This window comes from Panthera tigris, chromosome F2, assembly GCF_018350195.1.
Source record: "Panthera tigris isolate Pti1 chromosome F2, P.tigris_Pti1_mat1.1, whole genome shotgun sequence".
NCBI classification, from domain to species: domain Eukaryota; kingdom Metazoa; phylum Chordata; class Mammalia; order Carnivora; family Felidae; genus Panthera; species Panthera tigris.
The window spans coordinates 46,607,918-46,679,156 of NC_056676.1; the positions used below are offsets into that span (position 1 = coordinate 46,607,918).

Sequence of the window (71,239 nt, forward strand, 5' to 3'; positions counted from 1 at the left end):
GCGTCCGACTTCAGCCAGGTCACGATCTCACGGTCCGTGAGTTCGAGCGTCGCGTCGGGCTCTGGGCTGATGGCTCGGAGCCTGGAGCCTGTTTCCGATTCTGTGTCTCCCTCTCTCTCTGTCCCTCCCCCGTTCATGCTCTGTCTCTCTCTGTCCCAAAAATAAAATAAACATTGAAAAAAAAAAAAATTTAAAAGGAGCTCGCCCTCCATGAGGGAAAATGTGTGACTGCTTGAACCAGCAACAGCCAGCTAGGATGCTTCTGGAGGATTCTTGCATCATGCGTGGCTTGGCTAAGGTAATACCCGAGGTTCCACCCAATGCTGAGAGTCCATGATTTGCTTGTGATAATTTTTTTTTAACGTTTATTTATTTTTGAGACAGAGAGAGACAGAGCATGAACAGGGGAGGAGCAGAGAGAGAGGGAGACACAGAATCTGAAACAGGCTCCAGGCTCTGAGCTGTCAGCACAGAGCCTGACGCGGGGCTCGAACTCACGGACCGTGAGATCATGACCTGAGCTGAAGTCGGACGCTTAACCGATGAGCCACCCAGGTGCCCCTGCTTGTGATAATTTTTAATAGAACTGAATAGACACCGAGGAAAGACTGTGGTCCCTAACTTGGATTTCCCTCCTCAACTCCAAAGCGATCAAGCACAACAAAGTAAATGTTCACACTGATCTCTGCTCTCTCTCTAGCATTGGATGACTTACCATCTGTCTAGACTGAGCCGAAGGGGTGAGAAAAAGTGCAACGTGAATTCTCTAGAGTGGAGACACCGTGGAGAGGAGACAGGGCCCGTGATGATGCTTCCTCTGATATGCCCAGGCCGTGGCTCGATTCACCCCCCAAAAAAGGCGCGCGTCCTCCTCAACCAGAACGAAAGGTAACGATCGAAAATGAAGGACCGGGTGAAAAGACAGAAAACCGAAAACAAGCAGTTTTCTAACCAGAGATCTGGCAGCTTCTCCAAATCGCAGTGGGCAGAGTGAAGCGGGGTTTCACTTCAGGTCAGCTCAGTTCGCTCTCACAGGCACGTTTTGCGCATTCCCACTACATGAGTCTGCACTTTGGGGACGGGGAGACTGAGCTCCACGACTCTTCCCCGAGCAAATGAACCTTCTTGCCTGCCCGTCCTGAATCCCCAGGCCTGTGCAGGGGGGCTTTCTTTCCGGAGCCTTCGATGCCTTCCCTGGGCCCGGTTACCATTCTCATCACAAAAGGATGCCGGCCATAGATCTCCATGATGAACATGGGGATTATAATAAGCTGTGATTTTAATAATCCTTCCAAAGATGAAGAAATTCTTGGTGGAACCCACCCTTCTTTTGACTCTGTTCACGAATTAAGTATAAATCTGTATCTTTCCCTTTTCCTCCGTCAGAGTGCTGTTCTATAAAACTGCCGTTAATCAGGGAGAATTGACAATGGAAATGTCTGTCAGAAAGACCGTTCTTACAATTGAGACCTAGCCTGTTGTAGGAGGTGAGGTAATTTCTTCTCAAGCTTCTGGTATCCAGGGAGAAAAAGGAACAACAAAACAACGTCTGTTAATAAAGGTGTGAGAGTCTCTGGGTATTTTCTGTTAGTCAAGAGACCTCAAGGAAGGTTAATTCTGGGCTGAAAGCAAACCTTTGTCGAGGATTTCATTTTAGAAGGTTCAAAAGACACCAGGGAGAGAGGGAGAACAAGAGGCAGGAAGAGGCATGCACAGAAAGAGGGAGAGAGATGAAGGGAGGGAGAAGCAGGAGAGCCTGGCCTTGCTGAGATGTCACAGGAGAGAGTCACAGATACAGGTTCCAGCAGTTTGATCACTGGAAAAATGTCTGTTAAGAGTTGATGCAATGGAAGAGAGAAATTTCTGGATTTATTACTTTTTTAAAGGTGTGCCTTTGCTCCCGCTGCTCTGTTCACCTGGGATGTCCTATTCCTGTCCAGCTTTAGCCTCTCTGTTCTAAAAGGGGCTCAGTTCAAATGCCTCCTCCTCCACGAAGACTTCCTGGGTATCTCTAGTTACATATACAGTTGCTTCGTTTTCTGTAGGTCCCTAGCAGTTTTTTTTCCGTTAATTGTTTTTATATCTAGTCATGGCAAAATACACATAACATAAATTTTACCATCTTAAACATTTTTCAGCATACAGTTCAATACTGTTAAGTGTATTTATATTGTTGTGCAGCCAATCTCCAGAACTTTTTCATCTTGCAAAACTGGAACTCGGTACCCATTAAGCATCACCACCCCGTTCTACTGACCACCACCATTCTACTTTTCATCTCAATGAATTTGACTACTTTAGGTAGTCAAATAAGTGAAAATCATACGTGAAATCATACAGTATTTGTCTTTTTGCAATTAGCTTATTTCACTTAGAATAATGTCCTTAAGGCTCATTCAAGTTAGTTGCATGTATCAGGATTTCCTTCATTTTTAAGGAATATTAATTTGATTCTATTTTTCTAATGGCATTTATGACATGTGGTCTTATTTTCAAGCAACATTTGCACATTATACCTCTCTTGCAGAATTCTAGATCTTTGGAGGACAGGGTCTGAGTCTCCACACAGTTGAGTCCCACTGTACCTATTAGCCCAGTTCTTGGCAGAGAATCGGTGCTAATTTATTGAGAAGATCACAGGACACATGCTCTTTGTCTTGAGTGGGCTCTTTAGAGCTCCCAGTCTCTCCATAACCACATCCCGCGAAAGACTCAACAGACGTTTAAACCTTTCCATGTCATCAAGCTGAGGTGAGCAGAGAGGGATTGGCACCAACCATTTGGGGCTGCTCTTACCGCACAGCCTTGAATCAGTCCTGTGTCTTCTCTTGACTTGAGCCTTCTACTTCCTTTTGGCAGGCATCTCCTTTGGGACAGGACAGTGGGCCCAATCTTAAAAGAACAGAAAGTAGGAGTAAGAAAGAGTAAGGGGAGAAGGGAAGAGTTCACACAAGAATGCAAGCTGATCATTAGATTTAGATTTTCCATCCTGCTAACTCTCTGGTTGTGTCATCACTTTTAATACGTATCTTCTGATAAAGATGGGGTGGTAATGGGGGCAGAGGACTGGGGGGGGGGGTAATGTTAATAATCACACTAAGTATTCTTTCCTGCCCTCTCCCCCAGGTTGTCACTGTAGAAGACAGCTTTTTTCCAACTCAGGAACAGCAAGGGAAGCCTTGCTACAATTTGATTTGGGAGGTTGGAGAACTAAATGCAGCTTTATGTTTGGTCTGTAATAGCTATTTTTAGAGTTACTTTAGTTAGCTTGTCTTAAAGCCCTGCCTTTCCCTTTGTCCTTCCACTGTCATTTGTAAGAGGGGATCATGGAACAAACACAGGCATTGAGCCCAGCAGTCTTGGGTTCTACTGGTGATGTAAACTGGGGTGGGCCAATTCACCTCACTGAACCTCAGTTTCCTTACCTGTAAAATGGGGAGAAATACCCCCCTCCCTCCCCAGGCTTTCCTGATGATTCAATAAGGCCATGAATATTAACTGCCCGGTCTGGCATACAACAGTTGGATAATACATGTGAATTTCCTTCCCTTTTCCTGAGTTGACCTGATGTCCCTCTTTTCCAGGCTGTGGCTGAATTGGCTTCATTTGGATCCTTGACTCCACATAAGCCACATTCGCTGCACTGGTTTTGTCTCTTTCTTAGCAGCCCATGACCCCCAAGGAAACCCTATGGCAGCTCCTCCTGTTTTGCGATGCCTGGATCATTAGAGAAGAGTATTGTGGTGTGGGATAAGGCTCTGTTCAGGCCTAATAGAACCTTGTTGGGAGATGGAGTTTTCAAGCCTACACGGGAAATCACAGAAGAACAAGCCACCACGGTTCAATTTATTTGCCAAATGATTTATCTCCACGGTAGGCAGCAGGCTCTGTGTTTGTACATTGCTTGGAGTGCTGGAGCCTACCTACAGAAGGCCCTTTATTTTTTTTGACCCATGTCACCTTTATTAGCAAAGCCTAGTCCTAAGGGTCAGCAAACGGGTAGGAGCTCAGCCAGCCCAGAACGAGCAGAAATATGAAAGCAGTTTCTGCCAGAGTCTAACAGAGCCGGTACCCTTGTTGACCCAGAATGCCAAAACCGATGGCCTGTTGATAAGAAAAAGTACACGGAATGTGTTTGAGTTACCTTGGTCCTTCTCATTTAGGTGTCATTGCATTTATCTGGAGCACAAAAGAGCTGTACTTTGTCACTTTCTCCCATCAAACTCTCCCCCCTCCACACACACACACACTTCAGAGAAGAAAACAACTGCTTCCTGCAAGGTGGCGGTAATCAAGGCGTCAGGGAAGTACCATTGGAGTCTGGCCTTAAAAGATGGGAAGGATTGGAAAATGTAAAGATTTGGAAGCAGGCCTTTCTGGTGGAAAGAACAGCAGCGACAAAACATGGACGTGGAAACTTGTGGAATAATAAAAACAGGTAATATTAAACACTGTGATAGACATTTCCTAAGATGGTCTTTACTCTCCGCCTTCTGATCTTTATGCTCTGTGTGACTTCTCTCCTTGAGTATGGATTGGATCTATTGACCTAATGAATAGAATGAGTAGAATGTCTCTGAAGTAATGGGGTACCTTCTGAGATTAGACTATTCAAAGACCGTGGCTTTTTCCTTGAACACTTTCTCTCTTGCTGTTGCTTTCTCTTGGGTTGGGTGCCCCGAAGAAAGCCAGCTGCTATGTCATGAGGCAGTCCCGTGTAGAGGACCACATGCTGAGGGACTGAGGCCTGCTAACGACCGTGTTAGTGAGCCTGGGTGTGTCCCTTCCCTGCTGCGGCCCAGCCTGCAGATGAGACCTCTTTGCCAACTGCTTGACTATAATCTCTTGAGTGACCCTGAGGCAAAAGCATCCAGCTAAGCTGTGCCCAGTTTCCTGACCCACAGAAGCTGTGGGTAGACAATGTTTATTGTGGGGTGCCTGGGTGGCTCCGTCAGTCAAGCGTCCAACCTCAGCTCAGGTCATGATCTCACGGTTCATGAGTTCGAGCCCCGAGTCAGGCTCTGTGCTGACAGCTCAGAGCTTGGAGCCTGCTTCAGATTCTGTGTCTCCCTCTCTCTCTGGCCCTCCCCTGCTCGTGCTCTGTCTTTCTCTTTCTCTCTCAAAAATAAGTAAATATTAAAATAATAAAATAAAATAAAATAAAATAAGGAAAATGTTTGTTGTTTGAAGTAACTAAGTCTGGGGGTAATTTGTTATGCAGCAACAGGTAACCAATACAAGCACTTACTCTAATGTACCAGATGCTGTGATACGTACTTCCTATGTGTGCCACCATTTAATCAACATTAGGGTGAGTATCCTTGTCCCAATTTTTTCCAGTTGAGAAAACCAAGCTTTAGACATCTACCCAATGCCTGTTACACATCTAGTAAGTGCACAAGCTGAGACTCCAACCGGGCTGCCTTATTCCTGGGTGTGTCCTCTTAACTTGGACACTCTATATTCTACAGTTTGGTTCACTCCCTCTTCGCTCCACGTCCCCCAAGGTCTGTTGGCAACATGGTCCTCGTGCCTCGTCAGAGCCTGGAAGGAAACTTGGGACTTTTTCTGGAGTTTTTTGAACAGAATCTCCCTCTCTATGTCCAGTTGTCTCTGACAGGCTGTGCCAGGTACTTGCAGCTCCAACCATTATGACAGCAGGGACCTCCCAGCCCCCACGACCCCATCTTCTTCCTCCTTATCTCCTTGCCACTCCTTGCCCTGGGCACCACCTGTGGTTTTGGAAGTCAAGGCCTGTAGGGCTACCCTTGGGTGGCATAGTGGGCCCCTTTCTCCTGCCCTGGGCTGGAGGTTGTTTCCCGGGAGACCATATCATATTCTTCAGGACCCGACAAATACAACTTTTCCACTTCCTTCTATCACAGGGCGAGAAAGACCCAGAGAGTCCTGCTCCTACTCCAGGAGATGAGGACTTGAACCCTGCGGGTCCTTCTCTAGTCTCTGGTAAACAAGTGGAAACTCTGCCCCGTCTAACTCTGCTTCCTCCATGGTTTCATTGGACACTGGTTTATTTCAGGGTGTTCCTAGGAGATTTATACTCAACACTCCTCGTCAGTCACATGTGGTGGTCCCTCCCTGGGCCTTTGCAGGGAGGCAGTGATGCAGATGTGTGGGCTGCCCCATCCTGGGTCCTGAGTAACCACGATATTCCTTCTCATCACGGTATCTATTGCCAATTTAGTGAGCTCTTTGATACACTGTCTGAGTCTCAAGAGGTCCATAGATGAATGATTACCTTTGGCTAATATTAAAAACAAACCAACTAATCAAATAGAAACTTAAGAGTTAGGAATGACCTTTCATGACTGATAAGCCAGTCTTCACTGTTGATCTGTTACTACGTTTTGCTGTACTCTGTGTATAAGTTCATAAGCTCAAAGGAAGCCACTGCTCAGAAAATTAGCTCCAACCCCCTGGACTTTATACCTTAGTTCCCTGTTAATCCTTGATGGAAATGAGCAGGGCCCTAGGCTTCAAAAGAACTTACAATGGGTAACTAAAGTCCAAAGGCAATCTCTCCCCGGTGGCAGGAGAACTGGGCTCTCAACCCAGCTCTACCACCTGTTTTCCGGATGATCCTGGGGGGTTCACCTCACCTCTGTGAACCTGTTTCCTTGTATGTCACACCAGGAGGGTGGGGCAGGCCACCTCCAAGATCTCTTCTAGTCTTCTAGAAGGTTTTATGGGCTGGTCTCTGAACAGGGCACCCCGCCCCCACTCTGTCTCCCTTTCCTCTGCTCAGATGGGCTCCCCAGTTCTGCTGGCTCTCGAAGTAGTACCCGTTTGTCCGGAACAAGGTCTCACAGAAGAGTATAGGAGCAATCTTTTGGCTCTCTGGAACATTCTTAACAAGCCGGGAGCTTCCTTTCAGAAACGTCACGTACGGTCTCCAAACACCTGCGCCCACTCATTCCACACTCCTTGGGAGGTGAGGAAAGGGAGGAACAGTAACGAAAGAATAGCCAGCCCCTTCCTCCCAGGATTAGGGCACCAGGCTGGAGGCCTACACAGCCCTGTGATTAGGCTCCGTTTTACAGAGGTGGAAAACCAGGGAATGCTAGACTTGAGACTCAAATTCAAGTACATGCCAAAGGAGATGCTAAGGGATCCATAAATATTTATTAGAGTCAAAAGGTCCTCAATAGATCATCTGAGTTGGCTTTCCGGCAGTTTATCAAGCAGAGAAGTAAAATGATTTACTCAAAGTCATACAGCTCGAGAATGCATTTGATTCACATTATGTAGTCAGACACCTTTCTCTAGGAGGACTGACTCAGATCCCTTTTAGAATCAGTTCAAGGACATATGGGTTGGAGGCAGCCAGTTACTCTGCCTCCCCTCTCTTTCCTAGCAGGACTTCTCCCACTTTCTAAAGGATGTTCTTTGGCCTCCCACACCACAGACTCGCCTGATATCAAAGGGCCACGTGTAAACACCCTTCCTTCTGTCTTATCAAAATCCCTCTTGCCTGGGTTTATCAGAGGTGACTCACTCCCTGGAGCCCTTTGCAAGGATCTGGGCTGGGGCTGCAGGGCTGAGAGGTACCAGCCTCTCTGGTGGGGGGGCCTTAGGGGCACAGGATCCTGAGTGACATAGGAACCAGGGCTGATGGCTGTGGGAAAGAAGGCAAATGCTCCGAAACGTGAGGCGAATGGCGGGTACCCCACCCTGAGGCCGGGTACTCAAGGAAAGCTTCCTTTCCTGCGGGAAACGTTAGCTCTTCCCTGGCCCTTCCAGTCCAGCAGGAAGGGGGAGACATCCCATGAAGACATGGCAGCTGTGACCATCGCTGCAAAGAAGAGGTTCACGGGAGCCTCAGGGGAGGAGTGACTGATCTGAGAGGCCAAGCCAGACGTTCCTGAGGAAGTGGTGTTTGAGAGGACTCCAGAAGGGGCACAAGCAGGGAGGGGGCTGTCTGGCCGGACAGAGGGCAGGGCGTGATGAGGAAACTGCAGGGAACGGAAGGGGGCCCGTGTGGCCCAGGGGAGAGCGTTGGGGGGTGGGGGCAGAGGTAGGATTCAGGGCTGCAGGGGAAGGTTGTGTGTGTCAGCTGCTTTCAGTCTTGTCTTTGTGCTGCAGGCGGCGGGAAACCTGTAGAGGGACCGGAGAAGGGACTGGCGTTCAGGGGACACTGGCTATGTATGTGGGCACCCAGCCCACGGAAAGCCATGAGCCCAGAGGCCTCTTCACCCTCTGGTTCAAGCAGTGTCAATGGGTATGAGTGTCCCCAGGCTCGGGGACCAGGGAGGACATGGTGGAGTCGAAGGTAGGGTCGGGTCGGAGGCCAGCAGAGTGGGCCCTCAGTGTCACCTTCCCAACCCTGGCCAAGCGAAGCTCAGGTCCCTCGGGGGGTGGTCTCCTCCAGATGCTGCCCTGCCCCCACCCCCTGGAGCTCAGTGCGCACCCTGGGCGTCTGTGCGCCTCCTCTGCCTGGCTTACACCCCAGGTGCTGTGAGTCACCTGCGTGGTGAGTCAGGGGTAGAGGTGGGAACGTGAGCCCCGGGGAGGCGGGCGAGGCAGGTGGGCGCAGCCCCGCCCCCACGGCCGCACCCCCCACCCCAGCTCTTCAAAGGAACCCTTCGTCCCATCCGCTGCAGGAGGCTTCTTCCCAGCTCCCTCTCCCCCACGCCCACCTCCCTCCGCCACCGGCTACCGCCACCATCACCATGGTGACGCCAGCTCCCGAGGCAGCTCCGCGATCAGATCCGCGGGAGTCTAAGCAGGGGGAGGGCGGCTGGTCTCATTAGTCGTCCTATTGAACTGGGTGCTTTTCAAATCAGCTCGCGGCTGCACGCGGCAGATCCAAGGTCTGCTCACCTGAAGGGCTCACCTCAAACACAAGAGGCGAACGGCTGAACGGAACATGTATTCCATGGGGACTTGTTTGCACCAGGAGACGATGCACCCCAGCTTTTAAGCGCTGAAGCATACTAGTGTGTGGGTCCGGGCTGATACCCAAGATTTAAGGGCCACTCGCTGGGTGACTTGAGGTGGACTTGTAAGGCTTTGGTTGTGAGAGGCAATTTGGGGCCACCCAGACTGGATTCAAATCCTCACCCTGCCACTTATCAAAGGGATACACTGGGCCAAGTTACTGAAGCTTGCCGGGCCTCAGTTTCCTCTTGGGTAAATGGGGGATAATCACACTCACTTTGTAGGTTGTAGCGAGGATTATGCAAAGTGGCACATAGCCCTACGAAAAATGGCCATTGTTGTTGCGGCTGTTATTATCCTTAGAGTCTCGAGCCCTTCCAGATGCTGCACAGAGGCTTTGTTGATTTGAGGTTGACACAAAAGGCAGGTTTTCCCAGCAGTGACTTCTGGGCTGCCAGGACCATCAGTTTCAAGATGGTGGGTAGAGCAAGTTCCGACCTCTCCACAAAGGTTTCTTACATGATGGGAGACATAACGTAACCTTGAACTGCAGTGTATAAAGACATTGGACCGGTGAAGGAATTGGCAGGAAGGAGGAAAGTCCAAACGGAGTGCCGGGGGGCGGGGTAACACAGCTCAAAGAGGGGTCAGTTTCTACTGTTCCATAGAACCTTGACAAGCCTGTAAAAGGGGATGGTGTGGGGCCTGAAAAGAGAGAGATTATTTAGAAATATTTATAAGAGGCAGATAGACTTGCAGGTCCCAACCCCGACTCCCCCTCCTGCCTGGGGCAGGAGAGTTATTTTCCAGAAAAACCGAATCAGAGAGACTTTGTGCTACCGACATCAGATACAGAGGGAAGCTGGTGTCAGGTGAAAGTTTGCACACTAAATGAGCCCTTCTCCCCTGCCTCTTCCCCCTCCTAGCCTAAGACCGACAAGGGCAGGAGACTGAAAGATTCTTTCCTGCAGACACCAACCCAATCCAGGAAAAAGACCTATACATGTGCACATTTGGAGGCTCCTGGTGAAAAAGTCATTGCCTACCTGAGCACCCTACAATAAATCCCATCCATGTACACAGAACTTCAATCAGCTCTTTAGGGCCTCTTCCTTAAGTCCAATCCGAGCGGCAGTCAACAATCACCAGAGAGGAAAGCATCCAACGGGACAGAGAATACAATAATCAAACAGGAAGACAAAAGGATCTATGAAGGAAGCAGAAATGATGAATGAGCAGCAGACACTGACAATAAAGCAGATTTGATATCTTTAGAGGCAGAAGAGAAAATCCTGCGTCCATAGGATGTGATGAAAAAGGGATAATCAAAGCAAGAAAGAGTGTTTGGAAATCAGAAATACGAAATGAAAATTTCAAAAGTTCTGCACCAGCATTGGAAGATAGAGTTACAGAAATTTCCCTGAAAGCAAACAAAAGAACAGCAATATGAGTAAGAAAGAGAATTAGAGGAGTAATTCAGAAGGGTCAACACCCAGTAAAAGCAGTTTCAGAAAGAGAATAGAGAAAAGTGATGGTAAGGAAATTATCAAGGAAATAATACAAAAAGATGCCCTGGAACTGAAGGACACGGGTCTTGTCTAACATGCCTAGCACAGGAGTGGAAAACGGACCTAGACCAAGATACCCCATTGTGACACCGCAGAACTCTAGGGTTGATAATTCCTTTATATTTTGCATTTGATTTATCTAGGGATAAAAAGGTCTTAAGAGTTTTCAAAGAGAAAACTAAAAAGTTACATATAAAAGATCAAGAGTCAGAATAGGATTGGACTTCTCAATAGTCGCGTTGGAAGTAAGAAGACATTGGAAAAATACTTTCATTATCCCAAGGGAAAATTATTTTCAGCCTAGATTTCTATTCCCAGCCACACTATTGAATAGGTATGAGGACAAAACAAGGACATTTTCAAACACACAAAATACAAATAAGTTGACATCTGATGTACCCTTTCTTGGGAAGCCAATGGAAGATGCTCCATGATGAGGGAGTAACCAAGAAAGAGGAAGAAGGCTTATGATCCAACAATGCAGAGGGGAAAGGGAATTTCCAAGATGCGGGTGAAGGAAAGTCCCAGAATGACAGTGGTGGGGCAGGCCTAGGAACCAACCAGTTTAGATTAGAGAAGAACATTGTGAACTCCAACAAAAATTTCTCTAGGAAATTCTGATTATTGATAGATTTGAGATCTAAAAAGGATTGTATAATGAATCAGTTTGCAGAGCTGTTGGAACTATGGAAAGACTTAGATATTTAAGGAAACAAAACAAATGCAAAATAAAAGGAATTATCAACTCCAGAAAGAAGAAAACGTTGAGAAAAACAAAACAAAATCTCAGTTTTTGGCTCAGTAATGAACAATGTTTATTTTACATAATCATAATAATGAAAACACTGTGTGTGGATTGAACCAAAAAGTAATAAACAATTATGTTGGGAGGAGAGAAAGCACAGGAAGGGGAGGGGTGAATGATTTAAAACGTTCACTTACTATAGTGGAAAATATTTAAAATAGATGACTCAAGAGAGAGAGAACTACGTGTGCCTATTATCCAAAAACATGAATGTAAATACCAAAAAAGGAAGAAAAAAAAAAGCTATGAATGTTGCAAGTGGTTGCCTCTGGGGAACAAAAGAAAGATGAGATAGGAAGGAGGTCAAGGGACTTTCACAGATGGTGTATTTTGATAAAATATAAATGAAAATTAAAAATCCAAAAAAGGAAAGAAGACTGGACCTGTGTTGGTCCAATGATGGCTTCACAAACGCACACCTTCAAATCCCTCAGTGATAGAGTCAGCAAAGACAAAGTGTCAGGTATATGCATAGCGTTAGGAGAATTTCTGGAACTGGGACCGTTTATTCCTACTAATATGAAAACACCAACAGTAACAACTAGCGATCGTGTCCATAGGCTTTCAAGACACCTTAGCAAGTTTGCTACCATCTTATCCTATGCTTTCAAGGAAAACACTGAAACTCAGGATTTAATGGAAGCCATTGATACAGTAAGTGGTAGAGGCAGGACCTGATGCCAAGTCCTCTGTGGTAGATTATATTTTCAAAGATGGACTAATCCCTCATGCTCTTCTTCCACTCCTCCACCAAAAGACGGAGTCTATTTCTCCACCCCCTTGCGTCTGGGCAGGTCTTGCATCAGCTTTGACCTATATAATGCTGTGAGTGAGTTTTGGTGACCTCTCAGTCTAGATCATTAGAAGATTTGCAGCTCTTGCTTCGGTCTTGTGGGATATTCCCTCTGGCACACTCTCTCTTGGAAAGCAGCCTCATCCTAGGAGAAGCCTAAGCCACATGGAGAGGCCATGTGGGCACTTTAACTGCCATCAACTGCCAACCGTGTGAGTGAGCTGCCATCTTGGACCTCCAGCCCATGTGAACCTTCATCTGACTCCGGTCACTATCTGACTACCACTGCATGAGAGATGCCAAGTGAAACCACCCGGCTGGCATGTCAACCCACGGAACTGTGAAAGAGAATAATTAAGACTATTATGTGATGTCATGAAGTTTTAGGGTGATCTGTTACATGGCAATAGGTCACTGAAACATTGCTTAACACCAAGGTCCTTATTCTTTCCTCGATACTACCCTATGGGCATTTCTCAGCAGAGACATTGAAATTTGGGTGGGAGAATTTTTTTGCAAGAATGTTTTAAGTTTTCCCTGCACACTGTGGACCCTTAGCACCCCTGGCTTTTGTCCATGAATCTGATACCCCTCCCCCAATGTCATGGTGATAACAAAGAATGCCTTCACAGTTTCCCAAGTGACTCCTAAGAATAACATCCCCAGGTGAGATCTCCAGGAAGACAGAGCCATCTTGAGATGGTTTAAAGCTGAATTCCACACAAATGGAAAAGAGAAGTCACTTCTGTCGGTGGGAACGGACAGAAAGGGAAAGCGTGCGGGATAATAGCTCCCACAGTCCAACTGCAGAGTCTCCATGGCCCTACCTCTGACATCTAAGTTGCTGGTTTTTTGGCCTGAGCTCCCTAAGCCTTGCAAACTGTTTGGTGGTAACCATGCCCACAGGGGGAAAGGGTGTGGGAGGTACAGAACCATGGAGCATTCATCTGGGAGGGAAGGGAGAGATCATTTAGTGCAGCCACTCACCTTACCGTCTACTGAAGCCAGAATGGGGAATGTGCACCAGGACTATACCCCAGGACCTCCCCCTCCCCCACCCCCAAGCCACACGCTCTTCCTACCACTCAGACAAGGAAACGCTTGTGATTGAGGTTATTTAGATGGCGAAATGGATAAATTTACTTTGGGCACACAGAATACGGCTGTCCAAGTTAGCCTCACATGACCGCCGGTTGGACAAGGTTTCCAGGGGCTGCTGTAACAAAGTACCACAACCTGAGTGACTTAACAGAAATGGATTGTTTCACTGTTCTGGGGCCTGGAAGTCCGTGATCAAGGCGTCGGCAGGGTTGGTTCCTTCTGGGGGATGCACAAGAAAATCTGCGTCATATCCTCCTCTAGCTTCTGGCGGCTTGCCCGCCTTCTTTTGCGTTCCTCTGTCTTCATCTTCACAATGGCATTGTACCTGCCTGCATCTGTCTTCAAATTTCCCCTTTTTGTAAGGACACCAGTCACACTGGATTGGAGCCCACGCTGCGTTAGTATAACCTCAACTTACTTCTGGAAGAACTCTATTTCACATTCTGGGGCTAGGACTTCAGCATACGGATTTGGGGGTGGGTACACCTCACCCCATACAAAAGTTGCATGTCACATGCTTTCTGTTTCTCATGTAAAGTGTCACTTTGGATTTCCGAAGTTTGCATCTCGCTTTGACTCTTGGCCTCACACTGTACAAGGCAGATTTTTCACTTGAAAAAATCTGATCGGCCCACCCGAGCCCGGGACCTGTCTCTTTTCCTGAGAGAACGTGTTGCGGCCTGAGAGCTGCTTGGGCAACTACAGAAAGTCTTTGACGGGGCCTCTAATCTGCTTCCGTGGCACACCTGTGACAGCTGTGACCTAGGTGTGAGTCACATTTTGCCTTCAGAAGGCTCTGAAAGAATGAAGTTAGCTGGCTGAAGACACCTGGGAAGTACAGCCACCTGAGCATGGGGAGCCTTCCAGCTTTAGAAGCACAAAGTCTTTAAGACACACAATGGGACGAGACAGAATATGGGGAAAGCCTGATGTCACTGCAAGTCAGGGAGAAACGTTCAGTCATTTATTTATTCATACGTTCCTTCAACACATTCTCAGTGAGCAAGCACCCAGTGTGAGCCAGGCGCTGTGAAATTCAAAATCCGGTGGGGAAGAGAAGTAAACATACAAGCAATTCTGACTGCGATAAATAACATGGAGGAAACAGTGTGCAATAATAAGGAACAGCAAGGACGTCGACTTTTAACGGTGGTCAAAGAGCCCCCGTTAGGGGGTAGCCATGGAGACCTCGAAGATTCAGGCAAGGATGCAGGAACAGCTTGTGCAAAGGGCCTGAGCTGCTGATGGACTTGGAATTTTTCAGGAACTGAAAAGAAGCAGATGTGCCCTGGAACAAAGATATGCCTCCAGCAGAGGCAAGAGATGAGGCTGGAGAGTAGGGTGTGGGCCAGGACCGGGATGGGATTTCACAGACACTGTGCAAAGCCACCACAGAGTTTTAAGTAAGAGAGTGAGAGGGGTGCCTGGGTGGCCCAGTCTGTTGAGTGTCCGACTTCGGCTCAGGTCATAATCTCATGGTTTATGAGTTCGAGCCCCGCGTCGGGCTCTGTGCTGACAGCTCAGAGCCTGGAGCCTGCTTTGGATTCTGTGCCTCCCTCTCTCTCTGCCCCTAACCCACTCGCATTCTGTCTCTGTCTCTCTCAAAAATCAATAAACATTAAAAAAAATTCTAGGGGCGTCCTGGGTGGCTCAGTTGGTTAAGCATCTGACTTCGAATCAGGTCATGATCTCATGGTTCATGAGTTCGAGCCCCACGTGGGGCCCTGTGCTGACAGCTCGGAGCCTGGAGCCTGCTTTGGATTCTGTGTCTCCCTCTCTCTCTGCCCCTCCCCTGCTCGCACTCTGTCTCTCTCTCTCTCTCTCTCTCTCTCTCTCTCTCTCGATAAATAATCATTAAAAAAAATAAAAATATAAAAAAAGGGTGAGATGATTTGATTTCTTTGTTTTTTTAATCATTCTCTCAGATTGGCAAAGATTAAGGCTTGAAAACACACGGGGTTGGCAAAGGTGTGAGGAAACAGACAATCTCATAGCTTGCTGGTGGAGTTATACGTTTGAAGAGGAGCAACTTGGCAATATTTATCAAAATCAAAAATGCACTACTTTGACTCAGCGACTTTGTTTCCATGAATTTATCCTGTATATGTAATGCTTGAAAATCATCATATACTAGATTATTCATTTTTGGCATTGTATGACTACACAAGATTAAAAAAAGACCCTAGATATCAGTAAGTGACTGATAACCCATCAATATCAACAAATAAGGGCTTGGCTGAGCAAATGGTGGTCATTCACACGGCATAATGCTGGACAACTGTAGGGATCAGGGACCTCTTTATGTACTGATGGGGGCCAGTTTCTGAAATATACAGATAGTCAATTTTAAAAAGCAAGTTTCGCGCACCTGAAACATTGTATGCCAACTATAAATCAAGAAGAAGAAGAAGAAGAAGAAGAAGAAGAAGAAGAGGAGGAGGAGGAGGAGGAGGAAATTCCAGAGCCGTGTGTAGAGTATATATATCATTTAAGAAAAAGACGTGTGTGTGCGCGTTTGGGTCCTTCGGGAGAGGAGTAATGAAAGCTGTAAAGAAACAAAAGACCTTGACCACCGTGTCAGAGTGGGGGAAGATGAAGGGGGGGGGGGAGTCCAGAAGCCACCCGGGTGCCCAGGCTGGAGGCCCTGGCCTGGATGCTGGGGGCAGTGCGTGGAGATGGGGACAAGTGGGCAAATGTGCGGCAGGAAAGCCGGACGGGATGTCGGGGTGTGAGGAGAGAAATGAGCACGAGGGACAGCCAGCCAGGTTTCTCGCGTGACCTCCTAGCGGAGGTGCCGTTGACCTAGAGGAAGGGCAGGCTTGGGGTGGGGTGCAGGACAGAACTGAGGGTGAGGTTTGGGGCATGCTAAGTCCGACGTGCCAGCAATCACCTAAGCGGAGATATTGTACAGGAGCCCCAGTAGTGAGGCCCGAGTTTAGACGTCCTGCTCGGTCCCTCCCCACACCTCCACCCAAGAACACTGCCAGTGTCTGTAACAGACAGCTGGCTGTTTTGGGTGACGAGAGGAGGCAAGAGCATTCCTGGGAGGGGAGAGGGGAGTGCTGAGGTGTGGCAGACCGCACTTGATTGACATGCCACAGGAGAGGTAAGCCCGGGAATGGCAGGGCATGACTTGCATTGTAGAAGTCCCTCTGATGGGAACAAGACAGACAGATCAGAGGGAGGGAAAATGGAGCCAACCGGCAAGTTATTGCTGGAATAAAGGAGCTGAACGAGCTTGGGGCCGCCGGCGATGGAGAAGAGGGTACAGATCGGATGTGGATGGGATGTGGGGGTGGGGAGGGTGCAGGAGCTGAGAATAACTCCCAGCCTTCTGGCGTGAGTGACTGCAGGGGTGGTGGGGCCATTTCCCGAGAGCAAGTGTGGGAGGAGGAAGGGGGAGGCAATCCTTAATCAATCTAAGCTTGACTCGGTTCCTAGAGACGGGTCCTGTGTGGTAAGAAGACTTTTCTCGCAGCCTGTGTCTTACCACACCACACTGCAGCCCTGTCCTGGGAACTTCGGGGGGCTCTTACTCTATCGTCACCAACTTTGACTCTATCTCCCCATGGCCCCCCCCCCCCACGTGGGATCCATCATCAAACCCTAAAAATCCTGCCATCAAACTATCTCGCTTCTGTCCTCACCTTTCTATTCTCACGGGGCCCTAAACTGGCAGGAAGTGACCAGGGCCTCTCTGGAACTCTGGAGGCCTGTCGCTGGGTCACAGGAGGCATCTGGCTGCAGTCGAGGCTGCTGTGCGTAAGATGACTCTACGGCCAAATCTATAGCCATTACTGAGGACTTTCCCCATGATAACTTGGTGACAAGCCTTGTTCTCATAGATAATGCGGGCTAAATCCAAGGTTAGAGTTCCGCGGCATTTCCTCTGAAGCTTTGGGACTGGGAAAGTCCTTTGCTAAGTGGCTGATCACTGTTCATGCAGCAGCCCACCCCAGCGAGAGCCTGACTACCACACACACAGAATGTCTAACACGACGAGGCCTCGGCTCTGGAGGGCCTGCCACCCTCTGAGTCACAGAGCCACACTGCACTGTACCTTGGGCCCCCTCCTGAAGTCAGGGATTGTGTGAGGCCTTCCCCAAGTTGGCCAGGCACCTAATGTCAAGAAGCCAGGTAGCAGAAGCAAGGGGTGTGTGTGTGTGTGTGTGTGTGTGTGTGTGTGTGTGTGTGTGTGATTGACAGTGGATGGGGCAGGATGGCAGGAAGGCTCCCTGCTGAGGTCTCTGGATGGCAGAAAATGCACAGAAAAGAGCATGTCAAGTGGCTCTGGGACAGGGAGATGGCCTTATGCTTTTCTTACTCAAAGGTACTGCTTCTTCTGGGTACCGGCCACATTTGGAAGCTGGACCAGGAGCTGAACTTGGTTCTCAGAATCCCGGCAGGGTGGTCTGGAAGGTGACGGGGGAAGGGCGTAGGTGTGCCTCAACTGCTTTGACTCAGGTTGTAACATGTCAGCGTGCTGGCGGGTTCTTCGTGTTTCAATCAGATGAAGTTTTTGTTGGATGTTTAGTGACAGGCACCCTCTACTCACGTCATCAAAAGCCTACGGTGGAAGGGAAAATCAACTGCATATTCCTGAAAGCCAGGAAGTATCATTTCAAGTGCAAAACCTAAACAGACTTCTCTTACTAGGGTGCCCGAACGCAGCGACAGAGGGAGCGGGCGCTTGCGTGTGGGGTCGGGGAGAGAAGCTCCTCACCACCCGCCTTCCGAGATGGGGAGGCAGCTCATCCCTCGGGGGCAGTGCCCTGGTGGGCGGTAAGGGCTCGGCCTCTTCCCCGCTCCTCCAGGCCCCGTCTTCATCTCTGTCTCCGACCTTCCAGAGTGTCCAGCACTGTGCAGGGCACGTCCTGGACCCTCAGGAGGTGCTGGTGGAGTGGCTCAGAGAAGGACTGGATGAGCGGGGAGTGTGTGGATGCCCGGGGCCACAGCCAGCTTTGGGGGCAGCTGTGTGACTCTGGCCAGTCATCCGCGAGCTTTCTGACCCCCGGGCTACGCCCATCAGGGTCATCTGCGAGACTTATTGGTCTTAGACACCCCCCCAGAGTTGAAGTTGATGCAACTGGACCACGCCTAGGTGTGGCCATCCACCGAGCCTAGGGTCACTCCCCTCACTTCTTCCCATTCAGCACCTGCTTCTGTCACTCAGCCTCCTCAATGACAGTTCTTGATTTCAGTCTCCACAGACTTGGTCCTTCTAACCCCCCTTCTCGTCCCTTGATTTCCTCTCACTCGCAGTTGCTGGACCTTCCCGTCATTAAGAATTGCAAAGCCTCGGGGCGCCTGGGTGGTTCAGCTGGTGAAGCGTCTGACTTCAGCTCAGGTCATAATCTCCAGGCTCGTGAGTTCGAGCCCCACGTTGGGCTCTGTGCTCTCAGCACAGAGCCCGATTCGGATCCCCCGTCTCCCTCTCTCTGTGCCCCTCCCCGCCTCAAAAATAAATGTTAAAAAAAAACACCAAAAACAAACAAGAAAGAATTGCAAAGCCTCTGTGACCGTTTCTTCAACCACCTGCCAATTGCCCAGCTCTGCTCGTTTCTTCCAGAACCCCAATTCCCACCTCTTCACAACCGGACCAGGGCCTATAAAGACACCGATCTCACCACATCCCAAGTGTCCCTCCCCTCCGTCATCTTCTCGAGTTCCCCTCAACCAGCTTAAAGTCCGTGGCCAGTCATGACTCCGCACGTGCACATCAGCCCCCTCCCTTCTCTTGCACTGTGGTACTCACCGAACAGCCCCAGTGGAGCTCAGCCTTCTGTCAACGCCACACCTGCCCCCACCCCACCCCCGCCCCCGCCCCCTCCCCCCCAACACTGAGCATGAACAGTCAAAAAGATGAGGAGCAGGCCGGTTGGTGTTGCTTCAAATATGAGGGGGCCCTTCGGGCTTTCTGAAAACCCAGCCACGTCCCCAGCTCCACGCGTTCCCTCGCTCTCCAGTCCCCCACGTCTCCGTCTCAGTTGATGACGTTGCTGCTGACTTCACTTGGGAAATCGTGAGATGAGAAGAGCATTTAAGGAGACTCCTCTCATCCCGTCCGTGTTGGCGTGCGGGGGTGGCTGTGACCGGATACCACAGACTGGGTGGCTGAATGACCATTGATTTTCCCACAGTTCCGGAGGCCGCGAGTCCGAGATGAAGGCGTGGACAGATTTGGTTTCTCCCGAGGCGTCTCTCCTTGGCTTGTAGATGGCCGCCTTCTCCCTGAGTCTTCACATGGCCTTTCCTCTATGTGCTCCCATTGTTGGCATCGCTTCCTTGTCTTATAAGGACATCATTCGTATCGGATTAGGGCCTCCTCATTGGGGGCACAGGGCCCACTCGCCTCCTGGCACACAGGCTTAGCAGTGGTAGCTCCTCCCAGGATGCCTGAGCCCCTCAGGAAAGGTTTGAGGGGCAGACAAACCCTCCCTCACCCCCTGCAGGAGGGCTTTTATTTTAAAGTAGATGTGGCCGGACAGGGGCGGGCGGGGGATTGTCTGGGTGGCTCCATCGGTTGAGTGCCCAACTCTTGATTTCGGCTCAGGTCGTGATCCCAAGGTTCATGGGATCAAGCCCCATGTTGGGCTCTGCATAGACAGCACGGAGCCTGCTCGGGATTCTCTTTCTCCCTCTCTCTCTGCCCCTCCCCCACATGTGCAGGCACGCTCCCTCCCTCTCTCTCGCTCTCTCTGAAAAATAAATAAACTTAAAAAAAAAAAAAAAAAAGATTTGGTGTTTCAGTCACTTCCCTAGATGCCAGCAAAGCACAAAGAAACAACGGGATTCCAGAAAGGTCAAACGGTTTGTGATCAAATGTCTCCTTTGTGTTTGGTGATGGAAGTGCTGAGGCCATCCGTTCTCCCTTCTCCCAGGTTCTTCCTGAGGCGGGCCTGGGAGGTGGCTGGTCTCTCCCTCTCTCCACCATGCCTCGGCTTTCCTGCGCCCATGGCTTCTGTTCCACAGCCATGTCCAGGGAGGCCACACCCCCCACATTTAGGCCCAAGGGGGAGTATCAGGCTGGGACAACCACAAAAGTTTATGGATAATCACCTTAGGCATGTAGGTCAAACTGAGTCCAAGTAGCACAGAGTTCTTAAACGGGGGAGAGCAAAGAGTCTGGAGGGGAAAACAATATCCATGGGCTTTTTCATATTTTTCTAAGTTTCCCCTAGTTTTCTACTGCATGCTGGTGTCTGGAGAGAGAAAGAGAGGGAGGGAGGGAGAGGGAGAGCCCAGGGATGGGGCAGGGGGAGAGAGAGGTTTTTATTTCATAAAGATTTTACTTCCCACAATCTCAAGGAGGGAAGGAATCGGCAGTGCTTGCTTATTTGTGTGTCAGACCTATACACTCGCCCTGCCCCTGACTCAGATCACCGAGAGGCCCAGAAGCGTGACGATCGATTAAAAGGCAGAAAAGCGGCAACAGTGAGTGGCATGTATTCAAATCAAGGGGACACAAATTGTAAAAGATCATCTTCTCCCGGGCCGGAGGCTGCTTCTCTTCCTTCAGGAAGGCCTTGAAGAAGCAATCACTTCTGTGTTTCAGAAGGGACGGGGATTCCAGATTTTTCTTATTAACTCATTCCTCATTATGATGAAGGTATTTCTCTTCCCCTAGAAACCCTGCCCCCTGAAGCTTCAGCGTCTGTGTAATTTGCTTTACGCAGTTTTCTGTCCGCTAGGTTAGCCCTTCTTGGTTAGGTTGTAATGATTCTCCTTTTGTTTTCTCTGCTTTTCTCATCATAATGCTTTCTTCACCTCATTTCGCTTAATCCTCTCTCCTTTTTTCTTCTCTCTTGTAATCTTCTGACTTCACAGTCATAGCACCAAATGCTCAGTGGCTGTTAAATAAATGTTTCATATCAAGAAATCTTACACCGCTTGATGTGGAGTAACGGCTCACAGTTACTGAGCATTTGCCACAGGCCAGCTCTGGGCCAACCTCCCAGGATGGGATGCATTACATCCTGCCTGAATCCTCAAAGCTACCACATGAGGTTGTGGGATCCTCAGGAGGGCTGGGACAAGGCAGAGGCAAGCGGGACCCTAGGCCACAAGAATTAAGGAGGTGCTCACTTTTAGAGTCCCGAAAGGGCAGGCCAAGAATGCCTCATGGTGCACTAGCCTGAGCATTACGGTGATTTCCATCACTAACATAGAAGGAAATGGACAGATGGTAGGGCAGTTGCCCAACGTCACAGAGCTAAAGAAGAAAGAACATTTGAACACAGGTTTACATAAGTCCAGAACCCCAGCTCTTAAGAATTATAACCAAGGGGCGCCTGGGTGACTCAGTTGGTTGAGCATCGGACTTTAGCTCAGGGCATGATCTTCCAGTTCATGGGTTCAAGCCCCACATCAGGCTCGCAGCTGTCAGTGCGAAGACAGTTTCGAATCTTCTGCCCCCCTCTCTCTCTCCCTTCTCTCTCTCAAAAATAAGCAAACTTAAAAAAAGGAAGAATTATAATAAATATGTACCCAGAGCACCCAAGTAGCTTTAAATGTCACCGTTCTTAAATATGAAGAGAAAGACAAGCGGCTTCGACTTTTGAGGAAAGCCTCTAACCCAAATGCCAGAGATCTAATTAAGCAAACAGATAAAAGGGGAAAAAAATGCAGAAAGTCCTAAAGCTGCAATAATGCAGAAAGCAGAAGACAGCTTCAAACTAAAGTTTATAAACTCGAAGAATGAGAAGATGTTGCATCCATGGATCGAGGACCAGATAAAAAGGAAACATTCTGAGAGTAGGGAAACACTTCTAGAAATTAAGACATTTATAACAGAAATGAATATTTCAATAGAAGGCTTGAACAGTGAGGTTGAAGGAGCCTCCCAGGAAATAGAACAAGACAAAAAGAATAGGAGAGAAAAGATAGAACCAGAGAAGCAATGCAAGAAGTCCAACACCAAATTTATTGGCATTCCAGAAAGAAAGCAGAGCAAAAAATGGAGAGGAGGAAATTATTTAAAAAGACGCCAAAAAATGTGGACCGGCTGCCCAGAATATTTGAATAAAAAAAATAGACAAGTTATGGTGAAATTTGACAAAATCAGGGATAAAGAGATAATCATAAAGGCTTCTAGAAAATATTAAAAATTAGGAATCAGAATGGTATTCCGATTTCTCACCAATCCCATTGGAAACTAGAAGTCTGTGGAGCAATGCTTTTAAAATTCTGAACGAAAATGACTTCCGTGTGGATGTGAGGCTAAGCCAAAGACATTTTTTTTCAGATAGGCAAAATCTCAACAAATTCATTTTCCATGGACCCTTTCTCATGAAGCTACTGAAAGGATGTACTTCAACAAAACAAGAAAGTAAACCAACAAAAAGCGACCCGGGTAACATCTAATCCAAGGCAATCATGTCCAGGGCAACATGGTTCAGTAGGTCTGGAGAGCTCTCAGTTCACGGTGGGGCCACAGGTTGGAGGACACTGAATACCTGTGTTCATGCCGCCACAAGGACAAATGACCTGATAGCCTTTTAATGTACTTGCCTCCATTGGGAAGAGTTTAACAAGGAGTCAGAGGACTTGGTGAGAGGCACCTGAAAATCGGAGCAAATGTACCCGGGTGATTAACTCCGGGGGAAAAAGAAAACACTGTACATGAAAGGAAATGTAGTTATAGCAGACTCTGAGGCTTATCTGTGAATAACAGTTAACAATATTTACTGGGGCATATCAACATAAGTTCTGAGTATCCAAGAATCCAAAAGAGGTGAAATATTATATTGGAGAATGATTGTGAATGTGTGCCAGTGTGTATAAAATGTAAAAATTAAATTCTCCTCTACTAGAGTGGGAAGTTAATATAGGTCTAAAATGGGGAAAAGTCAAGAAATATATTACTTGAAACTACAGAGGAAAATACCAGAAAATGTCTGAAAGAGTCCAAAATGCCTGTCTCTGAAAACTGGGACTCAGGGAAGCAACATGCTGAGGGTAAGGGAGCCTCTGCTTTTTATTATAAAAAAAAATACTAATGTGATACCTTTGTATGCTTAAATAAGGTGTATTTGTCACCATGATCAAAATTAATATTAAAAGGTAATTTCAGTATCAGCTTATTTACTTGCCTTTTCTTTTTCCTCTTAAAACTAGAAACCGTAGTGGGGAAAATATCACTTCTTTGGGCCTTTTTGCTCTTTGAACAGAATATGCTGTCTTACTCCTTCCTCTCCTCTATTATTTATTATGAAGCAGAACAGCAGTTTTAATCACCCCTAAAGAGCCCATAATCCTCGACCCAATATTTGACTTTGAAATTAATTTTACAGCTCTGTTTGACTACACTTAGGTCATAGATTACGTTATGGAAAGGCAGCTTACGAGAAATTTAAAAGCTGTCCACCTTCCCCACCTGCCCTTGATCCAGAGAAAGGTCTGCTTCACGGGTTCTCTGATGGAAAGTACCCATCACAGCAACACAGTCCCTCTCGCCGATCGTGCCCCCATTTGTGTCCCCACACTTCGCCTGGAACTGGCTATCAAATTCCGAAACTTTCCAACAGCCATTCAGTCACCAGCTCAATCAATGTTTCTTTTTTTAATCTTTATTTATTTTTGAAGGAGGGAGAGACAGAGTGTGAGCAGGGGAGGGGCCGAGAGAGAGGGAGACACAGAATCCGAAGCAGGCTCCGGGCTCTGAGCTGTCAGCACAGAGCCCGACGCGGGGCTCGAACCCACAAACCACGAGATCATGACCTGAGCCCCACAAACCGTGAGGTCATGACCTGAGCTGAAGTCGGATGCTTAACGGACACAGCCACCCAGGCACCCCGCTCAATCAATGTTTCTTAAGCATTCAAGGGTGCTCAGCATTGTCTTAACCCTCTGGAGGAGAGAAAATACCAGAAATGGTCTATGCCCTAAGGAACTTGAAACCCAGTTGAGACAGGGGGGCCCTGGACAAAAACAAAACAAAACAAAACCCATCGTGAACAAGGCGGAATTAAGAGGTTATCTGTGAAAGGCAAGAAAACATAAAGACGTGCTGTTTGGTTCCCGGAAGGGGAGACCAGGGATGGCGAAACGGTCAGATCAGACTCCAGGGAGGAGGTAGACCTTGGCCTGCGTGCTCAGAGGTCATGTGTCGCTCAAAGCTATCTTTCTGGACTCCCCTGACTTGGCACCTCTCCCCTCAAAAGTTACCCACGCCTTCCTCTGGGCTAACGCTGGATTTTGGATATGCTTCTGGGACTGCAATCATCCCATAGCTCAACAACTTGGGCTAAACTCTCTGTTTACGCCACAAAACTGCGAGTTCCCCCAGCTCTGGGCTGTATCTTTTGGCAGGCCCGGCCCCTAACTTAGCTGAGGGGCTCAAGAATGTGAGCTGAATGGAAGAGCGAATATTCTTTACTGCAAGAAGGACAATGACGACTCGGGCACAGCGTGTGACATTGCAAGTATTTCTCCCCAGCCCCGAAGCGGGCCTCCCTTTCCCACCCTGTCTGCATGTGGGGGGCGTGGGAAGGCTGGTGGGAGAGTGGGGTCAGAGAGCCAGACAGGACAGGGAGTTCTCCGTAGGGGTCATCTGGGGGGCAGGGGGGGGGACAGTCTGAGCTCCAGCTGTGTCTGGCACATGGAGGGCTCTCAGAGAATTCACACGCCATCCCTCCCAGGCCCTGGGACTTCATACCCACTGCGCGAGAGCCCGGGAGGCTGAGTGTCCTCTCCTGATTTCTCAAGAACACAGAGCAAACCCGCAGTCAAGGTGGCCTTGATGGGGAGTGGTTCTGTGGGTGGCCAGTGTTGACTGATGGCCCCAGATCTGTAGGTCTGGGGTCACCTGAGCCCACGTTATGAGCCCGTGGAGTACATGGAGAGGAGACAAAAGAGGCGAGTGGAGCAGGGGGGACCCGGCGGTCCCCTCACCCCCCAGGAGACACCACCAAGTGGAGCCATTTAGGCTGGCCCCGAAAAGATGGTGCCGGGCTGCCTTCTCCTCCGGTGCTACCTGGTCACAGTGAACTTCGGCCTCTTCGTTCATCATAGGACCCTAACAGTGTCTCCTTCGTGGGGTGTCTTCGGGGCCGGGCCGGGCCAGGATCATGCACAGACACGGCCAGCATGGTGGCTGGCTCGCGCATCGCACACTGGGCCCCCACCCCTCATCTGGGCACCGGCTCTCCCACGTAGGAAGTGCAGAGCCCGGCAGCGGCCTGAAAAACGACCGGCGTTCTAACCATGACTTGCATTTTTTATAATTCTGGTTTTCTCTTGACCCAATTAAAAAAAAAAAAAAAAAGCCTTTTTGCTCCTTTTCCTCTTGGGCCCACTGGTTGTGCTAGTTAAGGACAGCTCCAGGTAGATTGTGTCAATCATAGAGCAGGCGGGAGGGACCCTCAGAGCAGTCCCAAGAGGCAGTGCTGTGCCAAGGTCAGGGCGAAAGTCAGACTTCCTGGCTTGTGCTCAGCAGTCCTGGGGGAGGAGGGGGCTGGCGCAGAGAGGCAGGGACGGAGCAGGGCCGAATGGACAGCCCTTTGTCCCCATTTGCTTGAAGTGCCCTTCCTGACCAACCTTGGCCATCCTAGAACCACCTGAGATGCTTTTAGAAAACGTTCATGCCCAGAGACGTCTGGGTGGCTCAGTAGGTTAAGCGTCGACTCTCGACTTTGGCTCAGGTCATGATCTCCCGGTTCCTGAGTTTGAGCCCTGCCTCCCGCTCCGTGCTGACAGTGTGGAGCCTGCGTGAGATTCTGTCTCTCTCTCTGCCCCTCCCCACCTTTCTCTCTCTCTCTCTCTCAAAATAAATAGACTTAAAAAAAAGTTAAAAAACAAAACCAACCACAACAACAAAAAGACGTTTATACCTAGACCCCACCTCTCCCCAGGATTCTGACTCCATTGGTCTGAGAAGGGGCCTGGTTATTCTATTTACCTCCTGATGGTACAGCACAACCAAGGTTGAGATGCTCAGGGTTAACGGAACCTGGTTGCTGAGTTAACCCCTTCTTGAAAAGTTGTCTTTGGACAAGTCCTTCGGCACACAGGAGAAACGTGGTCAGGAGTCAGATGACCCAGGTTTGCATCCTGGCTGTGTGTGACCTTGGGCAGGTTATCTAAGCATCCCTGGACCTCAGTTTCTTTATCTACACAATGGTCCCTCTCTCTCGGCGCTGCAGTGAGCATTATAGAGGTCAGGCACGTGAAGTGGTTGGCACAATACTGAGCAAGTCAGCCCTGCCGTCGATACTAATGATTATTTCTCGAAGAAAGCACTCTTATCTGCTGCCCAATCTTGCAGGTGGAGAAAGCCTGGGGATCATTCAAGACACTCACCTCATGGCTTCTGCAAATGAGCAGGTGAGCAGCGCTACTCCAGGCCATTTCCTTTCTCCCCGGTCCACCTGTAAGTCCCAGGGCACTCTTTCCAGCTCTTTCTGGCAATGACAGCGGGACTGCACTTCCCTGACACGCCGTTTCCAAAGCCGTTCTCAGGTGTTGTCTCATTCAACAGCAGCCCTCGCCCTCCCACAATTTCTACAGCTCCTTCTCAGCCTGAGTAACACCGAGTAACAAACGGAGCCGTGTCGCCGGGTGTAGGGGGCACAGACGAGTCACAAAGGCAGGCCACTCGGGTAGCAGCTCTGGCCTCGCAAGGCATAAATCTCGGACGCGTGTGCCTGTGCTGCCTAACCTCTCCTGCTGACACTTGAGCACCCGTGCAGCTGTCCGGCTTAAAAGAGCAACTCTCCTTTCCTCTCCGGGGAAGGGTACTGTGCCTCACGGCCCCCTGCCCTCCCCCTCCGGCAGGTGGTCACAGGGCACAGGGAGCCCTGAGGATGTAGGTGTAGGCACACAGGAGCAAGGAAAGCAAGCAAGACCCTGTCCCTTCCTAAGGCTTCTCCTCTTCCCAGGGGCTGCTTTCCCGGAGTATCTCTACCCAGAGAGCGACAATCCCAGGGGCAAGGCTGCCTGGAGGGCTGCCTGTTGCGGGGCTGCTCTCTTTGGCCTTGGGAGGCAGGTGCAGGGGGAATAAGCATCTGGGAACCAGGAAAGGTCAGAGGTCACTTCCTTGAAGAACTGAAATGAGGCTCTGTGGCTGGCACGAGCAAGCAAGGGTGACAGCAGGGGCCAAGGGTGACAGCAGGTGAGCCAGCGTCTGTGGGCTTGCGGGCTATGCACGAGGCCTGTCCTCACCGGAAGACGCCGAAGGGACTGGCAACGGGGACGCAGTGACCAGATTTATGTTTTCTGTTGGCTTCAGCTCTACTTACAATCCCCTTATTCTTTCCAAGAAAAGTTCCACCGAGCTTCAAAGGCCAGCATTTACTTACTCGGGTGCCAGGCTGCGTATGAAGTACTCTACATGAATTGACTGCCTCTTCTACAGGCCCCCACGGCATTTCCAGGAGGAAGCCGGGGCCCGATTTTGTCCTCGGCCCATTTCAGGTCCCCCCCTGCTCCTTTGCAATAGAGTGAGCGGCAGTTCTCGGCCTCCTAGGTGCTCGAGTGGGCCCGCCGGGCCCCTGCCCTTCAGACGTCACATGGACCACACTCAGCATCGAAGGTTCTCAGAACCACAGGGATGCCTGACATTGGCTTTGTACGCACTCTCACCTGTTGCTTGAGCTCGCCTTTCTAAAAGCCATCACTGGGTGTCAGGATGCAAACAAGATACATTTCTCTGGAACGAGCGCTTACACGTATCGGCCGCAAGAGGTTTCTTAATCCTTCCTGCCCCAAGTGAACTGCCCCCCAAATGGCAGAGCTCCCTTCCGTTGTGGAGGCTGAGGCTGCCCGGGCAGCTGACCTCAAGGGTGTGGGTGTCTAAAATAAGGGCCCAGGCGGGGCTATACCAGGAATGCACAAACTCACCCCCACCTTACAGAGCAGGAAGACGGGGTGAAGTTGGTCATTCAGAAAATCCAGAAGCGCCTACCTCTGAGCCCAGGTAGGAATGGGAAAGGACTGTTGTATGGTGCCCCCTAAAAACCATCACTTGTTGAGAATCCACATTTGGCATTTGACGGACATTGTCCTCATCCTAATGACAGTCATGTCACAGATATGGAAACTGAGGCTTGGAGTGGTTACCCAGCCCAGGCACATGCCTCTTAAGAGGCATGAGCTGGGGTTTGGACCTGGAGCGTTCCTGCCAGTGTCACCCCTTCCATAGGGGCGGAGCGGCCTGGGCCCCTGAGTGAGCAGGAGCCTGAAAAGAGGCCTGGTTTCCATTGTTCGTATTAGTCTGGTCCCGCCGTCCAGCAGTTAAGTCCCAACTGGCTAAACGTGTTCCAGCAACTGATCGCTGAGGCAGCACTGTCAGGGTGATGCAATGAGGGCTCGGAAGCGTTTCTTTTGTGCTTACGCCCAAGGATGAGTTGGAGTAGGAAGCCCAAGTCCTCCAGAGTCAGGTGAGACCAGCCCTTGCTGTACCACGTGACAGAGAATACAGGCCCCTGCATTGCACCCAGTCACAAAAATGGGTGACTTTCTTTGGTGACGCTTCAAAATACGGTTCTGAAATGGATCATGTAAAGTAGGGGGCGGCATATTATTCAAGAGTATCCAACGGATGCTAGATATTACCAGGGGTGTGGTGTGGTGCTTCCTGTACATCCGGGGAAGGCAGACTGGATGGCACGAAAGTGACACAGGAATCGGTGTGTGTGCGTGCACGCATGTGCATATGTGCACGCGTGTGTGGGTTTGGACTGGGGGAAGGGATGGGGAGGCTGAGTATCTAGGAGGGCCTCCAGGTGTCCCTCCCTAACTTCAACTGCTACTCTTCTGCTTTACTTTATTGTATATTGGAGTCCTTCTGCTGAAAATGGTTTGAAAATCACTACTAGAAGGGAATGGTGAGTTACTGAAGAATTCTGAGCAGAAAAGTGACAGAGCAAGATTTGCACGTTCGAGCTATCGCTCCGCTTGCAGGCCGGAGGCCGGATTGCAGAGAAGCGGGGGCGGAGGCGGTAGGTCATGGGGAGGGGACTGCAGTACGACCTGTGGCCTGGCCTGCGGCCAGAATCAGGCAGCCGGGGACAGAAGGGGCGGAGGAGAGGGAGATTTCGGAGGTAAAATCAGAGGGACTTGGCAGTTCTTGGAATCTGCAAGATGAGAGAACCCGCTGGTTCCGGTCTGGGAGGACAGAGGTGGGCGTCACTGAGCTGGAACGCACCATCGAGGAGCAGCTTCTCAGGAGGATGAACTGAGTACCCGGCATGTGGGTGTGACAGCTTCGTGGGCCATTCCTGTCAAATCCAGACCTCAATAGAGAGCTCTGTCTGTGCTCGAGACATAACCTAGGGTTTTCAATGTACAAATGTCATCTAAAGGGACATGAACGGATGAGGTAACCTGGGCGGAAAGTATAGCTAGAAAAGGGGAAAGGACGCTGGAATGAGGCCTGGGGAGCCCCAACATTGAGAGGGGGACAGAGATAAGAGAGCTAGAAGGAAACAACAAAGCGACTACACGTTAGCAGGCAGCTGGACATAAGCGTTTCAAGCTCAAGAGATAGCACCAGGCTCAGATTTGCGTCATCAGCACCTAGGATGTCCTCAGCGCGACAGAGTGAGGGTGGAGTGAGGACCAGGAGCCTCGGAAACAGCACCGTGTCGGGGAGAGGGTGGAGGAGGAAACCTAAGAGGAGGTGGCAAAGGATCGGCCAGAGAAGTATGAGAACGAGGCCCGGGTAGAGTCTCAGAAGCTGGATCGGTCAGGGGACTTGTGGTTGCAAGTAATCAAATCGCTGAATGAATAAAAAAGCTGAAGAATCAGGTAATAGGAACGCGAATTCTCTCACAAGAGGTCTGTAAGTGGGCAATTCCAAGGCTGGTTCCATGGCTAAATCAGGCCTCTTGGGGCTTTCCCTCATGTTGGCAAAATGGCTGCAGCAACTCCAGACATCTTTTTTTTTTTTTTTTTTTGCCAACAATGTGGCTTTCTCTCTGTGTCCCTCCTCCCCTTTTATCAGAAAGTAAATGTTCCCTGTGAAGCTCTCCCACGTAGACTCTCCCTCACACCCCATTAACCAGTCCCAGCTGCAAAAAAGGCTGGATAGTGAGTAACTAGCATCTCAGTCTCGTGGGAGAAGCGGAGCTCTTGCTGCAAGAAGGGCGGAGAAAGGCTGGCAGTCAGGAGGGCGACTACCAGGGGCTCCCTCTGGAGCCCATAGAGTAGAGCCTTTCAGAAGCAAGGAGAGGTGGTTTCCAGTGGAGTGGCGCGGCCCAGCACAACGGACACGAGCGATTGCACCGTGCAGGGTATAGGGAATGCTTCCGAAAGCAGTTTCAGTAGGATGGCAGAGAAGTAGAAACGGAATTACAAGCGAATTGAGAAGTGAATGAGGATAAGAAAGGGGAATAGATAGTGTAGACCAGTGGTTCCCAACAGGGGACGGGGAGACAGGGTTTTTTTTCCTCTAGGAAATGTTTGGTAAGGTCTGGAAACCCTTTCAGTTGTCGCAACGGGGCTTCTCCACAGCTGTCACAATTGGACGCCGTCACAAGCATCACTGCTGGCAGCTGGGGTCCTTGCATCCTTCCCAAACTGAACGGAAAGCGTGTCTTGTGGGTAGATGCTGCTAAGTGTCCCCCCGTGCTGCTAGAGGCTGAGTGCTTGTGTCCCCCCACCCCCCAAATCCTCAGGTTGAAGCTCTGACCCCAAAGTGGTAGAGTTTGGAAAGGAGGCATCGGGAGGCAGTTAGGGTTAGATGAGTTCAGGAGGGCTGGGCCCTCACGATGGGATTAGTGTCCTTATAAGAAGAGACCCCAGAGCCAGTAGCCTCGCTCTGAGCACTCCGAGGACGGGCAACTGAGGATGCGGTGATGGACGGCTATCTGTGGGCGAGGGAGAGAGCCCACACTAGGAACCGAACTCCGCCAGACCTCGAGCTCAGCCTTCCCGCCTCCGGAAGTGGGGGAAATACACCTCCAGGTTTAAGCCTCCAAGTCTACAGGGTCTCATTACGGCAGTCCAAGCAGACCCAAGCACCTGCACGGGACAGTCCCCACCACAGTGATCTGGTCCACAGCGTCGGTAGTGCTGAGGTGGACAGACCCGGCGTAGACTATCCCTTCACGAAATTAGCTGGGATGGGGAAGTAGAGTGAGAAATGCAGGGGTGAGGAAGGTGGGAGAGACAACAGCATGTTCCTAGGCCAGGGACATGGGTCCAGAGGAAGGGGGTAGAAATTCGGAAGGGAAGTTTGGTTGCTGATGGAGAAGGATGCCACAGAGCTAGGAAGGTGGGTCAAGGGTTGACTGAGGGGAGGCCTCAACCAGGAAGAGTATCTGTGGCCCTAAGACTAAGAGGAGAAAACAAAGATGGGGTAGAGGCAGGCGTGGGGCTGGAACTAAGGGTTATTCCTGCCCCAGGGCCATGACCTTCTGGAGTAACAGGATAAGAGGTCACCCACTGAGTGTGAAGGGGACGAGGAAGGAGGGAAGGGACGGTCTGGAACTGTTTTTAAGGAGGACATAGAGAGGGCAGGCCAACCCCCGGAAAAGGAGTGTGTCGAGAGCTTGGGTGAGGTTGGAGGCTGGGTCTGTCCTTGGCCACAGTCCCCGTGGCTGCGTGATTTCCTCCAAAACGCTCGGTACCTCGGGCCAGCCAGGACGAACTGGTGGGTCGGTGATGGAGGGATGCGAAAGGACAAGGACTAAGTGATAGGAGAGTGTTTCAGGTCATCAGGCCGGCGGCCGAGGCCCTGGGAAAATCACTTAAACACTCCAGGCCTCAGTTTCTTCATCTGTAAAATGGGTTTACCCATTACCTCACGGGGTGGTGGTGAGGTTCAAGTGACAGAGCTTATGGGAGAGGCTTTGTCAACGATGACTCTTTCCCTGTTACTATTTATCATCATTAGTCCTTAGCGGAGTGATGGTTACCAGCACTTTCGCGGGCATTTTCATTAAGTATCTGCTACCCTCACTGCCCTCCTCCACTCCTGTGTTTTCAGAATGGGGGACTTCTGTCCTGGCGGGACAGACAGACAAATGAATTACCCCAGGACACACAGAAGACCGCTGACCCTCCCTCTCTGGTGTCAGGAATCCTCTTGCTGCCCTGCCCTGACGACACCCGCCCCCCCCACCCCCCCAACCCCCGCCGCCCGCTGCCCAGGGACCAGGCCCCTCTGTATCCCGTGTCTGGGGTGTGTTGTGCACAAGACTTTGATGAACACTTGGAAGGAGCGACATGCACCTATCGCTGGTGCATAAGTTAATTAGGGCTTAGCTGGAGCGAAAGGGAGCCAGCCAGGGAGTGGGCAGCAAGAAGACAGTGAGGAAAAAGGGGTGGGGCGTGAAGACCAGCTGGGGACCCAAACTGGCAAAGAGCTGGAACTAGACAAATAGGGGGAAACTGGGGGAAACTGGGGGAAACTGGGAAAGGTGGACGTTCCAACAGCCTCGTCCACCCATCCTGTGGTGAGGACGGGTGACAGGTAGCGGGGGCCCAGGCCGGGGCAGAGGGCGGGGAGGGGAGGGCCGGGGACACCCCAGAAAGAAAGACACTGAAGAGAAAGACGGCAGGGCTGGGGAGAGAGTGACGGCCTTGACCAGAGTGCCTGGGACACCACATGTGGAGTCGCCAGAGCAGAAACCAGTTTGGGAGGGAAGAACAGGTGACCGACAGGTCAGTCATCATTACTAACATTTTTTAGCTATAACCTGTGTAACAGCTCCCGTTCGTTGAACATCTTACCTACAGTCACTTATTTCGTCATAAGCCATGAGACGGGTATCAGTAACCCCACTGACAGACGAGCAGACTGGGGCTCGCAGAGGCCACGGACCTGGCGGGGGCCACACAGCCGGTAGACGGCACAGCCACTTGAACCCAGTTCCAAGGCTTTGCGGCCCATGCGCCGGCCTCTGCACCACAACACGGACAATATCACAGTGTTTTCGCGGAAACCCCCACCTCCCTGTGTCTCTCCTCACACATTCAGTTGACTCCTGCCCGGGCCTAGACTTCCCGATGGCTATCGTGCCTGGCCAATATTGCCATCACCTCAATTTCTTAGGACCAGGTTTTGAAGACGATCGTAGGCTAAAACTCAAAAGTTACGTATTTCAACGGCAGATTCAGGCCCTGCAACGGTTCGTGGAGGAGACAATTTTGAACAGAAGGCTTTTTTGTCAGTCTCTCTGCTAGCCACGAACGGGTTGCTTTATTCACTCGCTCATCTTTCTTTGTTCACTGAGGGTCACTGTCGTGTAACGGTTAGGAACACAGACTCTGGAGTTACGCTGCCTGAATTCAAATCCTGACTCCCGATTTATGAGCTTTAGGAGCCTAATCTCTCTGGCAGTTTCTCCATCTGGAAAACGGGAATCAAACCTCCTAGGGTTGACGCGACAGTGAATGGGCTAATTACCTAGGGCACTCAGAACAGTACTTGGCTAACCTGTGCTGGGAGATCCCTAGTTCAGTGGGCCCGGCTTCTACCCTTGAGATGCCCAAGTCCAGGGAGGGCAGCAGGACTGTCTGTCCACCCCACCTACCGGCCAGGACAAGGACAGGGTGAGGCCCGATTACCCTCGGCCTCTCCAGTGACTTTTCTCTCCGAGGCAGATGCTGCAGCCTCAGGCCAGAGCCCAGAGGGGGCGCGATGCTGCTTCTGAGCTGGGTACCCTGTACCAGCTTCGGGAGTTGGCTTCAACCCCCGGGCACGAAGGCCTGCCTGTTTGAGGCTGTGCAACTGAGTGCATTCCTTTGATTGCTTTCTTCTTCCCTGACCCCAGAAACATCTGCCTGGCTGAGGTAGGAGAGGCTTTTAGGATGCCAGGGGCCGGCTCTAACAAGGGCTCTCTCCCTAGGGAGGCTGGCTGATGAAGATCAAGTCCCAAAGCCCAGAATGCTGACCCCAGGCACCTCACAGCGGAAGGCAGAGCCCAATAAGGGAAGTCACAGCCGTAAGTAGGGCACTGGCCTGGGCTTTGTCGCCTGCTAAAGACATCCGCTGCCCCCAGTGCTTTGTACGCATCTTGGCTGCTGTTCCATCAAGGCGACAGCTTCTGATCTCTTCCTTTTGCTGGAGCTCCGGCAGAACAAGGCTCGAGTCTCATTTGTCTGTCTGAGGTGGAGGCTTTCAGGGCCAGGCAGCTTGGAAAAACGAGGTGACAAAAGAAGCCGGCCAGCAATTAGGTAATGCCAGGCTGCCTGCTGGGCTGCCCTGCACAGTCTGTCCCAGACTTCACTGGGAGCCCAGGGGAGAGCAGACACGTGGATTCTGGGCTTGCATTACAGGGGTGGCCGGGGTACGTGGGGACGGAGGGGCCCTGGGAAGTAGCCAGTGACCTAATGTGTCTGAGCCTCACCTGTGTCACGGGGTAAAGAAGGCCTCTCTCACTGAGAGGCATGAGGTCCTAACCTAATCGTACTGTGATCACAGGTGACAGGACGGGTGGTCAGTAAGGCCGGGTTCCTTCCTTCTCTAGTGTGATTTCAAGGCAGTAGCTTGCACTCAGGTGAGCTGACACCGGCCCATAGCCACCCAGGCACAGGGGGGATCTTCTAATCCCCTTCCTCAGCCGGGCCTGGGCTGTGAGCTGGGGGCTCTGCCCCGAGCTGCTTAGAGCCCCTCTTCCGGGTGCAAGGCCCCCTCGAAGGGGTGAAGGCTTTTCCCCACACGACTGCCTCTTCCTCTCCGTGGTTTCCTCTCAGCTTCTCTACCTCGGACAAAGTCCTTTGCTTACTCATTTCTTTGAATTTTCTTCCAGGCTGGTCCTCCTATATAAAAAAAAACCCTTTACCCCAGGTGCCTGGGTGGCTCAGTCGGCTAAGCGTCCAACTTCAGCTCAGGTCATGATCTCACGGTTCACAGGTTCGAGTCCCACGTCGGGCTCTGTGCTGACAGCTCAGAGCCTGGAGCCTGCTTTGGGTTCTGTGCCTCCCTCTCGCTCTGCCCCTCCTTGGCTCTCACTCTATCTCACTCTCTTTCTCTCTCTCAAAAAAAAAAAAAAATGAATAAAACATTCAAAACAAACAAACAAAAACCTTTACCCAAGGCCCAGCCCCGCCTTTCTGCAAAATTCACTGCAACACGGCAACTTGGGAGCCCAAAATCCCCAGAGCCTCCTAAGACTCCAAATATTTGAATCTCTCTCTACAACCAGGTACTTATTGGAGTGTTCGTTTTTGTTTTTAAAGTACATGTGGGCCTGTGTTTCTATACGGGGAATGAGAAAAGCCCAGAAATTCTTTGGTCCTGGGTTCAAGTTCTGGCTTCACTATTTACTAGCTGTGTGACTGTGGGCAAATCACTTAGCCTCCCCAAACCTCAATTCCCTCATCAAATAATAGTTTATATAAAAGTTTGCCCCATATGTTGTCTCAGCAGCTCTTCAGAATAGACTTACAACAAAGGAATTATTAGAAATTCCTAGTTTACAAAATGAAGAAACAAAAGCTTTGAGAAGTTCTCTTAACTGCGTCCCTGGGACATACAGCTGGTGCCAGAACCTTGACTTGACTTTGGATTCCCCACGTCTTGTAGGTAATCAGGGGAGGTAAGGAACTCTCCCCAGTTTACTTCTCAAAGTTGTTGTGAAGGTCAAAGGACATCATCCATCCGCCTGTTTAACAGGCTTTTGTTGAGGACCACAATGTGGCAGCCTCAGTCTCAGGGTCTCACGGAGCGAAGGGTTCCACGGGCTGCAAGGAGCTGGACGGATGCAAGGAGGGTGGCGCACCATCCATTCAGGGGAGGCAGCTGAGTCGATGTGCAGGGAGACCCATCCATGGCATAACGCGGGGCACAGGACAGGGGCTCCCGTAGCCTTGTCAAGGTTGTCCCTTCCCTCCCCAGGCCTCCCGGCCTAGGCCTCTCAGTTCAGCCTTACAACACCGTGTTCGGAAGGTACCATCTGCCCCATTTTACAGAGGGAGGGAAAGTGGATCCCTGAGGAGAGTGGAGTTCAGTCCTGGCTGCATGTTAGAATCACTGGAAATCTTTAAAAGCCCAATACCGGGCTGAACCCCAGATCGCAAAATGAGGAACTGGGGGGATAGACCCGGGCATCAGTGTTTCTTCTAGAGCTCCCAGACCATTGCAGGTGCAGCAGGGAGGAGAGTGCCGAGTGGCTGGGTACCCGCAGTGGATGCTGGTGGTCTAGGTCCTTGAGGGCAGTGTAGTGTTGGGGACAGGGGTACGTTTAGGATGGACTGCGGCTCCCCTCACGCCCGCCTCTGCCCCTTTCTAGCTGGGTGATCTTGGGCAAGCAGCTTCACCTCTCCCTGCCTGTTTGCCCAGGGTGCCATGGGGGTCCCTGCGGCCTGAGGGTAGAACAACTGGCGTCTATCAGAAGCTTCAGGAATGTTGGTTACCTTCCCTTCCTCCTCCCCCAGCTGCTGCCCAGCTTTGGGCCATTTTTCTGTTTATCCACAAGAAGTAAAACTCAGATCAGTTCTCTCTCTTATTGACGACACTGCCTGGAGGCTGGACAGACTTTGGGAATGGGCAGGGAGAAGCCTTGAGGGACGACTGGAGTTTAGGCCAGGTAGGTCTTCTTCATGCTGGAGAGCTCAGGCGGCAGAGACCCAAGCAAAGGCACACGGTGGGTCCTGAGCCACAGGCGTCCTCCCAGCTCGCCGGGCACTGGATCGTGCTTAATGAGGTGTCCTAGGAGGGACGTTTGAGAAGCAAAGAGTACGAGCTGCCCAGAGAGCTGGTTGGTCAACAGCCAGCCAGAAATAACAGCTCTCTCCCCCCAGGTGTTTGTGGGCCAGAGGCGGTGTTACCCCAGAGTGGAGCTCAGCATAGTGCCTGACCAAGCCCTGCTGTGAAACAGACTTCTTTGTTTCTTCCCTTTTCACACCCCACCCCTGCCCCCAGCAATTTGTGCAGAGCTTCTCCCAAGTGTGTTAGAGGCATCCTTGCCGCCTCGAGAAGTCAAGGTTTTTAAACGTTCAGAACAGGCCTTCGAGAATTGTCTTAGCAGGCTTGGGCTGCCATCGCAAAATCTTGTAGACTGGGTGACTTGAGCAGCAGGGATTTATTTTCTTCCAGTTCTGGAGGCTGGAAGCCCAACATCAGGGTGCCAGCGGGGCCAGCGTCTGGTGAGAACCCTCTTCCTGCCTTGCAGACGGCACACGTGTTGTGCCCGCACATGGCAGAGACAGGGTGAGTAGGCCGAGGACAGGAATCTCATCTAACCCTAACTACCTCCCAAAGGCCCCCACCTCCAAATACTGTCACAGGGGCCCGGGGTGGGTGAGGGGCGCGATTCGGTCCATAGCATTTGTGTCCTCTCATGCAAAATACGTCCATTCTATCCCAGTCTTGCCTCATTCCAGCAGCGACTCTAAAATCTCCAGTTTAAAGTCTCATCGAAATACCATCTAAATCGATACAGGCAACTCAAGGTATGGTTCATTCGGAGGCCACATTCTTCTCCAGCTGTGAGCCTGTGAAGCCATTTAAGTTACATACTCCCAAAATACACCCGTAGGACAGACACAGGATAGGCATTCCCGTTCCAAAAGGAAGAAGCAGGAAAGAAGGAAGGGGTAATGGATCTCAGGCAAGCCCACAGGTTAACAAGGCAAATTCCACTAGATCTTAAGGCTGGAGAATAATGTCTTAGGTTCAGTGCTCTGCCTTCCCGACCCCCTGCGGCAATGGTCCCACCTCTGCCAGTTTTGTCAAGTCGGGGAGGGAAGCTCCCTCAAGAAGACTTTCTGGCCTGCAAAGTGATGGCCTAATCATCTCTCAACTGCCTTTAGGGCCCTTCTTTTTCCTTGAAGAACAGTGCACTTTGACAGACGCCGGTCCTGTAGCATACAAGAAGGTTGTGAACTTGCCTTCACTCTGTCCTGCTTTCTCTTGCTCCCTTCGTTTCAAACTGGCCGTGTCTTTGCTGGTATAACCCCATCATTTTCCCGGCTTCCACTGAGCTGGCTGATTAGATCTGTGCTCACACCCGCGTTATTAAGTGGCTGTTCAGCCATACCTTTCTTTCTCATTTTTTTTTGGCAGTTATGCAGACTGAACATTTTCTAAGACTCCAAGCTCTGGCTCCATTTTGCTTAACGATTCCTTCTTTAATTCATGTCTCCCCTTTTGCATTTTTCTATGAGGGTTCAGGTAATACCAAGCGGCTCCCTCACCACTTTGCTCAGAGATCTCCTCAGCTGCATGTTCAACTTCACAGTTCACAACTTTCACCTTCCACAAAACACTAGAACAGAATTCAGCCAAGCTCTTTGCCACTTTATAACAAGGATCACCTTGGGGCACCTGGGTGGCTCAGTCGGGTAGGCGCCCGACTTCGGCTCAGGTCATGATCTAGCAGTTTATGAGTTTGAGCCCCGCGTCAGGCTCTGTGCTGACAGCTCAGAGCCTAGAGCTTGCTTCAGATTCTGTGTCTCCCTTTCTCTCTGCCCCTCCTCTGCTCATGCTCTCTCTCTTTCAAAAATAATAAAAACGGTTCAAAAAAAAAAAAAATGGATCACCTTTTCTCCAGTTCCCAATAACATGTTCCTTATTTACATCTGAAACCTCCTCACCAGAGTCGCCCCTAATGTCCGTATCCTAGCACGCACCCCAAAATTCAGTGTTATAAGAGTGATCACAGAGGGGAGGGTCAGGCTGGCTGCCGTGCAGGAGACCAGCTGATGGGTGGAGGCTGAGCCTGCAAACCATATTCCCGCATTGAGACAACACTACCAGCCCCTCAGCAGGGAGCCACATCAGCATCCATCCCTTGCTCTGGGTGGGCCTCTGTGGAAGCCTGCCTGCAGGCAATCAGGGGGTTCAATGCTGGCCTATATGCAAGTCTCTTCCAAAGCCCCTCTAAGCTGTCCTACATAAACACCAATTTTCAAAGGCCCGGCAGAGTTACAAGTGTTCCGGTAGAAGGAGCCTTTGCACCCAGAAGTGCAGTGCTGATGGGAAGGAAAAAGTCTCAGCATTGCTGCATTGGTGGATCAGGAGAGTGGGGAGCCTCCCTCCCCTCTTACGTAATACATGTAACTGGCAACACAGTATAGCAGTTTAGTACCCAGGCCCAGAAGCCAGAGTGCCGCACGGAAGTTCTGGCTTTGCCCCTTCCTGGCAGAGTCATCTCAAATATCTCTTTCAGTTTCCTATCCTGAGAGAGGGAGATGATGACAATTCTCATCTCATGGAAGGGTGGCAAGAATTTAAGTGTTTACACTAGTTTAAGGAACACAGTAACTGCTTAAAAAAAAAATGTTAGCCATTAGAGTGCACTCATGAGAATATGCACAGTTATTGTCTGACAGCCAGTCAGGAGCGAGGAGGCAGTGAAGAGATGTGGTCAATGGGGGAGGGAACTGGTGTATGCCGAGGTGGGGTGACTTTGGTATCTAGCCTTTCTGAGCCTCAGTTTCCTCATTTGGAAAATAGGAATTACACAAAACGACACTTGCAAATCTTATATTTGGAAGCAATAAATATTCACAACTACATTTTGCAGATAAGGAAACTGAGGCACAAAGAAGTTAGAAACTTACTCAAGGTTACCAGCTAATACGTGGGAAAGCTGAGATGTGAGCCTTCATTGTAGAAAATACAACATGTTCATTTTTTTTTTTTCTATTATGGGCTGTTAACAGGATAACATTTGCCCACCAAAGGGATAAATGTATTCATAAGCCTAATTTTCAGTAAATTTTTTCTTTATCTTTTTGTGATAGGCTAGCAGCTTTAAAGTAGAGATCATCTAAAAATCCATCTGAGCTGACAGCTATCTAGACAGAACAGATTCTTCTTGGGTTAATGACCGTTAGTGGCTGATAGGGGCTTAAGCTCCAGTATACCCAAATCCACATACCAAACTGGAAAGACACCCCAATAATACTAAGAGGCGTAAAAGTGCCAGCTGACACTTTATTTCAGGTGGTATTCAATACCACAAAAGTAGAAAGGAGGTTCTGGAGAAGCTCCCTGGGAATCCCTGCAGGGCAGGTTTGACCTGGGCTTACAAACTAAAGACAAGCTTGGGGGCCTGGGGACCCCGGCCTGACTCCCACCTCTGCCAATTGTATTGTTATCTGCTAATTCTATCTCCCCAGGCGAACTCAACTTTGTTATTCAGCGACGCCCATTTGTGGTTGACGCAACCAACCGTGGTCGCGGGAACTTCTACAAAATCAGCGACTCACAAGTGAAGTGTACCGACCACGTGCTTTAAAAAAAAATCTTAGGGTACTTGTTAAAATGCAGATTCCATGCCTTTCCCCGGTTCTACCCATCTTATCCTCTGCGAACAAGGCTGGGGAAACGTGCATTTCTGACAAGTCCTCCAGGTGATCCCAGGCCAACCCATTCAGCCTGTACCCCACACCCCGGGCAGGTGGAGCAGCCCCAGAGAAACCTGCCCGAACCACGACGGTGCGGATCTGTCGCGAAGCTTTGCCTTGACCCCCCAGATCATGATCCCCTTGGAGGTGGCATCCTCGGGGACGGCAGCTCCTGCTCAGGGCCGTGTGAGAGCTGCGAGGGTGGGGGGCTGGGTGGGGGTGACCTTGGTCCTGGACTTGCCCAGGGTGAGTGCAGGGCTTTGTAGGAGAGAAGCCACCTCTCTGGCTTTTGTCCCTGCTAGCTCATTAGAGGAGCCGGCTTCAGGAAAGAAACGCATTCTTCCGGGAGGGGGCCGTGTGGCCACACGCCCAGCAGTCAGCCGTGACTCAGCTTTGGCCGGCTGGCGCCCGGGCCTGGGGCTGAGCCGGACAGGAAACAAAGAACCGCTCGAACGCGCCCTCCCGGGGCCGCGCCGCACCTGCCGGCCTGCCGCCGCCCCCCTCCCGGAGGCGGCCTCGGCGGGCGGCTGTTGCCGGGCGGGCGGGGCCCTCCGCGGAGGCCCGCGGGCTCTCTCGGCCGCACCCCGTCCCCCGCCCTCCGAGCCGCCCCCCTCCCGGCCGGAGCCACCGCCCCGTCCCGCGCCTCGCGGCTCTGCGCCTGCGCGCGCTGCTCGCGGCGCCCCGCTCGCCCGGCGCCGGGCTCTCGGTGCAGACCGGCACCCCGCGAACTCACCCGAAGCGGCTTCCCAGCGTCCAGACAGTCGGTGTTCTTGAGAAGGAGGCTCCCAGCCCTCGTCCTTCCGCAGCCGGTCTCTGCCCAGACGCACGCACCGGCGGGAAGGAGACCCGGCTGGCCACTGCCCCGGCACCCGGTCTCCCCGGCCTCCCACCCCCGACTGCGTCGCTGTGCTTTGGGAGGGGACGGCAAGTCGCTGGTGGCTTCTACCTTCCACAGCCTTTCAGCCTGTCCCTTCTTCCTGACAGGGGTCTCAGAGGTTGCTGCCCCTTAGAATCACCTGGGGAGCTAAAACGCGAAACGTTAACAGAAGCAAATCCCTCTGATGCCTAGGTTGCCCCCAGCCCCCGGAAGTCTGAACCACGGGTGTGTGTTTGCAGAGTTCCCCAGGTGATTCCAGTGTTCAGCCAGGGCTGTGGAGGGCGGACCACGGACCCAGACCCAGGCTTCTCAAACTTTAATAGGCATTGAAATCACCTGGGATCTTGTTAAAATGCAGGTTTCGATTCAGTAGGTGTGGGGCGGGGCCTGCGAGCCTGCATTTCTGACAGGCTCCCCAGTGATGCTGAGGCTGCTGGTCTGGGGGTACATCTAGGGCTGAGGGACACTTCTGTAAGTGCTCCTTGTCCCTTTACCTTTCTCTTGTGATGTCATGGAGAAGACGTGGGCCGTGGAGCAGATGGCCAGGGGTTGGAATCTCACCTCTGCCACTTTCCTAGCTTGGTGAATGAAGACAGACCCCAGTTCTTTATACTTGAGATTGGGGTGTGATAGTGACCTGGCAAGTTTGATATGAGATGATGTATGGAAGGCACCTGGCACTCAGTGAGCTGTCACTGAATATCAGCTCTCTGAGGATGGCTAAGCTCTCTATCGGCCCTCATGGCAGAATCAGCCAGGAAATGACAAGTAGAGGAAGGAACCTTCCAGGCTCCCTCTTCCCTGCTCTCTGCCCTCATAGGAGGACGGCTGGGCTGAAGCCAAAACTCCACTGTCGGGTGGGGATGGGGAGCAGAAAAGGAAGCGGGCTGAGTTGGAGGGATGAAGGATAAGGAGGGTCCCCATGAGAGCCCTGAGGAGGCCTGAGGCCCTGGGAGAACAGTCCCGCTGGAGGCAGACAGCAATGGTAGCAGGAAGAGTGACCTGAGCAGGTGGTGAGTCACGGAAGGCTGGAGAGCAGTGGCCATCAAGGGTCAGGATCCCAGGAGACAGAGAGAACAGGAAGGGGATGGCCCCAGGAGAGAAGATGACTATACCTGGGGAGCTGCCTGTCTGTCCCATTGCCCCTTGGAGGAGTTAAGTGTGCAGGCTTTCCCTGGAGGCTGTGCGAGGCTGTAGCCTGTTGCTAGTCATGTGACCTTGGGCACCGTGACTTAAGCTCTCCAGCCTCAGTTTCTTCATCTGTAAAATGGAGCTGTAATCACTAACTCAAAGGATTGTTGTCAGAACTAAGAAAGGTGATCCTGTAAAGCCCTCTTATCAGCGACTGACACACAGCCAGTCCTCCGAGGGTGTTTGGGATTGTGATTTCTCCCGTTGGAGACATGAGCAGCGGAGGCTTGCTCCCCAGGAACACCCAGGTCTGTGCTCCCCTCGCTCCATCATATAGGTGGAAAAAAATCACACAGGGATTTTTTAAGCTCCCCAGACGATTCCAAGGGGCAGTGACCTTTGAGAACCACTGGTAGAAGGGAGGGGATGCTGAAGTCTGGAGGGGGGATTGGGGGGGTTGGGTAGAAGCCACCAGCAACTTGCCATTTCCTCCCAAACCTCTTGGGCTCCCATTCGGTCAAACACCCCTTTCAAACTTTATGACTTGGTGAAGGGCCCACCATGCCTGCTTGTGGTGGACTCCAGCCAGAATATGTCTCATGTGGTAGCCCAGCGAAGGGGTTGGAAGTCAGAAGCTCCGGATTAAATCTCACTGCCTCCCTCGGGACTGGTGGTGGCGTCCACGGGCAGTGACGTTGTGCTAGTCCCGAGACGTGCGAATGCTCTCTTAGGACCTGCCCGAGCACAAGGCACATTTAGGATGTCCTCTTCTAAATGCACATGAGATTGGAAAACTGCAGTCTCTTTGAAAGCACAGGCCTCTGATCTGATGTAGCTCCAATGGGCAGCTCAGTAGGCCGGATTTTTAAAAACAAGCTTTCTTCTACCCAGAGCTCACGGGCATCAAGCAAGCAACGAGCCTAGAGCTGAGGTGTGGGACACCCACGGTCCACCCTGAGCCCTGCTGGTGCCACGTTCCCTGCATTATTCTGTGATCATTGCCTTTCACGACCTTTTCTCCTCCCCTGGACAGTCAGTTTTGTGAGAGTTTCCATCACCCAGCAAAATGCCTGTCACTTAATCAGTGCTTGCTAAATGCTCATTAACAATGCAAGAATAACTGAGCTGCGGGAGCTGGGGCAGGCCCTTCACTTCTGTTTCTCCTGGGCCTCAATTTTTTCATGCATAAAATGGGGTTTGGACTAACTTTGATCTCTTAGGCTCCCTCTTGCTCTTACAGCCGCTAAATTTGAATTATTCTTCACCCGGTCATAATCCACCTTATTTTTCCTTCCCAGGTACATATTCCTACCTTTGACCTTGATTTTGTGTTTTCTCCTTACTCAATTTGGTGGATGAGCTTTAGAAAATGATTACAAATGCCCTGCCCGTTAAGGCCTGAAATTCCTTTATTTTCTCAATCAGTTCTTCTTGGTTAGGCCATCCATCTATTTGTTTGTTTTTTAATGTTTACTTTGAAAGAGGGAAGTGTGTGTGTGAAAGCAGGGGAGGGGCAGAGAGAGAGAGAGAGAGAGCGAATCCCAGGCAGGCTCTGGGCTGTCATCAAAGAGCCCAACGAGGGGCTCGATCCCACAAACTGCGAGATCATGACCTGAGCCGAAATCAAGAGTTGGCCGCTTAACCGACTGAGCCACCCAGGGGCCCCCATCTGTTTTTTGTTAGAGGCTCACTGGGCTGATCATTCTGGGCTTTCTCTTCTCTGATCATGTTGGCAGCCTCTGCAACATCTTTGGACACATCACTTCTGTGGCCTTGGCAGGATACACATCTGCACCCCCTTTCCTTTGCCCAGATCAGGGGAGGTGCCACTCATTTCCCCCCAGTGCATGATGTGGTCACCGGACTCAGCACGGGCCCACAAGAATATCACCACCCACAGGATTAGATGAGCGTCACCACCCCCGTCCCCTCTAAAGTGACTTCCACGTTTACCTGTTGGGGCTGAAGGAGTCCAAATAGAATGCGGATTCTGAAGGGAATCTTTTCCCCTCCAGGAAAGCTGCCACAGTGCGATTTTCCATAATGTTGGCCTCACGCTTGGATATTTGCCACTGATGAGTCAGCATGTGTGGTGCTGTCTAAAGGCGACCACGCACAGGCCGTCTCTATTTGCATGTGCTGGTCCTCTCATCAAAAGGTAGAGGTGATGCCCTCCCCCTTGAATCTGTGCTGGCCCTGGGACTGGCTGTGACCAATGGAAGGAGATAAAAGGGATACTGTTCTGGTTCAGGGCCGAGGCCTTGTGTTCCCTGAGCCTGAGCCACCAGGTAAGGTGCAGGCTATTCTGCTGGGCAGAGAGCCAGCAGTCAGCCTCAAGGCCCCTAGGGCGTCTGCCCCACCTGGCTGACACCACATGGGACAGTCCCGAGACAGCACAGATGAGCTCTGCCCAAAGTCCTGGCCCACAGAATTGGGAGCAATAAAATCGTTTCGTGGTTTAAACTGCTCAGTTTTAGAGCGGTTTGTCACATAGCAATAGATAACGGAGACATTATACTCTCGGGACCTTCATTTCCTCATTGGCGAAATGGTGGGTCTTCCATCTTGGAGGCCAAGCCAATGCCTCCGTAAGCAGCGTCAGACTCTCTCACTGTAAATAAACCTCTTGACATCTGGTCTCCAAAGGAGGGTTGAAATCAGGAGAAGTGCCCCTGAGTCCGAAAGACCACCAGCACTGGTGCAACTGAAATTCATCGAGGACAACGCAAGAATGTAGTGAGAGCACTGGCTTTGGAGTGAGACTTCCTAGCTTCGGCTTCCAGTTCTGCCACTTCCTGGCCCCCCCATCTTGGACAAGTCTCTTTATCCAAGTCTCAGTCTCCTCTCCTGTAAAATGGGGATAAGAATAGTGCCTCCGTATAGGATTAATGCGAGGAGTAGCTAAAATATTGCCCATATATTACCCAGCACGGTGCCTGGAATGTTGAAGGTATTCAATAAACGGTAGCATTCCCTTTGCTGGCTCTTATGGTATTTTTTTTGTTTGTTTTTATATCTTTCCATTGAGGAAGTGTAAAATAACCAAAACATGATAACCTAACCTTGCCCCAGTCAATGAGAAAATGAAATTACGTATTACCAGGGGGCATTCATAGCACGGGTGTATATTATCGTCGTAGGTTCAGAGAGAATTTAAGTGATTTCTTTGGTGTAAAAAAATAAAAAATGCAGACTGCAGGGGAAGGGCAGCAGGAAGAAACTGAATGATTTGCTTTCATTTCTAAAAAGATATTTATGATTAGAGGAAGGACGGATGAAAGGAATGAAAAAATTAATTTGTGGCTTTGTCAAAATCAAGCCCAAGGAAGCTGCACATTGGTTAGCACATTTTTAGAGAAAAACAACAGTGGAACAAGAGAAATCAGAACCTAACCTTCTACCATCTGCCACAGATGATTCTGTAGCTCTCTACCAGAATCTCATTAGCATCTTCTAAGAGGCTGATTGTGCCACCAGCGAAACAGTGGTGGAGAAAGGGCCGCTCACCCGCTGGGCACAAACTCCACCTGAGTCTGCTCTGGCAGTGAGGTGGCTAGATAGGAACCCGGTCCTCTCTCCCGATTCCCTCCCTCGCGCAGGAAGTCCCCGGGCAGACAAAAGCTTCAGCAAGGAGAGAGTTACCCTTTAAAATCTCTGCTCCAGGCAGCAAGAACAGGGAGGAGGAGTGATTGGCCTAGCAAAGACAAGAATAACACCGAAAACCCACATTTGCTTCTAGTTCTGGGCCTCCTGGGTCTACTCTCCTCCTGGCTGCATTTTCAAATGCTACATTTTCTGGAGCTTTTTAAACCCGGGCCTGCCAGATTGGAGGTGCAGGGAAAATGGACCCCTCCCCCACCTTCCCAGCTCCTCAATCCTCCCACCTTGCCTCCCAAAGGAGAGCAAGACAATACAAGACTGTTCTCCAGTGGCTTTCACCTACTCAGGAGCTGTGAAAAGAATTTTGAGCTTTGAAAGGAAAATCTCACAGGAAAGGGGGCCAAGTCCAGAAGATGATTCCCCAGAAGGCTTTAAGGAATTCTGATGTTTCTCGCCATTTCCTTAAATCCCCCTTTCTGGAGAAATGTGTGAGGCTGGAACTTGTGTGAGTGTGTGTGTGTGTGTGTGTGTGTGTACATACACACGTGCAGATGCTCACGCATACATGTATACATACAAATATGTATGAACGAAGCAAATATCACCCAATGGTCTACTCTCTCCAGGAAGATTGGAATCCATAAGATTCTGGAAATCTGCTAAACCCTTCAGGGACCCATAATTCACTGGACCATTTTACTGGGGCCAGAATTGTAGAAACCCAAATCCAAAGGTTTGCTTTGATCCCATCCAGTAGGATTTCAACCCAGGGTTACTTGACTCCTTTGCCCCAATCTCCTTGTCTACAGACGTCCCAGGTCCCTAAGCAATGTATTGCCTATTTGGTGTCCTCTTTTTCCCCAAATACTCTGATCACACTCCTTTCTTATGGAGATCCCCCTGAGGACTTCAGAATTCATATGGGCAAATGGGTAGGTCTACAGGGAAGGTGATAAACTAAAAATAGATTAGATACACTCCAAGTTACAGGACTTTTTTAAAAATGATTTTTTAAAAATGTTTATTTGAGAGAGAGAGAGAGAGAGAGCGCGCACACGTGTGCATGCAAAGCTGGGAAGGGTCAGAGAGAGAGAGAGAGAGAGAGAGGGAGACAGAGGATCCGAAGCAGGCTCTATGCTGTCAGAGCTGACACGGGACTTGCGTTCACAAACCATGAGATCATGATCTGAGCTGAAGTCCGATGCTTAACCGACTGAGCCACCCAGGTGTGCCAAAAGTCAGTTTGTTTAATGCCATACGACCTTGGGCTGGAACTTTCGACCTTCTAGGTTCATCATTCATGAAACCAAATGACAGTGCTGAATTACTTTCAGGAGGGTCTCAGCTAAGACTGTGAAAATTAGCACCAGTGGAACTTAACATGAATTAGTTGGTCCTTTATGGTTGTGAGGAACCCCAACTAGCTTAAGCAAACAGCAGCTCAAGCACGGACTCCCATCACTGAGCCAGAGGCTCAGTTAAAGCCACAAAAACTCTCTCTCTTCTGGTTTTGTTCTCTCCCAATGGCTGATAGGCAAAGGGAGGTATGGATGCAGACAGTTCCATTCTTCTGTCATCGCAGCTCAGCAACCCCCCGAGAAAGAAAGGTTATTCTCCCAATATCTGTAAAGCCAAAGGACCCTTTTCTGATTTGGTGTGGCTGGGATCACGCATCCACCTTTAGGCAACCACTGAGGACAGAGGGATGGGATCCACGAATGACACTGGGTGGGGGATGGGACGATAACTCCAAGGAAGAGAGGGCTGCCATTACCAAGAGCAGGGGCAAGGGACGCTGTTCACACACACACACACACACACATACACAGGTGTTTGCACCATGTGCAAAAAACACATTCAACATTCACCAGATCTTTCTCTTCCTTTGCCTTCAGATTCAGCTTTTACAGCCTAGGTGCTAATTGGAGGAACCCTGAGTCACGGTCTGATGCATGTTTTCCCACACTACCAGGCAATTCTACAATCCTCAGCGGACACTGAGTGGGTGCCTACAACTCAGCTCAATTCTGACACTCCCCGGAGATGGCATCAGATCCCACAGGTGAAGGGCTCCCTCCCACAAGACTACCCTCCACGCCAGATGTCACTTGCCAGTCCAAGCTGTCACCTGGGCTTCTGACTGGCCATAAAATGGGGGGCCCCCACAACACCCTCCTCAGGTTTGATTAATTTGCTAGAGTGGCTCACAGGACTCAGAGAAACATTTACTTACATTTACCAGCTTATTATAAAGGAGATAAATAAACAGCCAGATGAGAGGTCCATAGGGTGAGGCCTGGAAGGGTCTGGAGCGCAGGAGCTTCTGTCCCCATGGAAGTGGGGTGTGCCACTCACCTGGCACCTGGGTGTGTTTACCCACCAGAAGCTCGTCAAATCTCGTTACTCGAGAGCTTGAATAGAGTTTAACCTGCAGCCACCAACACCCCCTTCCCTCCCTTTCCCAAAGGTCACGGGTGGGGCTGGAAGGTCCAACATTCTAATCGCTGGACCTTGCTGGTGGTGGCCAGCCCTATCCCCAGGCGATCTGGCATTCCCAAGCTGAATCACCTCATTAGCATAACCTCAGGTATACTCCCCCGGGGCGGGGGTGGGGGGGGCGCTGAAAGTTTAATTCATGTTAGGTCATGTGGCATCTAAGTGGCAGAAGTGAGAAACCTCAGGCATTAAAGGGAAGTGGGTAAGTACGCAGACTCTAAAATAAGACCAACTTTGTCACACCGTGTGACCTCGGGCAATTTGCTTCTCTCCTCTGAGCCTCGGTTTCCCCATCTGTAAAATGGAACTGGACATTCTCAGGATATTCCAAGACTCTTCCGCCAGCTCCTTCGTGGCCTATACTCTCCTCGCAGGTGCTGTCATTCAGCCTTGGGCCTTTGAAAGTCATCTACACATTGATGGTTCTCAAAGGTAGATCTTCAGACTATTTCCCGTGAACTCCTGCCTCTTGAACGTTTCCACTCGAACGTTCGTCTGCATCTCGAATTTAGCAAAATGGAACTCTTGCTTTTCTTCGTCAAGTTCCTTCCTTCCCCGGTCCTCCCAGTCTCGGGGCATGGTACCACCATCCACCCCGTTTCTCAGGCTAAGAATCTAGAATCTAAATTGTATTCCTCTTTTCGCTCACCCCATAGCCAATCGTTCATTAAGTCCTCTCGGGGCAACCTCCCAAGTATATCCTGAATTCTGGTCATTGTCACGACTTCCACCGTCGCAGACAGAGTTTTGGCCCAGAGTCTGCCTGGATCACACAGCCTTCTAGTGAATCTCCTCGACCCCATCCCTGTCAATTAGATCATTTCATGTCTCTGCTTACAGCCCTTCTGCGACTTTCCACTGCTTCAGGATAAAATCATTTCCATGATCTATCCGGTCCTCCTTAACCTGGCCTCTGCTTTCTCCTCCAGACCCTCCTGGTTGCTCTTTTCTTCTTGTTCTGTGACAGCAGTCTGTTCATCTATTTTGGTCACTGCTACATTTCCAGGGCCTAGAACACTGCCTGCAGCATATTACCCTTTTTTGTTTTTTTTTCTGTTACATTGCCTGACTACCCCCCACTCCGCGAGAACATGCCTCAATGACAGAGACCTTGTCTATTCACTCGTAGCTATATCCCAGCATCTAGAACAGTGCTTGCCACATAGTAGGTGCTCAATAAGCAACGGTGAACTGACTGACGAACACTTACGGTTGTTGCAAAGATTAAAGATAAGATAATATCTTATTAAAGATTAAAGATATCTTATTAAAAATTAAAGATAAGAAAACAACCTCTTTGGAAAGCTGGAGGTCTCTAATGAAGCTAAGCACACACTTACAAGGACCAGCAAATCTACCCCTGTGTATATATACAAGAGAAAGTATAGTACATACATCCATAAATTGCCTTGGACAAAAATGTTCATAGCAGCCTATTTATAATAGTCAAAAACCGGAAATAACCCAAATGTCCATCAAGAAGGGAACTGACAAATTGTGGTCTATTTATATAATGGAATAGGATTCGGCTTAACATGGCTGAATCTCACCGACGACGTATTGATCAAAAGCAGCCACACGCAAAAAAGGACATATTGTGTGATTCTATTTATATGAAACTCAAGAATAGAGAAAACTAATCCTGGCTGCGCCCGGTGACCCCTTTCCAGTGCCACTCGTGCTCTGAGTGGTGCGCACAGCCTTTGTGATACACGGAAGTGAGCCACACTGGTTCGAAGGGGAAGGATTTGCATGAACAAATGGTGGAGGGGTCAGTGCGGATACTGTGGGTGGAAAGAATGTCGATGGCCTTGGTAATTTTGGAAAGCCATGTGCAAGGCTGTCCTGGCCGACAAAGGTTTGTGGAACAGCTGGAAAAACACAGAACTTTCAAAGAACACCAAAGAGGATGCTGTGGCTTCACGCAGGAATCAGATCTCAAAATGTAAAGCGCACAATGAGTGTGACCCCACCGGTGACCGTTGCTGCTGCGGCAGGTGGCTTCCTGCCCGGTGCTGGGAGGAACCCGGGAGGGTGGGGGGAGGGTAGCAGCAGATCTTTTTCCTGTTCCCTGGGCCCTTGTCTCCAGGGCTGCAGGGGTGAAGGTGGTCCTCCATCTAGTGGTGGAGCAAAGCCCTTCGGGGGGCCCTTTTCACTTCATCTGAAACTATGCCAGCGAGAACAGGAAGAGAACGGTTTCGTAACACGTATCTACATACTAAGTAGTGAGGTGTCTACTTAACCAAGAGATCAAGATTTCCTTTGTAAGAAAAGCCCCCAGAGGCAGTGCACAATGGCAAAGGCCCTCTGTCCATCACTCCCCTTGCATCCACCTTGCAGCCATTTCTCCGACGTCCATCTGTCACGTTGCAGCAACGACTTTAGCTGGTTGGGAAACACGGCTATCAAAATTAACAGCTCAGTGTGTAACCAAAACCTTGTGAAACCTAAAGGAAAGCTGAATTCAGCAAATGTGCAACAGCAGGGCGGCAGAAATCAACCACAGTCGCTGGAGACCCTCGGGGATGCAGATAGGCATGGCTGGGGATGTTTGATTAGGTCGGCAATGATGCTAATTATGTACAGGTATTTACTGTGCTTTCTCTCCCCAGATACACCACACCCGGGCTGATTAAAAAAAAAAAACAAAACCCCTCCGCTTTCTGGAAGGCTGGGAACGTGTTCTGTTGTTCCCAATGATGTCCAGTTTGGAAAAGGGAATATGGTAAGTGCTATTCAGAACAAGTGGATAAGCACCACTGAGGATTCCATGTGTCCCTCCAATCATCTTTTGTTTAAAAAAAAAAAAAAGTGGGGGCGCCTGGGTGGCTCAGTGGGTTAAGCGGCCGACTTCGGCTCAGGTCATGATCTCGCGGTTTGTGAGTTCGGGCCCCGCGTCGGGCTCTGTGCTGACAGCTCAGAGCCTGGAGCCTGCTTCGGATTCTGTGTGTGTGTGTGTCTCTCTCTCTCTGCTCCTCCCCTGCTCATGCTCCGTCTGTCCCTGTCTCAAAAATAATTAAAACATTTAAAAAAAAATTAAAAAAAAAAGTGCCTTCCCACAAGAGCTCCTCCACCTGAAGATAAGTGAGTAAAGGAAAAGAGGGGTCAAAAGTTGGAGGAAATGGAAATTTGGATTTCAGTTTGAATCGAAATACCGTGTAGTCAGTACCTACCGGTGACAGTGTTGTTAGAAGATTATCCTGGAGTGAATTCAAGAAGTGACCTATGAGATCAGTCATCTGTGGGCGGGACAAGGAGTCAGTGAATAAGCAGCTCCAGGGAATGAAGAACCTGTAATCCCCGTCCAGGCAGCCAAGAGACCAGCCAGGCATTGTCCCAGCGATGCAATAACCTGTCACTTGCGGTGGCTAAGACACCTGAAGAAAAGACCCCATCAAACCCAAATCCTATCCATTAGGGAAAATGGCTGAGGCAAAACATGCTGATAATTAATTGTATCAACCAAGATGACGTGTAACCAGTTTTATTTAATTAGATGATACATACAATTTTCCCCTGGTCGATCCTCTTAGATCTTTGAGGGAATTGCTGTCTCATCCCAAATGCGTCTGGTGTGCTGTCAATCAAGATTCCTGGTCACTGGAGTGGCTTGGACCCCAGCCCTCCGCAACAGTGATCAGAATAAGAAGGACGAGCAGGGATAGGGGTGAGGGGGCGCCTGGGTGGCTCCGTCGGTTAATCATCGGACTCTTGTTTTCAGCTAAGGTCGGCTCAGGTCATGATCTCACATTTTGTGAGTTCGAGCCTGGAATTGGGCTCTGAGGTGACAGCTGGAGATTCTCTCTCTCTCTCCCTCCCTCTGCCGCTCCCCTGATCTTTCTCTCTCTCAAAAATAAATAAATAAATAAATAATTAGAAAGAAAGAAAGAAAAGAGGACCAGCAGGAGACGGATGAAGCAGGACAAATCCTCTGACATGCAGAATGCAGATACTGAAAGATGCTTTGTTAATTGCTTCTTTTTTTTCCATCGAGACTATGATAGGAGGGTAGACATCTGAGGCCATGGCGGGACGAGCTTTCTGTAGAATGGAACCCGACAGAGAGAAGCAAGTCTGATGAAGAGATCATCTGCGCAGTGGTTCTCAGCCTCGTCTGCACGCTGGGATCCCCTGAGCTTTACACCCGCTGATGTCTGGGTCCGACCCCAGAAATTTTTAGTTAATTGGTCTGAGTGCAGCCTGGGCCTCAGAGACTTAAAAAAAAAAAAAAAAAACAAACCCTCTGGGTGATTCTTACGGGGAGCCAGAAGCCACAACCTCTCATCTAGAAGCTCCACATCCCATCCTCAGGGGCTTGATTCAACAGCTCTTCCTGATTCGGTACCCCATCTCTGGGCCCGCGGCTGCCGATGACTTTTCTTTGTTTGCTTGAATTCGTTGGAATTGAATTTCTAGCGTCCTCGGCGGAGAGAGATCCAAGCAAAAAACTAAAAAGACTCTAATCACAACTAGCACCTATTCAGCATCAAGGATGTGCGAGGCAGTTTGCAATGCTTTTCTTACATTAACTCATTTAATTTAATCCCCATGTCCCCAGAGTCAGAAAACTATTATGGCCCCCGTTTGACACATGAGGAAATGAGACCTCAAAAGATGAAGTGATTTGCCTAAATGGACACAGCCTATAAAAACAGAGGTGGAATGTGAACCCAGAGACTTCCTTAACCACCACACTTCAAGGTAGAACCAAGAAAGGGGGCAAATTCTCTACATAAAGCCCAGAAAGGGGACCTCCCAACAGCCAGAATATGAACACTGTTATCAAGAAGACGCTTTTGGTTGTCGTAAGAGAAAAGCCCAACTGCACCGGCTTGCACAATTATTTAACATATCGAAGGAACGGAGACGGGGCAGAATGGAGGTTGGCTGACCGAGGGGCCAACCGGACACCCCAGTTCTCGCCACCTGTCCCCTCCGCTCACCGTGATGGCCTCTTCCTCAGGCCGGCTGTCCTCAAACTCGCCGGGTTGCAGGCCCGCAGACATCGTTTCCTCAGCCCATAACTTGCCTGTTGAACTATGGTAAATGGGTGGAAAGAGGAGTTAGCTTCTTAAGATCAGACTCCTTTAAAAAAGCACCTTCGGGGGCGCCTGGGTGGCGCAGTCGGTTAAGCGTCCGACTTCAGCTCAGGTCACGATCTCGCGGTCCGTGAGCTCGAGCCCCGTGTCGGGCTCTGGGCTGATGGCTCAGAGCCTGGAGCCTGCTTCCGATTCTGTGCCTCCCTCTCTCTCTGCCCCTCCCCCATTCATGTTCTGTCTCTCTCTGTCCCAAAAATAAATAAACGTTAAAAAAAAAATTAAAAAAAAAAAAGCACCTTTGCCCATAGGAAGAGTGAGTATCAAGACTCATCCTAGAGCATATTGGAGTCATCTTCTCCATGATTCCAAACCTTCCTTTTTATTTCCTGAGCCTGGCTTGGACCTTGGCATTCTCGCGGGCAGCGAGATCTGCTACTTGGGCTCCGCTGTCTCTTTTCATTGGGCAGAAACACCTCGCGCCAGAGGCCTCCAGTCGAATTCGTCTCCCGCTTCGTCACAGGGAAGGGGAATGGGGGGGGCATCAGGACGTGCTGGGTCTGCGGCTCTCAGCCGGGGTGCTGAAGCAGCCGGGAGGGGTGCATTTTCGGTGGTCACGAGGATTCAGGGAGGGCCATGACCATTAGCGCATCGAGCCGGAAAGGCCAGGGGTGGTGAACTCCCTGCAGTGTGTGAGACAAGCCCATGCTTGTGAGCTACGTGATTTCTGAACATCTCATTGAACGTTCCCACGGGGGGGCGGGGGGGAAACTGTTCAAAATCATCTGAGCTAAAAGCTACTTCTCTTTTATCTATGCACCCAAAGCATTTTAAAAATACCTCGTATTTTCCAGGAGAGCAACGACCACGTACGTCAAAGGAACACCGTGCTCGGTTTTGTTCAGAACTTTTCCAGGAGTCGTTCGCTGCCTTAGAAAAATCACATGAGCAATGCCAACGCCATTCATGGAATTCGAGTCTCCACTACAACAAGCCTGTGTGGGCCTGCACGGGGAGCTGCCAGACCAGAAGGGTTCTGGGGAGGGACCCTAGCACCTGGAACGTTGTTATGCATTTCTTCTAGCGTGGTCCTGCCCAGCACTTGCATGTTGACATACGTCCTATTTTATTCTCAGTTATTTTCCTCTTCTTTTTTTTTAAGTGCTTGTTAATGTATTTTGGGAGGGAGGGAGAGAGGGAGAGAGGGAGGGAGAGAGGGAGAGAGGCAGGGAGAGAGGGAAAGAGAGAATCCCAAGCGGGCTCTGAGCTGTTAGCACACTGCCGGTCTCGGGGCTCAATCTCACGAGCCATGAGATCACGACCTGAGCTGAAATCAAGAGTCAGACGCTTCGCCAACAGAGCCACCCAGGTGCCCCGATTATTTTCCTTTTCTTTCTTGATTTTTTAAAATGTATTTATTTATTTTGAGAGAGTGCAAGAGTGAATGGGGGAGGGGTAGAGGGAGAGAGGGAGAGAGAGAGAGGGAGCGAATCCGAAGCAGGCTGCATGCTGTCAGCACAGAGCCCAACACTGGGCTCGATCCCACAAACAGATCATGACACGAGCCAAAATCGAGAGTCGGACGCTCAATTGACTGAACCACCCAGGCACCCCCAGCTCCAATTATTTTCCTTTTAAATTCTACTTGGCAACTTAGATCAGGCAGTTGGCTGATCAACAAGAGAAACTGATTTCTCCCGGTTCTGGAGACTAGAAATCCAAGATTCGGGAGGCAGCATGATCAGGTTCTGATGAAGGTGGATGGTCATTTTTAATTTGTACCCTTATAACGCAGAGAGGGACAGTGAACTCTCAGGGGTCTCTTCGAGGGGCACTAATCCCATCCCAGAGAGCTCCACCCTCACGACCAATTACCTCCCCAAGGCCCCACCGCCTAACACCATCACATTTGGGGTTAGGACTTCAACCTATGAATTTGGGTGCCCGCTGCTGGGCACTGTCACCTTGAACGCCTTTCTGGGTGGCTTCCTAGCTTGTGCTGGCTGCGCAACCTGTAAGCTAATGAAATGTCACACGGGGCCTAGCGCGGAAGAGCCAAGTTAAGGGAGCCACCCTGTTTGGGGGCTGGGATTGGGGGTCACAGAGACAGCTACCTACCTTTCCACGAGTCCCTTCCCGTGGTGGGGCTTCCACTGGGTACCTGGGTGGCCCTCACAGCTTTAGACTTCTCTCCCAACGTCAGGGTGCAGTCTCTGAGCCCAGTCCTTCCCTGAGGGTAGGAGAGGGAGCCAACCTCACACAAGCTCCCACTCAGGGACTCATCCCCCAGAGGTGCCATCAGGGAAGTCCTGCTGTACTCACTGAGGAGACAGGAAGGCCGAGGGGTTTGTGTCCTGCTGTGGGCAGGACTTCCTGCTCAGGTTCCTTCCAAATAAATCATTCTGCTTTTGCACCTTAAAAGTGAAGCAGAGGGGCACCTGGGCACCTGGGCGGCCCAGTTGGTTAAGCATCTTACTTCGGCTCAAGTCATGATCTCACCGCTTGTGGGTTTCAGCCCCGCGTTGGGCTCTGTGCTGATGGCTCGGAGCCTGGAGCCTGGAGCCTGGAGCCTGCTTTGGATTCTGTGTCTCCCTCTCCCTCTTTCTCTCAAAAATTCATTGATTAATTTTTAAACAAGTGAAACAGAGCAAGCTCCTCAGGCGAAACCACAGTTAAGCGGGCGGTGGGAGAGCATTTAAAACAAGCACCAACACATGAAAACCAATCAAAATATTAAAAGCACGTGGGGTATCTGGGCGGCTCACTCGGTTAAGCACCCGACTCAATTTCAGCTCAGGTCATGATCTCATGATTTGTGGGTTCCAGCCCTGCATCAGGCTCTGCGCTGACAGCTTGGAGCCTGCTTGAGATTCTCTCTCTCTCTCTCTCTCTCTCTCTCTCTCTCTGCCCCTCCTCTGCTCACTCACACACTCTCTCTCAAAAATAAGTAAACTTAAAAAAATATTAAAAGCATTAAAAATTTCATGAACCCAAGTCATAGGTCGGTAAGGCCATCAGCTTTCCACCTTTATGAGAAAAGACAGTAGGGGAGGGGTCCTTTCTTTCCATTTCTAAAGGGTGCAGGGTTCAGTATCAGAAAACCAGGACTCTTTTTTTTTTTTTTAATGTTTATTTATTTTTGAGAGAGAGAGAGAGAGAGACAAAGTGGAGTTGGGGAGGTGCAGAGAGAGAGGGAGACACAGAATCCGAAGCAGGCTCCGGGCTGTCAGCACAGAGCCCAACACGGGGCTGGAACTCACAAACCGTGAGATCATGACCTGAGCTGAGATCTGACACCCAACTAACTGAGCCATCCAGGTGCCCCTGGAAAACCAGGACTCTTAAGCTCGAAGATGGTTTATGTTCCCCACAGACCTGAGGGCCTAGGACCACTCCAGCTATACAAGGTGCCCGGTGGCCACAGGCCCAGGGGTGCTGGCAGTCCTGAGAGTGGAGATATGGTTCTAGCTCCCCGGGGCTACAGCAGCCACCACCGTGAGGCCAGAAAGCGCGGCTGATGGGTGCTTGCGATTACCAGAACAGCGCCTTCCCTCACCCTGATGTGCGGCCCAGCATGGCGACCATGGGACTTGCTCTTGACCATCCGTTTGACAAATACTGATTACTGAGGGTCTATTCCACGTCAAGCACTGTTCCGAGGGCTCAGGATAGGTGTGGCTGAGGTCAAAATGGAGTGGCGTGGGCCTCAGCAGCTATGGCTTATAGAGGACATCTTTTTTTTCTTTGTGCTTTTTTATATATCAAAGGGGTTTGCGTTGCCTTTAAAGTCAGGGGAAAGGCTATTAAAGTAAGTTATTAGAGATCATTTTTGAATAAATGTCCACAAGGAAAATAAACGTGCATAGGAAATACCAGGTAATTCCAGATCGGCAATAACAGTGGACTTTGGACTCCCAGGAGGCCTTAGGGGGTGTGGTCAGAAAACCAACACCAGAGGATTCTCGAGGGCTTGATTCTGAGCTGCTATTGTTGGAGAAACCCTGTCCTTGAGAATGTCCTTCCCCGGGGGAGGGGGGCGGCTATGTCTGCGGTCCCGAACAACGGAATGTTAAAGGTTCCGAAGATGATCAGGCCAAAGGTGCAGAAGGGACCCCTGAGGAAGGCGAGAACTGTGTCCAACTCACCACCATCTTATCATGGCCTATAGCACCCAGGCTGTTACCACCTAGGAGGCACTCAACGCGTTACCTGAACACACAGCTGTTGGGCAAAGCTTCGTGGATATGGTGACCTGGTCGCTGGAGCCTTGAGAGAAGCCTCTGCTCATTGCATCTCTTCAGCTTGCCTTTGTTTCTCCCTCGGTGACGGCCGGAGCCAGTAGGTGCTCTCTGACCACTGCTAACTTTGCTCTCGTCATCTTCACCATGTGACCTTGCGTTTTCAGCCTTCCCACGGCGGTCCTTGGTTTAACTTTGTCCTCATGTCGTTTAAACCTGCTCTTTCCTCATCAACTTCTGCTTTAAAAGGCCATGTCCTCTTCTGTCCTCACAAAGATGCAAACGCAGTTTTCTAAAATTCTCTTCTGGTTCCCGCAGTACATTGTTTTCAGAAATACTAGGCCCTTCCTCGAGATTTCAGGATAACGGTGCGTCTCCTTTATATGAAGTATTCTAGAGCTTACCCGGCAACGAAGAGTGATCTGTCCGGGTCTACGGACTGCCAAAAGATGCAGTGTGGCTTTCTCTGGACACCCCTCACTGCCCATCTGGATGTTGGTGGAATCCATTCCTTGGGGCTTCAACTGAAAGAGAGTATAATGTGCACAGCTAGGTGCAATTTCTAATATCCAGAAAGTAGTTACTCCTTTAGTCCAGCTTCGTAAGGTTGAGTCAGAATGTTCTCCTGCATCTAGTATCTGGTCTGTCGACATTCTGAATACATGAAATGTGCGCGCGTGCACACACACACACACACACACACCCATAGTCCCCAGAATGTACTGTTACCAGAACTCTTCCTGTATCCGTCATCCCCAAAGGTACCCCATGTGCTGGACTACACTCTCCCAGGGCACAACTGCCATAAGACTATGCCCACCCACCCGCTGCCATCATGTATACATGTACACAACTTTCCACTTATTGTTTTCTGGGAATATATTTATTAAACTGGGACTTGCAGTGTCTAAATAAATGCAGAAAGCGAGAGCTTACTGTTAGTAAGCTTGGGAAGAAAAGAATGAGGTTCTGTCTTGAAGCAAAGAACCTGAGTAATTGAAGAATGGATTTTTGACGTTTTGGGCAAGCCAGACCTTAGGCCTCTAAGCCAAAGGACAAAAATCTAGAGAGAAATAAAATGTCCAGCTTCCTTCTTTGGCATTATAGGCCTACATCGCTTGACGTCATGGAGTAGGTCCTGTGCCCGACTTTGAGTCTCAAGTCGGCCATATAAGACTTAGAATTACCCTAAATTTCCTCCAAATTCAGGCGGTGGATTTTCCAATTGTCTTAACTTATGGTGGGATTATGAACGCTTACTGTTTTGTGCATCCTGAATACGTATGTTAGTAGAAAGTTAAATGGCTATATTAGGTATTGGTAAGCAAATTCCATTTCAAACGAGAAACTCTGAGGTATTTATGACATCTGCATTCATTCAACTAATATTTATTGTGTACAGATCATGTGCCTGGCACAATGGTAGACACTGAGAGTGAAAACCCAGCCCCTGCCCTCTTGAGGGTTAGAGTCTAGAAGGTGTTTCAGACTCCGAGGAATCGTAATACAATACGATCAATTCTCCACGATGAAATGCAAGGAGGTTCTACCCTACCCTTCACTCTGGTCCATGAACCAGGCATCGTGGGAGAAAACCCTGCGATGAGGTGCTGGGGCTCAGTATTGAAGGGTCTTGAATGTTGTGTTAATAAGTTTGGATTTGGATGGGGAGTCACTGAGGAACGTGGTGCAAGGGAGTGAGTGGCCGGTTTGAAGCTGGGATTTAGGACGTCGCTCCAGTAGCCAAGTAAGGGGTTGACTGAGACGGGAGAGGAATGGAGCAGAAAGGCCACTCCAAGAAGCTGGCCCAGTCGTTCAGTGCAGAGGGCAGCGCTGAGCCCTTGAATTCAGTGTGAGAGCAGCGGAAACAGAGGGGAGCCAGACAAGTTCAAGAATCTGGTGATCAGCTGCACGTGGCAGTGAGGAGCGGCAGCACCGGGGATGACACAAAGGGACTAGGTCCCTGGAAGATGGGGGTGTCAGCACCCAAGCAGGAAAGCCAGGAGCACAAGCAGGACTGGGAGGAGATGGATAGTGTGGCTTTGGACTTGAGAGGAAAGCACCCACCTCTCTACTCTTTCCTTCACACACTCATTCACTGTGTGAACTCCATTCTGAAGTTCCAACACATGAGGCGTTGAAAAGTTCTACAAAGAAAAGCCCGAATAAACCACTTGAAGAAGATATTGATGAGATAATTAACCAATGTAATCATGCTAACTCATCACTTAATTTCATATGCTCTGGGGTCAAATGCGGTTAAGCTGGTGCTTTTCATCGTGGAAATGTCTGTCCTTCACTCCAAATGAAGCAATGAACTTGCTTTGTGCTCCCAAAGGATATGTATTACTTGTGATTTTCTGTCTGGAGCCAGTCGGGGCAGAAATGTAGGGACCTTTGCCCAAATCACGAACAGTGTCAAATGTCAAGGCAGAAACAAGGCTCCAGAAATCTGATCATTTCGATTTACACATGAAAAAACAGTCGCTAATTTAAAGGGGGAGGATAAGAATAAACTTGCCTCTGCTTTAGATTTATTATAATCTGGTTCTATTCTCCAGTATTTGGGTTTCTGGTAAAATTCCTCTCCGATTTGCCCATCCCTTAGGTCCGTGGGTATAATAAAAGAGAAGTCACAGACTAGTTCTGATTAATTTCCATCATGAGAATCAACTCTTGATTTTCAGGGAGAGAGTAGAGAAGGAATGACATGGGTAATTAAAATCCACAGATAGCACAAACATCTAATTTAACCAACAATTTCAAATCCTCCTCCACTGATTTTTTTTTTTTTTTTTCCCACTAGAGATGCCAAGTAGCAAGGCTCAGCCCAACTTCTGGGGCGAGATCTAACAAAATGTGAACGAACTCATCAGAAGGCACGTAGGTGGGCGCAAGAAGAACAATGAGAAGTTGGGGGTTGCTGGCCTTTCTGCAATGGAAAACCGGCCACTCTTTCTCACCCTGTTGGTTTTCTTTAGAAGAATCACAATATCGGCACTGTCGGTTTCACGTGGGGGATGCCAGGCTGAATTCTTAGAAAGGCCAGCTCGCTCTTTGCCCATCGCCGAAAGCAGCTCACAGGCAGAGCACGTAAGATGGGTTTTTAGTGAGTATAGGCAGAATGAAGGGACAGAGCGGGGGCTCGCCTCCCAGAGCGGAGGCCCTTGTCACTTGCCTCAAGCTTTAAACGCCACCAGTTTGAGCTTCTGCTATGACACAGACCCAACCCAGGCTGCAACTGCCAGCATTTTAGACTTCCTTAGTCCTGGCCCTTTCTGAACGCCTTCATCCGGCCTCTCATCTGCTTGCCATTCAAGGCTGCACATTCTCTAACTAGAATCAGACCTTACTTCTCACTACTCTCCAAATCACATACATCAACCTCTGCCCACATTTACACACTGGTGCTGGAGGGTGTCTGCACTTCTCACCACCTCGTCTTTTCTCATGTCATTCCTTGAACCCCCAAACGTAGGTATTTTTCAAGGTCTCGCCCTTCCACGAAAGCTTCCCTGTTTCCCCAAGTTCAAAGCGATCAGCACTGTGTTGGTATGTCTTTTATGACACTTAACCACATTATGCTTTCATTATATCACACTAGCTTATGTGCCCTATGACTGTAATGTTCTCAGAAATGTGGATCATGACCCACTAGTGAGTTTTGAAATCACTGTGTTGGGTCACGACCTGAATTTTTAAAAATTAAGTAGAAAAAAAATGGAACATTTTAGAGTGCATTACACATAAACATATTTCTCACTTTGGTTTATGACCAAAAAGCTTGAAAGTCACTGCCTCACATAGTTAAGACATTTTCAGCTTCTATGGAACAGAAAGCCTTGAACCAACCAGTTTAAATAACAAAGGATTTATTATCTTATATAATGAGATGTCTAAAAGTGGAGGCAGCTCTGGGTTGGTTTATCATCGACTTATCAACAATCGAGGACTCAGATTTTCACATCTCTGTCATCCTTCCAGCTACCTCCCCTCACGTCTGCAGGATGGCTGCAGGAGTTCCGTGCACCATAACAACATCCAGAGGTCAAAAAAGGGAGCTACTTATTCTTTGGATCTTTTTTTATCAGGAAAGAAATCTTTCTCAGAACCACCTTCCCCCCCCATCACGCGCAGCAGGACTCCTTTAATTCCTCGTTGAGATAAACTGAAATAAAATGAATGCAGTGTCTAGCCAGGAGTGGCAAGGAAAACCAAAATTAGTTTAGATGAGGATAAGAACGCCTTCCCCGAGCACCTGTCCGGTCAGGAAGAAGGGGGAGATTGACGGATCTGAGGTAGGCAAGCAAAAGCATCTTCCAGCTCCATACAGAGTGCATTGGGGTAGGACCAGAGTCTCTTTCCCTTCACAGTCCCTGCCACGTGTACCGCTTCGCAAACCGAGACTGTCACCCCGATTTCCAGTGACAAATTAAACCAATCACTTTGCCCCAACGTATAAATATTCATGGGATGCACAGATCAAATATCCAACCCGAGATACTGGGAGGCATTCTGCAGGCATGAGTTGCCGACATAGAACTCACCAGGGGCCAGGATTTTTTTCAGTTTTCATTTTTCTACTGCCTTTCTAAACACGAAGGGCTAGATTAGCAACACTGTACATTGTAATACCATTTAAATAATAAAATACATATTTGTCACAATGCAGATGGCGAGTGAAGAGCTCACAGATGGAAATGTGGCTCCTAAGAAGAGACGGTAAATGTGTGACGGTGGGTGTGGGGAGATGGCTGCATCGGGCTGGAGAGACATTACGTCATCCCAGATATGGGCTTTTTTTGGGAACCTGGCAGCATTACTGCTGAATCATTCAGCTAGGCAAATTATTGGCATGTTCGTTGGACAAAGGTCCCTGTAATTAAGCCCTTGTACCGCCACACTCTTTGGCATCTTTCTGCTGATGTTACCATTTAAGGGCAGCCTTGAAAACATGTATACGTGAAATAACCGTATCTACAAGAGTCAGTGGCTTTAGAGTATGGAGCCAGCACTCTTTGCCCTCTCTTGCACGCACACCTATGTGCATGCATACACGACACACACACACGCACGCACCCCTCATCAGAGAAACCACGGGTTCAGAAAAATTTGAACTGCAGGGACGCCTTTTGCCTCTGAGATTCCGAGAATCCTTCTCTTTGCTGCTGTTACAAATGCCAAGATGCTCCCGTCTGCCCAGTAGGGAAGACTAGCCTTGTGAGTGTCTTGAAATTCCTTGAAAGACGGCCATGGTTGTGGAGTCACGGGGCAAAACTTGTCTCACCTGCTAGAACTTAGGAGGCTGGAGGTGAATCTGGTTGTTCTAAGGGGGAGGCAATACACTTGCCTCTGCTACTAACTTATTACCTACGTGTGAGGCTGTGCTGGGTCTGCAGGCCTCAGGCCAGGTCCCGGCTCGGCCAGAGCTTGCTGGAAGCTCCACGCTCAGTTTCAGGGGCCTGGCTTAAGAAGGTCCTTGGCTAACCAGATGGTGTGCCGCCAGCCAGAACATGGGGTGTCCAGAGACTACGGGGCAAGAACGCAGTAGCAATAACTACCTTCGTTGAGGGCTTTCACAGACAAGTTTCCATTTGGTTTATTTTCTCTGCCAACCTGAGGAATGTACACGCATTTGAAAGAGGTTCTAGAGACCGTAGACCAGAGAGATGGACGTTGGTGCCCGGGAACATTCTTTTTTTTTTTTTTTTTTTTTTTTTTTTTTTAATTCCCCAGGAACATTCTTACGTGGGTGATTTAACAGATGGCTTGGAACCTTGGCAAAGGAAGTGGCAATTACAGAGGGCCACATGGCCTCACCCTCGTTTCCTTTCTGTCGCATGACCCATAACTGACAATAAGAGCTAAAACATATAGACTGCTTCCTGTGTGCCTGGCTCGATGCTGTGTTTCAATGCATTGAAGCTTCTCAAAAACCATGTAGCGGATGCTATTATTATCTCAATGTCCAGATGAGGAAACTAAGCCTTAGAGAGAGAAGAACCTTTTTTCTGTTGGTGGCTGTTCCTCATTTTCCCCCTAGCCCTCCAAAAGGCCGTCTCATTCCCACTCTTTGGGACTCACTCAGATGCTCCGAGCAAGGCTTTCCCTGCCCACTCGTCACTCAAAGTAGTCCACCCCAACTTCAGGTCCACTGTCACACTCCCCCCGTTCATTGCCGTCGGAGGACATATTAGAGACTTGTTTACTTACTGATGGGCTTTTTTCTTTTCAGTCTCTACCATTCCCTCAGATATAAGCTTGTGAGGCAGAGACCCCATCCCTCCCGATTGCCCTATGGTAATGTCGAGCAGGGTGGCTGGAATATAATAGGTACTAAAAATTTGAATGAGTGGATGAGTAGCATGTATGAGTGAATGAGTATGATTCGTCAAGGGGATTTGAACATGAGTTTGTCTAATGCCAGGGACCAAGTTTTCAGCCCCTGCTCCTGTGTTTACTCACTCATCCCTTCAGTAGCGTTCATTAAATTATCAACAGGTGCCAGGTACTGAGGTAGGTGCTGGAGAATCGAGAGAGTAAGACAAGTCTCTGTCCTTGAAAATCTCATGTAAGAAGGGTGATGGTGGTAGTTTGGAGGGGTGAGGAAGTGGGTTTATAAAAAAGCACAAATAAAAATGTAATTTGATATGGCTTATAATAGAGTTAAGTACAAAATGACACAGCAAGAAAGAGAGGAGACCACATAAATGCCCCTGCCAAACTTGGAAGACTTCTACAGAGCAGGTGACTTTGAACCTGAACTTGAAAGAGGACTCCGGGGGTGTCTGGATGGCTCAGACGGTTAAGCGTCTGACTCTTGGTTTTGGCTCAGGTCGTGATCGCACAGTTCGTGAGTTGGAGCCCCGTGTCGGGCTCTGCACTGACGGTGTGGAGCCTGCTTGGGATTCTCCGTCTCCCCCTCCTGCACTCCCTCTCAAAATAAATAAATAAACTTAAAAAAGAAAACAAAAAAGAAAGAGGATTTCAGACTATTGGGGAGAAAAGAGCACGTGCAGAGGCAAAAAGGAGAGAACTCATGGATCTATCTGGGGAGCGGAACAGAACTTGTCCCCTACCCTACACTGTCGAGTCATATTTTGCCCATGGTGCCCAGCTGTTGGGAAGGTCACTGACCAATTGACCCCTTGGTGAAGCCATCAAGGAGGACAAGTGCACCTGGGGTGGGGGTGGGGGTGTGGGAGGGCACCAGGAGGTGCATCTGAGTGGTCTCAAAGGTGCCCTCTGACTCTTAAGAGTAACACGACCCCAAGGCCTGTCTCTCAGAGGAAGGCACCAGAAGGCAGAGCCAGAAACAGCCACATTCCTGACCCTAATACGGGGATTTCCTAACAAAAGGGCTAACTATAACCACTGTGTAGTTTTCAAAACCTCTTCTCAAACATGATCTCATTTGATCCTCCAACAGCCTGCTAGATCTGTTCTGAAGTTCAGTAACACCATTTATTATTTATTGGATCAACAATTATGGAGCATCAGGGCCCAGCCTGACTGGGGCAATGCAAGTGGGAACCGCACAGCTTCTGGCTCCAAAGCGGCCACATGCAAAGAGACACGACAGCACAGAGTAAAAGGTGTGACCCCACCCAGCATGGAGGGAAGAGAGTTAGCCGAGGGCCCGCAAGAGCAGAGAATACTGAGTCAGCCAGTCCTGGGCCCAAATTCTCGCCCTGCACCCACTTGCTTGTGAGACCTTGGGCAATGAAATAAGATCATTAAAAAGAAATTAAATGAAATAATACATGTGTACCCGTTAGGTTATAGTCTAGCCACTAAAACAATGACTCTTACGTAAACAATCGCTTTAACAAGATGGAAATTGATTTCTCTTTCACATCAACATCCAGCCAGAGACTGTGGCTCTGCTCCAGGAAGTCACCTGTCCCAGGCTCTTTCCACCTGGTTACTCTGCCAGTTGTAGGGGTTGACCTCATGCACCTGGTCCAATACGGCTCCTCATCACAAGTGATGCTGTGTTTCGATGCAGTTTGATATGAAGCTAAAACGGGGTCGCCAAGACCTGGTCCTTTTGGTGTGGCTTCTCCCCTCTCCTCTAGATGAGGGCTGTGCTCTCCTATCCGGGTGGTAGGGGGGTTTGGGTGGCTCCAGAGTTCATGGGCTGAGAGCTTTATGTCCACTGTGCCCCTTCTAGGAGCTGAATGTAAGTCTTGGACCTGACTCTCAGCAACCCGCACCAATCCTATTGGCCAAGGGTGTGGGAGAAGTTGGTGAGCCAAGGCGAATTAGGGCCCCCTCACAACGGCGTGGCTGAGAATGAGGGAGAGATGAGCCCACACACACAACTCACCTTACCGCTTTACCAGGAGAAGGATGGATGGATGCAAGGTGGTGGGGAAAAAAAATCCCTCACTCCTTCCTTCAATCAGTTATACGTACTTCTAGGGTATATAATCCATAGCAGTGGTCTTTGAACTCTACCCCAAAGGCCACAGTTTTGATTATGCCCCTAACAGGTGCATTTATTTTTTGTAAGTATACACCCGTGCGGGTGGCACCCCACTGTCCATGCTTCCTTCGATAGCATTCCCCGATAGGCACGTTTAGCATTCCCTAATGGATGACGTTTTGTAGGATCCTTTGCAGCTCGCAAAGTCATGTGACAAAATGCTAGGTAAATGCTAAATGCGGACAGTACAGTTTCCAGGAAGTGTCCTCACGGGAGGCATATGTGATTCTTCCTTTCTTTCTCCTTGCCGTCTAGAATGTGAACAGGACGGCTTGGTCATGAGCAACAGCCTTGGATAGTGAAGTGGCAGCTGCCTGTTGAGAATGTTGGAGCAACCAGGAAAGACAGCTCACCAGCCGAGCGGCCTGCCTCCGGAGTCCATTTACCTGAGGGGCAAATTAACTTGTCTCCTGCTGAAGCTCCTGTCGTTTTGGCTATGCTCTTCTTTCTTAATCTCAGCCCAAACTGATCCTACTGGACACAATTATGTACATTATGATACATGTACCAAAGCAGATTCAAAAACAAAAAAAGTTCTGCATTTTGTACCCCATTGGATAGAGTCTCACACCCCTTTGGGCTGCATCCCTGCCCCCTTACTTTTGGTCTCCTCGGTCTTTGCCCTGCGGTGCTCCGTAAGGTTAGTGACGTGCAGGAAGCTGTCTGCTTCTTCTCCCGGAATACACTTTGCTCTTTGAGGCAGGGGTCCCGAAGCGAGCCCTCGGAACCAACCTAGCACAGTTGGGCCAGCATCCCTCCCAGGCCTTGCCTTTTGCTGCCTGCTGACTCTTCCGGGTCCGTTTCCATCATCTAGACTTTGTTTTTGCCTCGGGGAAAGAAAGCACGCCAGCCAGTCTGGTGGAATTGACAAGATGCGATGTAACCTGAACCTAAAGAAGTAGGCAACTGTGACCGTCAGGGAAAGAAAGACGTGCGCTCGCAGCCCGTGCTGTTGCTAAGGTGCACCCACTCACTGACCAACTTCTCAGAGCACGGGCTCGCGCTAACTTGCTAACGTGGCCTGGTTCTGTGGGGAAGGAGGGGGTGGGGGCAGGAGGCAGAGAGCTTTGTTTTTGGGGAGCTTCCTCCAGGCCCCAGACCTCCTCTGCCCCGGAAGGCAATGGCCAGGCGCCAGGACTGCCCCGCCACGGCAGAGACTGGCGGAATATACCCACTTCCATGACTCCAAGTCTGAGGCTCTGCGGACCCCCTTCACGGCCGTGGCTGGGAAAGCAGACCCTGCCTGGTGTGTGTACGATCCGGGTGAGTCCATGCTCCCTGCCACCACCCCCTGGAGGCATCGGTGTCCTGATTGTATCACAGCTTCGAAATTCCCTGACTCATGCCATCCTCAGATTTTTTTAAAAAGAGCTTATTCAAGGGGTGTAGGCTGCATGCTCCACCCGTTCCCACTCAACACAGCTATTTAATTACAGCACCCGTGTGTGTGTGTGTGTGTGTGTGTGTGTGTGTGTGAGTGAGGAGTCAGGGAAAGGAGGCGTTGGGGAGGGGCAGAGGGGCTCCTGGGCCAGAAGGAGAAGCCCTTGAAGGAGGCTTGTGCTGATCCCATTATGAAAGGGAAATACTGCTGCTCAAAGAAAGGCTGGCCCTTCACCCCAGAGCTGGGCAGGTCAGAAATGAGGCAGACTTCTGGGGCCGTGCGGGTGGGCTAAGAAAAAGCCACCGATGTGGGGGAGGGATGCTTCCCCCCCCCACCCCCCGTCGGCTCCCACTGTTCTCCTACACCACTAGGTAGCCAGGCTGCCACGTGACTTGCTAGTAACCATGGCAACGAACCCGGTTCCTCCGTGGAGCGTGTGGAGAGAAATCCCACAGAAAGATGACGGGGGTGCGGGACGTCGTGTGGTACCCAAGGGCAGGGGAAGCCAGCTCCGTCGCGGCCGGGGCAATTGTTGCCGTGGTTGTCGTGGAGGGAATAGCAGGGGCTTGTTCTCTTCTGAGCTCGAGACGCTGGCCGTTTTCTCCTTCTGACACTCGCCTCCCTGATCTTGGAACGCGGTTTCTGGAGATGAAAGACAAAAATAGCTCTCTCTGAAGGAGAGGATGCTAATGCACGCCGTGCTTTCAGACATGGGCTTCTCGCTGTCAGGCGTCCACCTCCAGTACGCGGAGCCTTGGGCCAGGTTCCTCTCGCTGTCCCTGACCACAGCGACAGCCCCGGGGAAGCCGACACGCTGCCGGCAGCCAGAAGCCCCGAGAGGCGGTCTGGGTCCTGGAAGACCGCAGGGCGGTGCGCGCAGGACAGGCCAACCCGACCGCGGGCCCTCGCCACTCCCCTGCTCGCAGGCACAGCTGGAGGAAGTGGCTCACATATTCCTTGTTGCCAACAAGGACATAATGACAGTTTGGGGAAACACATATTGTTAAGCTATCCGGCCTCCCACAGCCAACGTGGGAGCGCAGGGCGGCCCCTTCTGGGGGGCGAAGACCTGCCTCCGCGGAGGCCGGCTGGCAGGTGCTGCCTCTTTAGTGGGATGCCCCTGACTCAGCCAGTTACTGCCTGTGTGACCTTGAACAAGTCACTTAGTCTCCTTGGGTGCTAGTTGCTCTCTCCGTCTTTAAAAGAGGCACGGTAATATTTGCGTGGCCATGCCCACTGGGTTTGTGTAACAGTCATGCTTGAAAATTCCCTACCAGATATCATCATCCTTTTCCTTAGTTGTAGAAGTATTCATTCTTAAAGGGTTCTGAAAGTTGGAATGAGTCAGCAATTAGGTCGAAAGTTACGGTAGTGCAAAGCTACAGAAATGACCGTGATGGGGTTTGTAGATAACATTTAATGAGTGCAAAGCAAATTGCCTGTTGCATTTAAATCCTAACAACACCCCTACTGGTATGACGGTTTCCGTTTCACAAATGAGGCCCAAATTCACATAGCTGGTGGTAGAGTCAGGATTCAAGTCCTGGGGAGTCTGATTCCCAAGCCAGGATCTTAACTGCCGCAGGGGCCTGTGCTGGGGTGGGTCCACTGATGCATTCTCCATGCTCCTGGAGTTGAGTTACCAGGTGGTTTCCTGGGGGTTCACAGAACAGCATGGGGGCGGTGTGTGTATGTATGTGGGTGTGTTCACAAAGCAGCCTGGGTGTGTGTGTGCATGTGTATATTCATAGAGTAGCATGGGGTGTGTGTGTGTGTGTGTGTGTGTGTGTGTGTGTGCGTGTTCACAGAGCAGTATGGGGTGTGTGTGTGTGTGTGTGTGGTATGTGTATGTGTTTATAAAGACTGGACTGCCTTCCTTCCTCATCTGGGAGTTCCCCATTTGTCCCATGCTGACATGACTATCTCTTAGGGTCCTCGTGGAAGCTTCCAGAACAGCCCAGAGTGCTGCCGTCTGCCCTAGTCTCAATGGAAGCACAATTAGCGGGCATGGGAGGCCAGACAAATGGAGTCACATGCCGCTGTCTCAGAGACAGAGGAGCAGAGTGGGCAGGTTAAAAGCTAGACAGCAAGGGTTGCCTCACCTAGTGCTGGCTAGCCTAGTTACAATGGTCACTCCTGACTCTTCTCATCCTACCCGTGGCCTGGAAAGCCCACCCCTCCGACCGGCCGGGGTTCATTTGGCACCAGGGATCACCCCCCACCCCCCGCCACCACCCACCCTTCAGGCAGAAGCAGAGGCCAGGGTATTTATGGTCCTGGCTCCCTCCCTCCTGGGATGCTGTGAGTTGGCTGCTCCTCTTATTTTGGGGGGTGATAAGGACTCTGCTGCCGCCAGCCCTGGGGTCTTACCCTATTCCCTGCCGACTCCTTAAACCCTGCTCACCCTTTTACAAAATTCCTTTCATTAAACTCTTCTTAGTTCCCCAGCTTGAGAACACTAACCTGTCCCTTCTGGGAGCCTGCCTGATACAGCGGGAGGAGGGTACCTCCCACCCACAACTGTTAGGGGTATTAAAAGGGCCAGTACGCGTCAGTGAGCCAGCATGTGCTCCAAGCCAGTCAGCAGGTGAAGGGGTGTCAGTGCCCCTCCCCAGGGCATTTGCAGTCACCCTGCCCAGGGCTACAGCGTGGCTCGCAAAAGCCCGGACTGTGGCGCGGGCCTGGGTGGGGTGACTCTTCTTCCCCAAGCCTTGGCTGGTTTGCAACAGGAAACCGTGCCCACTAAAGAAATTGAAGATGGTGGGGTTTTTTTTGTTTTTTTTAAATGGGAAAAGGAAACAAAACGTTAAGTTCATTGAAGGCACAAATGCAGCGTCAGATAAGCACAGATAATGATTACTCATTTATCCTAAAAATATTGATTGAGCATCTGCCACCTGCAAAAGACTTAGCAATTAATAATATAGGCCTGGCCTCATTTTCTCATACAGCTTACACTCCAGTAGAGGAAACACACTGTTAAGCAGAGGGCACTAAGCATTCTTTTCTCTTCTACTGGTGAGGGAAAAGGGGCTTTTGGCAGTGAGGAAAGTGACTTTTAATTGAGTACTTACCACGTGCCAGGCACCATGCAAGGCGTTCCATTTATATCATCTCACTTAATCGCACAACACGGGAGAGGTCGACCTATCTCCTTTTTGCAGTGAGGAAGCTGAAACCCCGAAGATGTTACATGATTTACCAAAGTCAGTGACCATTCAAAAAAAAAAAAACAAAACAAAAACCCCACCATTTATTAAGCACCTACTGTATGCCTTGTCTTATCCCTGCTTTTCAAGAATGTGTAGATAGTAGGAGAGATAGGCACCTGAACAGATACTCCTCAAACAGTGGGTTGTGTGTGGTGATCATAGAGATATGCTCAGGGCATTATGGATGCACTCAGGAGGGATCCTCAACCCCTCACGAAATGTCAGGAAAGGCTTAGGGAGGGCAGCCTCGAGGACGTGAAGCCTCATTCGATTTTTAAAGATAAACTGGTAACGGCCAGGTTAGGGTACGGTGGTAGGGGGAGAAGAAAGCCACGCGGGAGGAGGGAGTGCCAGAAGCAAAAACAGACAGACAGACAA

The 71,239-nt window shown here is 50.1% G+C and overlaps 2 long non-coding RNA genes across 2 annotated transcripts; both read right to left on the reverse strand.

Annotated features, from left to right (window-relative positions):
• Positions 1-2,689: 2,689 nt before the first annotated feature.
• LOC122235078 lies at positions 2,690-41,714 on the reverse strand. Its single transcript, XR_006213193.1, has 3 exons — positions 41,616-41,714; positions 41,136-41,426; positions 2,690-2,892 (listed from the first exon to the last, which is right to left on the reverse strand). It is a non-coding gene; the product is annotated as an uncharacterized LOC122235078 (long non-coding RNA).
• Positions 41,715-65,183: 23,469 nt separating this feature from the next.
• Positions 65,184-68,461, reverse strand: LOC102966394. Its single transcript, XR_006213250.1, has 3 exons — positions 68,066-68,461; positions 66,869-67,158; positions 65,184-66,739 (listed from the first exon to the last, which is right to left on the reverse strand). It is a non-coding gene; the product is annotated as an uncharacterized LOC102966394 (long non-coding RNA).
• Between the last annotated feature and the right edge of the window lie 2,778 nt (positions 68,462-71,239).